Here is a 71,360-nt window from a genome sequence, read left to right on the forward strand (position 1 = left end):
TCCCCCCCCCCCCCCCCCCCCCTCTAGGGCCAAGTGCTAGGTCTCTTTCCATAACAGTCACTAGTTAATTCTAAACGAATAAAACATGTCACTCATGCTCTTATAAAGTTAAGAAGCTGTGGCTAATACCTTGAATTAGAGAAAAAGTCCAAAATAAGAGGAAAAATGTATTTTACTTTGAAGCATCCATTTTTCCCTCCAAGCGGTAGGCTGCTCCAGGTTCTCAGGCAGATTCCCTAGAAGCAGAAACTGAGGTAAGGACTCCTGGCACAGAGGCAGGAGGAATCATGATGGAGGGCAGGAGGTTCACAGGGGAGTGTGGTTCAGGGAAACAGCTGCGTGCGGAGGTGGGGTGGGGGCAGGGGCCGCAGAGGCTGTTCTGCCTGGAGCCTGCGGCCCAGTGGGGGAGCGATGGGGCCTATTTCACTCCCAGGCGGGCACCCTGAGCAGAGGGGCAGGAGGGGGGGGCTGAACCTGAGCTGCAGCACCTGCAGCCACTGGGCTGGGCCTGAGTCCACCAGGAAGCACCCCCAGGGCTTGGACCGCAGTGCACCTGCCAAGACTAGGCGTTTCCAGAGAAACAAAAGGTAAGAAAAACCCGTGAACAGAGAAGGAAAAGCTCATGAGTAAACAGGAAAAGAAACGGGACGCTCCAAGCTGCTCGGGTCCTAATTCCACCCACAACAAAGCATGTGCAGGGTGTGGGCGCTCTGAGAAGGGGTGGGGGGGTGGGGGGGGCAGACCAGCTTGGCGGCTCCCGTGGTGTCGCCCGTGATCACAAAGGTGGACGCCCTCACCTTTCCACCATGCGCTGCCTGAACCCTGAGCTGACCATGATCACCGCGGATTGTAGGAGGCCCTCTCACCTGCAGGAAACTGACCATTGCCCTCCTCCTCAGGTCTCCCACTCAGCCCTCCCTCCGCTCGGGAGAGTCACTCCCGTCTCCTGTGGACACAGCCCCCAGCGCGGTACCTGCACTCACTTCCCAGGACGCACAGCTCCACAGGGAGTTCACGTTCCACATGCAAGGAGCTGGTACCATATTATTGTGTTTCAGTAAAAGTTCCAAAGGCACCATGTATAGCAACGGATCCCTACACCCAAAGGACGGCTAATGAGAAGTCCCCAGGGTTGGTCAGAACCCAGGCTGGGCCCAGGAGTCAAGGCAAAAAGAGAAATCGTTTTCACTAACTTTTGAACAAAGGAATTCCAGTCCATTGAGAGAAGTAAAGCTTTTAGGTTCATTTTTGTCTTGCTTTTCCCCCTAATTCTTTTATATTTTGGGAAATCCTCACCCAGGATATTTCCCCCCCTTGATTTTTAGAGGGTAGAAGGCAGGTGAGAGACAGAGGGAAACACTGACGTGAGAGACACTTCAATTGGTTGCCTCCTGCACTTGCCCTGACCGGGCCGAGGATCGAGCCTGCAATGGAGGTAAGTGCTCTTGGCTGGAGCTGAACCCGAGAGCCCTCGGCCTGCAGCCGATGCTCTAACCCCCAAGTGAAACGGGCGGGGCCATGTCTGCCTGGTTTGTGTTGCTGTTGTCTCGGATGGAACTCTCAGAGGCCACACACAGGCACTAAGAGAACCTTCCTGCCCGTTTTCTGCCTTCTCCCTAGTAGCTTTAGGGGCCATTCTCACAACAGACTGACAACTTCTTTCTGTATTTTTGCTTCAATGCCCAGGAGAAAACCTAACCAGCACCCACCCACCCAATCAGCTGTGTGGTCAGAGCGGAGGTGGCACCCAGAGGCTCACCTGCCAGGGTGGCGGGGCTGGAGCCAGAGCACACAGAGGGGCTCGGGAAAGCCGACGTGTGCACGGGCTCAGCTCTGCCGTCAGATGGAAGAAGCCACCAAGTGATTTCCAGGCTGGGCAGAGCCTTGCCCAGGTTCAATATGTAATTAAATTAAGCGATTAGTTAATTAATCCTGGTAACCTCCCACCTTGAAGGGGTAGACTAGCACTCCACAATAGGTATAATCAGCCACTATCATTTTAGAGAAGTTAGTTCTCCTTTTAATGCCAAAATATTACCTGGTTGATAAACTTATTTTTTAAAAAATTAGGCCCAGCCAGTGTGGCTCAGTGGTTGAGTGTTGACCTATGAACCAGGGGGTCACGGTTCAATTCCCAGTCAGGGCACGTGCCCGGTGTGGGAACCACGCCAGGTCCCTGGATAGTCAAGGCCAGTGGAAGCACAGAGGCCTTGTCATCAATACACCAGAATGGCCACAGGCCGCGCTGGACATGTGCCTCAACTGGATGTTCAGGACTCTGAGCCTGGGAATCCTAATCAGGCCAAGATACCGTGAGCGGGTGCAAGGCCACGCCGTACACTGTGCCCTTCTGTGGCCAGTATGACTGATGTCACTGTTGGCACGAAGCCTCCTTTGTGTAAATAATGTAAAAGTAGGTTACTGACCAGCTAGTTGGCTGGAGTCGGCTGGAGTGAGAAGAAGTCTGCTGGAGAGAGCAGCTGGGATGGAGGGAGAAGTCTGCTGGAGAGAGCAGGTGGGATGGAGGGAGAAGAAGTCTGCTGGAGAGAGCAGCTGGGATGGAGGGAGAAGAAATCTGCTGGAGAGAGCAGCTGGGATGGAGGGAGAAGAAGTCTGCTGGAGAGAGCAGCTGGGATGGAGGGAGAAGAAGTCTGCTGGAGAGAGCAGCTGGGATGGAGGGAGAAGAAGTCTGCTGGAGAGAGCAGCTGGGATGGAGGGAGAAGAAGTCTGCTGGAGAGAGCAGGTGGGATGGAGGGAGAAGGAGTCTGCTGGAGAGAGCAGGTGGGATGGAGAGAGGGAGAAGCTGCTGAGCTGGAGCTCAGGTGCGGCTACGACGTGAGGCGATGAGTCTAGGAGACAGCATGTGGCTGCTCAGCTGAAGCTGTGGGTACAGGGATGGATGCTGCTTTGCAGGGAAGAGGTATGTTCACCCGCTGGTGTCCGCTGCCTGCCTGCATGGACTTGGCTGTGGGGACTGTTCTGTCTGACGGCTATGTGGCCACTGGCTTCCGCAATAAGGACTCATCCTTATACACCCGCAGCCTCTCGTGGCTTCTCCGTCTCCCAAGACCCCCTGCCAGCTCTGCCCAGACTCAGCGCCAGTCAGACCGCGAGTCTGCGGTGCTCGTGCTGGGCTCCCGCGGGGTTGTGCTCTGACACCCGGGTTGCAGGCCGGACCCCCGGTGTGGGGCGTGCAGGAGGCAGCCAACCAGGGATCCTCATCATTGATGTTTCTCTCTCTCTCCCTCTCCTTTCCGCTCTGAAATCAGTAAAACATATTTTTTAAAAATTGGGAAAGGCCAGTAGGACTGGCCACAAACACATTGCAGGCAAATGGTACTCTTTACAAAAGATAACGGAGCATGAAAAGTTAGGTCTGAGATGCCACCCCCGCCTACCTTCCTTGGATTTCATTTCGTTCCACACCTATCGTGCGTCTGGTCCCGTCTGGCTTTGTCTGGGATGCGGCATGGTCTGGTTGGTCTGAGGTCACAGGTTCCAGGGAACAGAGTCTGCCACTGACATGTTCTCCCTGAGACACAGTCACAGCCTGCTCTCACTTCCCAGGGAGAGTGACATAACGGTCCTCCTCTGTGGTGAATGACCGAGTTCTTTGCAAAATCTAATCACAAATCTGAACAGGCAGTAAATTTGTTCCTGCTTCTATTTATAGAATTTCAAACTTTAAGCTAAAATGGGCATAGAATCCAAACCATGAGCACCAAACGCTCCTGAGAGAGTTGGGTTCCACTCAGGTCTCTGCTGAGGGGTCACGTGCGCCAGGAAGCGGACCAGAACCCTCCAGGGGACAGAGCAGACCAGCAGCACGTGCAGAGCCTCCCTCTGGCAGGTGGGCTGCGAGGGTCCCCCCCCACACATTGCTGGAAGCCGATCCACCCTGGCTGCTTGAGGCAGTCTCTGCAGGGATGTTTCAAGTAACCTTGAAATGGAGATGAGAAACACCCTAGCCTTTGGAATGGAATGGATGGGATTAAGATCAAATAGGATAAATGCAGTTGTAAGAGGACAATAGGGGGAGGAACCTGGCTAGGAGAAGAAAGGTTGTTTCCCCAGGTGAGGATTTTTATCAGTAAACCCTTTAACTGAGTGTCAGAGGGGTGGTTGGTCGCTTTGATCTTTGCTCGGAGTGACCTCCTTCAGTTACTTCCTTGTAGCTTAGTGGAACAATAGAGTAACCTTTGAATGGAGTTGGGAAGCCCCTGGCCTTTTGTATAGAATGGATAGGATTGGGACCAAATATTATAAATACAGATGTTAGATGACAATAAAGAAGAGGAACCTGGCCATGATGATCACCTAAACGCTGCCTCGGTGTCATTCATTCTTCACTGACTCCGTCCACACCTTGGGGAACCCCTGGACCCACTGGGGCTGGACCCCAGCACCACATTCTGTTCTTGTCTCTGAGCCACACCTGGAAAGTGCTGCGGCCTCCTTGTGCCAGGGCTCCGCTGGCTGGGGCTGGAGCGGGTCCGAGGCTTCTAGGCCAGAAGTGCCGGAGGCAGGTCAAACAGCGAGAGGACACTAGCCCAAGATGACACTTTTGATATCGAGGCACAAGTGACATTGTGGATGCAGAGCTGGAGGGGCAACTGGACACAGTCCCTGCCCTTCAGGGGCTTGGGGCAGGGACAGAGAACAGAGAACTATAAGTCTGTTCTCACTTTCACATCCCCTCTGACCACGGCTTCATGATGGGCAGCATAAGTACTAACAGTTTTATGAAACCCAACATGAGAACTAAAGTTTTGGGCACCAAGTCCCATGTTACTAAGGACTATGTCAACATACACTTGGAATTGCAACACACACTCTCACACAGTTTGTTTTTAAAACATTAGGAGAGGGACATAGAAGACAGTGCTCTGACCTCTCCCCAGAAAGAAACCAATGTGTCTTCTCGGGGGTTCGGGTCTGTTTTACATTTTCATGATTCCCACCAGGAGGTACAATACTATGCAGCTGTGAAAAAGAACTCTTACCATTTGCAACAGCATGGAGGAGCCTGGAGAGCATTATGCTAAGTGAAATAAGCCAGTCAGAGAAAGGGCAAGTATTACACTATCTCACTCATATGGGGACTCTAATGAACAAAATAAACTGGTGAACAAAATAGATCCAGAGACATAGAAGCACAGAACAGACTCTCAATCCTCAGAGGGAAGGTGGGATGGGGTGGTTGGGTAATGATATTATATGCATACTAATGTCCTGGTGCACGAATTCATGCACATTGAAAGGAAATTAATTAGAAGAAATATTTTAATATTGCTATTCACCTTTTCTTTATAATAGAAGCATCAACCAAATTCACGATGGACAATGACAAACACGCATGTGATTGGCACCAACGAGAGCTTTGTATGTACCGCGCATGCGCGAGTCAACTTAGCCTTTTATATATATAGAATAAACTTGCTTCATTAAACCTGCTTTCTGATGTAGCTAAAACTTTTCCAGCCCAGTAAAGCACTCCAGCTTCTCAGGTAATTGTCAGCAACACAGCAGTAAATATCAACATGAAGCAGATTGCCGAAACTGGTTTGGCTCAGTGGGTAGAGCGTCGGCCTGTGGACTGAAAGGTCCCGGGTTCTATTCCAGTCAAGGGCATGTACCTGGGTTGCGGGCACATCCCCAGTTCGGGATGTGCAGGAGGCAGCTGATCTATGTTTCTCTCTCATCGATGTTTCTAACTCGGTATCTCTCTCCCTTCCTCTCTGTAAAAAATCAATAAAATATATTTTAAAAAAACAAAAAAAAAAAACATGAAGCAGATTATTATTGTAGATCATGCCGGGAGAACAAAGGTAAAATATATAACTGCAGCAGTGTCTGACTATATTCTCTGCAGTGAGAAAACATGAAGTCATTTTCAAGGTCCACCATTTCTTACTTCTTTTCAGTTGGGTCAAGTTTCTAAACTTTCTAAATTTCCATTTTCTGGCTAATGAAAAGAAAAGAAAATTCCACCGAGTCTCCTATGTACCTACTCCAGGACTTCTGTGAGGATCAAATGAGATGAGGCACGGGAAAATGCTTCACAGACATTTGGTTTAACTGTGAAATGTTTGCACCTGGCTATAAAGGAAGTCATGTCCCTGGGCTGAAGAAACTGCAAGGAGGCTAGTCGCTAGGTAGAGAAAGCCAGGCGTTGCTATGTGACATTGTTACCTGGCACCCACAGTGGCTGTTTCCAGGCTGGGCTGGGCTGGGCTGCATTTGTGCTATGGGGTCTTGGCAGCATTGGCTGCAATTTGGTGGGGTGTCCCTCTGGGGTGGCGGCAGGGCCTATGTCCCACTTGGGGGAAGCCGAATATTGGTTTGTCAGCACCAGGTCTGTGGTGCCATTTATCTTTAAACTAGTAGCCCGGTACACAAAATTCGTGCACATTAAAAGGGAATTGATATTTTAATATTGCTATTTGCCCTTTCTATATAATAGAAGTGTGAGAGATGAAAGGAAATTAGTAAAATGTATATGAAAATAATATATAAATTTATTAATAAATAAACAGTAACAAAAGGATATAACAACAACAGAGGCATGATATGAAAAAGACAAAAACATAATATGAAAACAACAAAAACATGACATAAAAACAACAAAAACATGATATAAAAACAACAGTGATGCAAACAATGACTGATAAATTGATTAAACTTATTCTAATATCTCCCTGTACACCACATTAAGAGGGAAAACACTTTCAGAGTGCTTGACTAATTTCCCTTGTAATGAACTATTTAGAACTTTAACGTCACATGCTCTTCGAACACTAGAGAAAGCAACATATAACTGACCATGTGCGAAAACAGGTTCAGGTAGGAATATGCCTACTCTGTCTAGAGTTTGTCCTTGTGATTTATTAATAGTCATCACAAATGCTGACATCACGGGAAACTATCGTTGAATCAATTTAAATGGGAGGCCAGTGTCAGATGGGGACAAATCAATTCTTGGAATCAGAACAGCTTCTCCCTCTGCAGATCCTGTTAATACTTCAGCTTTGATAATGTTAGGTCGTAATCTTTTGATAATAAATCTGGTACCATTACAAAGACCCCATTTACTATTGAGATTTCTTAATAGCATGATGATTACACCCACTTTCAATTTTAATTTATGAGATGGCATTCCCAAAGGAGTAATACTGTTAAGAAATTTGATGGGAAAATTTTCCTTTTCAGCATCATCTGTGGAATCAATGGAATCATCACTCACATATTTGTGAAAATCTCCATTGTGTATATCCAAAATTTCTTCATTTGCTTTTTGAATGTACTAATTTTTTGGACAAAGAATTGCACATTTAGATGCATTTTAAATATTATCTATAGATATAGTATTTCCAAAGGTAGCTTCAATAATAGATCTATTACAAATCATTTCAAAGGGGATTTCAATAATATCCATTCCTAAATGAAAACTGCTATAAAGTTTGTCATCTCCAAGTTTTACTAACTATCCACTATAAGCAGAATCCTCTGATCTCATATTTGTTGTAAGAGACAACTTTCTGAAACATCCCCAAATACTGCAGTACTTTAAACTCGTTTGTACTATGGCCAATCACATAGCATGCATTATAATCCTGAGACATTGTCGAAAATCCCCTCCAAGAAGGAGAACTTTCCCACCAAATACAACATTCAAATTTCTCTTAGTAATCTGTCTATGGCGTTTATAGCATGACTGGATGCCATGGTGCATTCATCATTAATGAGAAGTTGGGCCTTTTTAATAGTTTTAGCAACTTCACTGTTTATTTTTTATTTTTTATTTTTTTTAAATATATATTTTATTGACTTTTTACAGAGAGGAAGGGAGAGGGATAGAGAGTTAGAAACATCGATGAGAGAGAAGCATCGATCAGCTGCCTCCTGCACACCCCGTACTGGGGATGTGCCCGCAACCAAGGTACATGCCCTTCACCGGAATCGAACCTGGGACCCTTCAGTCCGCAGACCGACGCTCTATCCAGTGAGCCAGTGGTCAGGGCAACTTCACTGTTTATATCGAGTCTAGAAATTGAAGTTTTGTTTAGTGGAATGGGTAATTTATATTGGGAATGAAAGGTGCTTCCACCGAGAAGTAAATTTGCAGCAATTCCTGTAGATGCTGTGGGTAAAACAGTACTACCACGACCTCTAATATAATGTATTAAAACTTTATAAAGATATGCCTCCATGCTCCGAGGGCCGATTCCTGCCTCAAACCTCACCCTCCCAGGAAACAGCTCAGGGAGGGCACAGCTGTAGCTAAGAGGACCCAGGATTCAGTGCGGCCATGCTCTGAGGGCTGGTTCCTGCCTCAAACCTTGCCCTACCAGAAACAGTTCAGGGAGAGCACAGCTGTTGCTAAGAGGACCCAGGACTCAGTGCGGCCATGCACCGAGGGCGGTTTCCTGCCTCAAACCTTGCCGCCCTCTCGGGAAACAGCTGGGTGAGGGTTCAGCCATTTCCAAGATGACCCCTGCAGAACTGACTTCCTTCCGGTTGGTTGAGCCTCGGTTGTGACATTACACCCAGGGTTTTTATATAAATAGATGGGCAGTGCACGTCATGGCAGCTCCTGCGTGGAGCATCTGCCCCCTGGTGGCCAGTGCATGTCATAGCTACTGGTTGGATGGATGGTCACTTAGCCTTTTATATATACAGGTCTGCATAGCCCATGGACACAGACAATAGAGTGGTGAAGGCCTGGAAAGAGCAGGTGTGAGGTAGAGGGGGTCAATGGTTAAAAAACAATCAAAGGGAAATCTACAATACTTTCAACAATAAAGATAAATTTTTTAAAAAGCTAAAGCAAATATCATATGATCTCACTCATACATGGTATATTTTTAAAAAGAAAACCAAAAATAAACAAACAAACAAATAAACAAAATCATAGAGGCAGACAACAGATCAGGGGCTGGGGCAGGAGCTGGGGCTGGGGCTAGGTCTTGAGGCGGAGAGAGGGTGAAACACGTAAAGGGCCAACTGTCCGGTGACAAGCGGCAGCTGGACTTTGGAGTGAGTGCAGTGCAGCTGGATTGTATGATGTTGCACCACTGAACCGTGTGGACTGCAATAAGCGAGGGCCACGTCCACTCACACACATGGCCACATCGAAGGGAAGGATGTGGGATCCGCGCAGGGACCTGAGTTCAGGGAGGCCTCTCAGCGAAGGGCGTGGTGGGAAGACATTAGAGCAGCGAGAGGGAAGCCAAGGAGCATGCCAAGAGAGACCGTGGTGTCTGCAACCCCGGAGGGAGCTGGTGCCCAGCAGGCACGGCCTTGGGGCTGCCCTGTGAGAGGCAGCGGGTGAGGCTTAGCCTGGGTACAGGGAGGCCTCTGCATGAAGGTCCTCATGGGAGCTTGTGAAGGTTTGGGGAGAAGGATTTAAGCAAAAACGGGACTTCCTGACTTCTGGGGACAGAATGGATTCTGAGAGCCCTCGAGGGTTGCTGGGGCACCAACAGCAATCCCCGATGCCAACCAGGGCCCTAATTCTATTCAGTCGGCACTGAACACCTGCCAGTGTGCAGACCCCACACGTCAAGGACAGTCGCTCACAGCCTGCCCGTCTGCAGTGCCAGCCAGCCAGCCCCAGGCTCACCTGCACCGGAGACCAGCCCGCTCTCCATGCGGGCGTTCCCGTGACCCCTCGTTCACTAACCCGCTAGCAGGGCTCGCAGGACTCACGGAAAGCACCATGCTCACAGCTTTACCGTGAGGATGGGGTCGGGAGCAGTCTAGTGGGAGAGGTGCATAGTTCCAGGTCTGGGGAGAGGGGCAGAGAGGCTTCAGGCCCTTTCCCGTGGCATCTGGGCCTGTCGTCCCCGCAGAACATCACGTGCTCACCACCCACTGAAGCTTCAGTGGCCAGAGCTTTCTTGGGGCTTTAGCCTGTCTCCCCTCCCTGCAGGTTGGGGATGGGCCTGAAAAAGTTCCCACCCTCTAGCCATGCGCTTCTTCCGGGTGTGGCCAGCCCGCTCGGCTGGGAGACTATCCCAGGGCCCCCTGGCCCCTCATTAGCATCCGCCCAGGTGTGGTGGGGAGGGACTCCTCATGGATAAGCAAGGGCGCTCCAACCACAGGCACTTCCAAAGGTTAGGAGCTCTGTGCCAGGAAGAGAAACAGGAGCTGAGCGATGTCTGTTCTCTTGTATCACAGGACGACAAGGAAGTTGGCTGGTGACCAATCGCACTTAGCAGTTGAAGGGACAATGGAGAGGAACCGGCCTAGGGAGAGCTGGTCAGCCAGGAGGAGGGGGCCCCGAGGGAGGAGGAAAGCGGCTCCCCCAGGAGCCAGGCTGCTCCCGGGAGAGGAGCCCACAGCCGCCTCTGGCGTGAGCCCCAAGGAGGAAGCAGGTGGGGCGAGTCCTAACGCAACCCCCCCCCCCCGCCCACCCCCCCCCCCCCCCCCGCCGTCACTCCCTTTGCTTTTGAAACAACCTGTTTAAGAGCCGTGAAGAGACACCTGTTGGTAGGAACTCTACACGCTCCAGCAGGAAGGAACCTCCTCTCATGAGCCGGTTTGTTTTATTCTTTGAACCCAGAGCGGAGCCTGTCGGTTTCTGGGCCGGGAGGGTCCCATCCGGGACCTCGTGGGTCACAGCCACAGGCCTGCCCTCCGGCCGCCAGGAAGTGGCTCGCTGCTGCCATCTGTCACCCGCAGGCAGGTCCTCTCCCACCTGCACTCGGCGTAGACCTCCCAGGAGAGACAGCTAAAGCGCCTGCGCCTTATTCCATGAACACAGGTGACACGTGAGAGCTGGCCCTGACCCTTGTTGCACTGATGCCGAGGGCGGGGCCAGCAGCACCCAGCGCTCGGATTGGGATTGGCGAGGCCCGGGGTGCGGCGGTCGGGGGAGGGCCCCAGCGCTCGGATTGGCGAGGCCTGGGGTGTAACAGTGGGGGGGGGGGGGGGGGGCGCATCACTCGGATTGGCGAGGCCTGGGGTGCGGCAGTCGGGGGAGGGCCCCAGCGCTCGGATTGGCGAGGCCCGGGGTGCGGCGGTCGGGGAGGGCCGAGGCCAGGAAGCGCCTGAGTGCAAAGTCCCAAACCACAGGCTGGGCTCGGGGCGGGGCCAGCAAGCCGCGGCTTTTCCCTGCCCCGCGCAGGCTCCCAGGAGGCTGCGGTCAGAGGTTGCCTGTAGGGTGTCAGACCACAGCTCTGCGCTGACTGAGAGCCCGCAGTCTGTGGGAATAGCACTCGACTCCCGACACCAGTGGCCTTGAGCAGAATGGAGCTGAAATGGGATGGGACAGAGCGCATGACTGTGGACTATGTGAAGGGAATCCTGCAACCCACGCCCACCTGCGACAGCTGGGACCAGATCTGGGACTTCCAGGCCAGGCCCGATGACCTGCTCATCTGCACCTACCCTAAAGCAGGTGGGGCGGGCAGGGAGCAGGGGAGGGGGCGGGAAATGCCTTAATAGTGAAATAAAGAGATGACAGGTTTCAGAGGAGGCTGCTGGCTGGGCAGAGTGAGGCCACAGCAAATCGCCATGGAAACTGAAACTAAAATGACCTACAAGTTTTAAGCGTTTAATTCTTCCAGCCGCACATTTCGTTCTACTTCCTCAGAAGAGCGTGAATGAAACAGCAAAGAACAAAAGGGCTCTAGACTTGTTGACTGATTCGTTCCCCAGGCAGGCCTTCCTGTGGGCCTGGTACAAAGCCGCTCTGTGTGGGTGAGCAGGAAAGGGACCCAGGCTGATTTGGGGACGAGTAGGGGAGCTGTGGTTCTGCACTGCTGACCCGCTCAGCAGCCCTCAAATCTGCAGGTCAGGAGCGGAGAGCTGTTCTTCCTAAGTGTCCCAGTTATGCCCCAATTAATTAATGATCTGTCTAGATTTAGTGGGACATACGCAGGTGACCAGGGGTCAACAATAACGGCCTATCCCCTGGTACTTCAAACCTAGACAGTTGAGTGGAACCAGAACACATGAGCACACAGACAGAATTAGTATGCAATCACACCTATCCCTAGTGGGTCCTAGGCTCCAGCAAATGCACCCGGCGATGCACACAGAAAGACCGACGACGAAGACAGAGACAGACGGGCGGCCGCAGTTGGGTCAGGCTCACACAGCACAGCAGTCAATCAGGGTCTCGTCTCACGGAGTGACGTGGAGTCCGCCTCTCATCAGGCAGGAGACGTCCACTGAAGAAAATCTGGTCTTATATAGCCAGTGGTAAACAACTTGTGTCTTATCGGTGTGGGCCAGACGGTGTGCCTTGTGCTAGGAGCAGGGTGTTTACACTTTGAGGGCTTATGGCTTTCTCATCAAGATAGTGGGGCATTCACCGCATTTTGGAAGTTACAGAGTATTGGGGTCTTCGCACAGCAAACATTTCACACATTAATTATCTCCACACGTTAGAGGGGTTTCCTTATGACCATAACGTTATTATAACATTCCACCCGGTGGTCCTGAGGGACCCCAGGGGGCCAAAAATTAATTTTGTTTATTTTTTATGCAGCGTAGTATTCTTTTTTTTTTTTTTTTTTGGATTTCCCTTGTGTGTTTTATTGTTATTCTTTCTTTCTTTTTTTTTTTTTTTTATTTTTCGCTAAAAGTATTACAAAGTGTATTACATAAGTGTCCTTTTTTCCCCCCCGCCCTTGACAGACCCCTGCCCTCCCTTACCCCCCAGTGTCTTATGTCCATTAGTTATGGTTATATGGATGCATACCAGTCCTTCGGTTGATCTCTTAATCCCCTCCCTCCTCCCCCCCAACCCTCCCTGGCCTTCCCACTGCAGTTTGACAATCAGTTTGAGGCAGCTCTGCCTCTGTATCTATTATTGTTCAAAAGTTTGTAATGGTCTTTATTATCCATGAATGAGTGAGATCATGTGGTATTTTTCCTTCATTGACTGGCTTATTTCACTTAGCATAATGCTCTCCAGTTCCATCCATGCTGTTGCAAATGGTAAGAATTCCTTCTTTTTTACAGCAGCATAGTATTCCATCGTGTAGATGTACCACAGCTTTCTAATCCATTCATCTACTGATGGGCACTTAGGCTGTTTCCAGATCTTAGCTATGGTGAATTGTGCTGCTATGAACATCGGGGTGCATATATCCTTTCTGATTGGTGTTTCTGGTTTCTTGGGATATATTCCTAGAAGTGGGATCACAGGGTCAAATGGGAGTTCCATTTCCAATTTTTTGAGGAACCTCCATACTGCCTTCCATAGTGTGCAGCGTAGTATTCTAATGAAGAGGGAGAGGAGGTAGATAATGGCTAAGAGAAATAAAATGGTTTTAGTTGTTTGCCAAGCAGAGGTGACAGAGTTCCATCCTTTTTGGATGTAATAGAGGGGGTTAAAGAGATTCCAGTGTGGGGTACAAGGTACAGTCCTCCAGAGAGAAACGATGGTGGTCCCAAAGTCACAGTGTTTGTCAAGGGTCTGCAGCTGTGTTGAGGGTCATGCTGTTGGGTGTCAGGAGCAGGTCGATGGCTTTTGATGTTGCTCCAAGTTTCTTGATGGTGTCATCAGAGTGTTTCTGGAGTTCTTTTAACTTAGAAATGGTGTTATTAATGGAAACGGGTTGGTGTAATGCTTCAGGGAGATAGAGAATTGGATAGGTACAGAGGGATGAAAATATAGGGAAGTTCTTTCAATAAAGGAGGAATATTGGGTGTCATTAAGGTATGTAATATTCATGTGTGAGAAAGAAGGGTGCAGTTATTAGAAGAATCAAGAGGAAGGTCAGAATTAGAGGTGTGATCATAATGGCAGTGATGGAAGGTTAACTTGGAATTTATTTCTGAGGGGTGCGCATTGGGGAATGATAGTAGTTACTAGAAAATCTTGTTTTGTAAAGATAATAGTTGTAGAGTGGATTATCAGTCTGTAGATAATTCTGATCGGGTTGTTTGTTTGGGTTATAATTGGTGGTGGTGGAGATGTAGAAGGTTGAGGGTTGGTGATGCCATAAGAGAATAGTGGTTGGTAGTGGTATGTTCTAAGGCATACTGTGCTGTTATAACATCCTCTATGAATAACGCAAGGTTGAAGAGGGTTTTTTGTAAAGCAATCCGCAAAAGAGAGTTGTGTGTAGTAAAAATCCGTGATGGGTAGTACAGTGTGGTTTGTAATGGGTGAGTAAGAGTGTAGGTATAATTTGTTCCATGCACCATCCATATAATGGAGCATGTATTATTGGTATCCTTGTGATAGGGTTCCTGAAAGTCTGCGTGTGTTTGTTGGATTAATGTTTGCTCCAAAATTATAGAACCATGCAATAGGTTTCAGACCATATGAGATGTTATATGTAAGGTTTACAAGGTGGTCCTGAATATTTAAACATGAATGGTGTCTTAGGTCAGGATTAGAGATGATAGTAGGTCTGATTACAGTTTTAGGGTATTGATAAATGTATGTGGTTGTTGGGGTCCAACCCCAGCAGGTCCAGGGGTCCCCAAAGGTGTGGACGGAGTCGGCGAAGAAGGAATGACACGGAGACAGCCTTCAGTTGATCAGCAGCCTAGTCAGGACCTCTAGCCAGGATCTCCAGCCAAAGTTCTGGTCGGGATCTCCAGCCAAGTTCTGGTTAGGATCTGATCAGAATCTGATGTTTATTGTCTTGTTACATCTGTGTTTATACCAGTTGATTTTAATCCTGTCAATTTCTATTGCAAAGGTTAGGGCGTTTCTTATCTCCATTCCAGGGAGTAAAGATTATGTAGCTTAAGCGTGATTGTTTGTAGTTAAAGTGATGAACTACCCGCCTGGCACTTAGTTAAGGGGTTGTATCCCCTCCCTAACCTCAGGGAAAAATCCCCACCTGGGGAAACAACCTTTCTCGGAGAGGTGACCTTGGTTAAAACACAGGGCGCTAAGGAGAGCAAACATATTAAGAACAATATGCTATATATGCCAGGTCCCTTGAAACATATGCTGTGCAGATGTTTCTTTCCTGCAGCGACTGTGTCAAGCAGCAAGGATTGACCGGCTTCCGGCAAATTCCCCCTTTTTTATTTTTTAAATGATAGCGCATGTAAATCAGCGGCCACCTCTAGGATTGGGTTGTTTAAGACTCGGAAGAAGACTGGCAAGCAATGACAATAAGCATAGCTATAAACATAGTGGATGGAGCACACAAGGAGCCTTGTTCCTTAGGAGGTTGCCGGCCTCTTCAGTGAAGAGATTTCAGCTGTCCTCAAGTTGTTGGTTTGATTGTCTTTGTTGGTCTGGCTAGCGGGCGGCATCACTGGCGATGGGCTTCCTGAAGCGTCAGCGAGTTGAAGGGCTGCATCAAAGGGTCAATCAGGGCCGTGCTTGATGGTGGTGTCGGTGTCCGAGGAGGAGTAAGCTGTGCCCTCTGGGTCAGCTGATATGGAAGATGGAGGGTAGTAGAGAGAAAAAGAAGAGAAAGCAAAAGAACTACAAGGTGTGGAAGTGTTTAGAAAAAAGAGGGAGAAGAAAGGGAAGAAGGCAGCATCCTGACACAGCCCTTTCCTTCATCTGCCCCTTTCCCTGTGGTCCAAGGTAGAAAGGGGAAACAAGTCCTGTTGCAGTGAGAGGGCAGCTGCTGTCAGCCAAGTCTCTGTTGTCTGGGTACTGATCTCAGCTGGGCCAAGTCTCTTTCTGTTACCTGAGTCCCGATCTGGGCTGGGCGTGGGAAGCGCAGCAGCCATGGGGGCAGGAGACCTCCCTCAGAAGGGGGGAGTGTTCAAGCCCCTGCATAGTTGGGGGGGTGAGGATACGTGCCCCACCTCTGTTGACCCCCAAGTTCTCTTCTGCTGGCCCCTCTGCGACTGTGCCTGTTCCTCCCTGAGGAATCTTATCCGTCTTTGACTAACTAGCCATCCTCCGGGGCCAAGCAGGGTGATGTGAGGTTCAGTTCTGTCTCCTTGGTAGCCTATGCCCCCGTGGCCTCCACGCCCAGCAACTGCCTTGGGATCCCCTCGCCTGCTGGCAGGGCCCTGGCATTGATCACATATCTTGGGGAACCCAGGTTTCTTCTCCAGGGAGGGTCCAGCTCACACCATTGGGTGAGAGACAGATCCATGGTACCAGCCACCATGAGGCTTCAACCTCAGCATGAACAGAGGGCTCAGGCAACAGCTATGGGCAATCGGATTGTAAGAAGGGGGTCCCTCTTGACACGAGGGTAAGAGGGGCCAATACAGGACAAAGGAGAGTCCCGGGACAGGGCTTTCTCAGCCCAGGATATCAGGCTCTTGGCACAAGACAACTCCATGTATGGGACATATACCCAACACCCCTAGTCACGGCATAAAAGGGAGGTGCCCTTCCTGGAACAGTAGGGTAGGAAGATTCTAGAAAAGGCTGTGTTCAGGAGAGAAGGAGAAAGGCCAAAGAACCAGCAAACAAGTAGTTAGATTTAAAAAAAAAGGGAAAAAGGAAAGGAGATGTGGGGCAAAGCTGGGACATGTAGAAAGACAAAAAGGAGGCACATGTGATCCTCCCAATGGACAGATTGTTCCAGCTCAGGGCTGCACATCTGCTGCAGATGGGCACTGATCAGGTGTGCTAGGGTGAGGTGGAGACGAAGGGCGGTGAGACATAAGGTTGGACTAGACGGTCTGGAATCCACACAGGTGAGTCTGCATCCTGTGGAAATATTCAAGCCTATCCTCTCCCCCAGGTTAAAAGTACATCAGGTCCCTTCCAGGCTCCTGTAAGCAAGTCTCTCCATTTGACGAGGACTTTAGGTTTAGTTAGATCAGGGTTCCAATGCCTGTACATTGGGGAATTTCCCTCAGAATCTACATTTAGTATATTAATTACAAATAGAGTATGTTGTAGAACATGATGAGGAGAGGAATATTTAAACTCATTTTCTTGTAATTTTTTTGTTACAGGAGTAAATCAAACACCGCTGAGGCTATATAATAGAACTCCCATTTGAGACAAGATATCTCTTCCCCATAATGTAAAGGGGATAGTCGTAATTACATAGGGACAGAATGTTCCTGAATGTTGATCTTCATCAGCCCAAGTTAAAATCTCAGAACTCTTTTTTACATTAGATGCCTTGCCTAGTCCTACTAGAGAAGTGGAGGTGGTGTGCGTGGGCCATGAAGAGGGCCAATTTTTCCCCGCTATGCAGGACACATCTGCTCCTGTATCCAATAGACCTTCAATTGGTTTTCCCTGAATTTGTAAAATTTTTGTAGGTCTAGCAGCATGGATTTCTTGTGTCCAAAATGCTGCATCACTAGATCCAAAGCCTCCGGCCCCTCTGGCTTCCTGGGTAACAGCTGTCCCTATTTATGTATTGGTAACAGGAGTAATTGGGCAATTCTCTGGTTGGGCTGAATCTGTATAGTTGTGGTGGGTGGGGGAAGTAAAATCTGTATTTCTCCTGTGTAGTCTGCATCAACAACTCCTGGGATGACTAAGATCCCCTGTAACGAGGTGGAGCTCCGCCCTAATATTAATCCTACAGTTCCCTCAGGCAGCGGCCCGGACACTCCTGCAGGAATGGCTGCTACTGGCGAGTCTGGGGTTAGTATTGCGTGGGTGGTTGAATGGAGGTCCAATCCTGCACTGCCTGGGGTTGCCCTGAAGAGGTCACTGACTGATTGAAATTTGCAGCAGAGGGGTTGAGGGTCGATGCCCCTATTATTGCAGGGGCCTGGGGCCGGCCCCTTCTCAAGTTTCCCAATTGAGGTGATGGGATAGAACCTCCTTGGGAGCGGTTTGTAGAATTTAAAGGCCGACCATTTTTATGGTATTTCGATCTACATTCCTTTGCCCAATGGAATCCTTTCTGACATCGGGGACAAACGGTTTTTGGAGGATTAATATTATTCCCTGATGTATTTCCAGGCTTTCGAGCTTGCCATCTGGATTGAGTATTATTATTTCTATTTGGGCATTCTCTGCTAAAGTGCCCAGATAAGCGACAAGAGTAGCACTTCATATTTCTTTTATTACCTGTATTATTGCTGGCTTGTCCTATGCCCTGTACATATTGAGGGTATGTCTCCCCTTTGAGAGCTGCAGCTATAGCTACACCCTGTATAAATGCTGGACTTACATCAGCACGCTGTTTTATAAAATCATTTATAGTTCCCGTTCTGCGAATCGGCCTTAATAAAGCCTGACAGGTATTATTAGCATTTTCAAAAGCCAGTTGTTTGATTAGGATATCGGCTGCCTCTTCGTTATTGATTACTCTCTTGACTGCCTATATGAGGCGAGAAAGGAAATCCTGATACGGTTCCTCGACCTTCTGTTTAACCTCTGTAAGGGTGGTTGTTTTTCCTACTGTATAAGGTAGGGATTTCCAGGCATTTACTGCACAACTGGTTACTTTAATAAGTGCCTCTTTGGGCATATACATTTGCTCCTGAGCCGTGTTAAAATCACCTTCTCCTAATATCATGTCTAGGGTTATTCCTCCTCTGGAATTTCTGCTAGTGGCTACAGCTCTCTTAGAAAGATCATCATATTCAGTTTTCCATAATAAGTAATCGCCTCCTGAGAGACAGGCTTTACAAACCTGTGACCAATCATAAGGATTCATCCATTTACTGGCTAGGGTTTCTACCAAGGTTTGTGTGTAAGGAGCTAGAGGTCCATATTCGAAGCAGGCCAATTTTAATTCTTTAAGTATTTTGTAAGGTATAGACTCCCAGGTGGGGTTTTCGTCCTCACCAAACTCATTCTCATATGCAACTGGGAAGCAGAGTGAGAATTCAAGATCTCCATTAGCTTCAACTTCTCTTATCGCCCTTTGAAATTTAGACATGGAGCTCATAGGAGCCGCAGGACCTGGTTTAGGCTTCCTTTCTAATTTAGGGAGCCTGTTTTGAATGGGAGGGCCTCTCTCCTCTCTACTGACTGGAAAGGACCAATGGTCATGTTTATGATATTTATTCTCCTTCCGATCAGCAGGCATAGCTAAATTGCTCTTAGATTGAGCTGGAGCTGAGGGACTATTTAAAGTTTGAGAAAGTTCAACCGTTTCTGCCTCTGGTGCCAAGGTGTCACGAATTGAATTCCAGAGGGAAAGGGTATCTGCCGGGACCTTCTCAGATCCATGGTAGCTGTAATAATTCTTTAATTGCTCTCTTACTTTAGTCCAAGTTTCTAAAGTAACAGTTCCATCCTCAGGAAGCCATTGACATACATCTTCTATAAAACTTTCTGTCTGACTGGGAGTAACCTTAACTCCTCTGCTAGCAAGCATAAAAGATTAATACAGAGTCTTTTTTCTTTAGACTCAGTATGACCCATCTTGTCAATCTAAGTTCTGTACTAACTACCCGCTTACCCTACTTATCCTCTATAGGGGGGGAGGGGGGGGTCTGCAGCACCCTACGGTGCAGTCCTATCCGTCCCATTTTCGGGGGGACTTACCTAGGGGTCCCTGTTCGTGCGCCAGATGTTGGGGTCCAACCCCAGCAGGTCCAGGGGTCCCCAAAGGTTTGGACGGAGTCGGCAAAGAAGGAATGACACGGAGACAGCCTTCAGTTGATCAGCAGCCTAGTCAGGACCTCTAGCCAGGATCTCCAGCCAAAGTTCTGGTCGGGATCTCCAGCCAAGTTCTGGTTAGTATCTGATCAGAATCTGATGTTTATTGTCTTGTTACATCTGTGTTTATACCAGTCAGTTGATTTTAATCCTGTCAATTTCTATTGCAAAGGTTAGGGCGTTTCTTATCTCCATTCCAGGGAGTAAAGATTATGTAGCTTAAGCGTGATTGTTTGTAGTTAAAGTGATTAACTACCCACCTGGCACTTAGTTAAGGGGTTGTATCCCCTCCCTAACCTCAGGGAAAAATCCCCACCTGGGGAAACAACCTTTCTTGGAGAGGTGACCTTGGTTAAAACACATGGCGCTAAGGAGAGCAAACATATTAAGAACAATATGCTATATATGCCAGGTCCCTTGAAACATATGCTGTGCAGATGTTTCTTTCCTGCAGCGACTGTGTCAAGTAGCAAGGAATGACCGGCTTCTGGCATGTGGTGGAGTCACTGGGTGAATTGGCAATGTCTAAGCTATTGCCAGTGGTGAATTTGAAAGGAATAGAAAAGTTAGTCCAGGAGGTAATGGGGAATGGGCCATAAGAATATGGATTGGTGCGAAGAGAATTGAAGGAAGAAGCATAGGTTTGATGTGTCTGGAGTAGGTAGGGCAGTTTGAATCCCACGAATTGGGGGTTAGACACACAGCCACCTGTAAGGCTATACATGGGAGTAGTCCTTTTAAGGAGGAAGACTGGGAATTTGTAGTTTCCTTTCAACCATGGAACGTTTGCCCATGTGTAAGGGTCTCCATCAAGGGTGTAGGAGAGAGTGTCTCTGAGGGTATTGTAGATATTGTTGTGTGTTAGGAAGTGTCACAATGGGGAGTTTAGGGTATGTTGCATGAAAGTTGGGAGATAGGGGTATGTTAGTGAGATTTGCAAGAATGCATGCTCTGTGTCTGGTTGCTGTAGTGTTACAGAGGTGAGATCCATTAAAGGAGTAAACAGGTTTGTCTTCAAGTGATGTGTGTGTATTGGATATGACTCCTGGGAAATGTGGTGTTGTGAAGTTTGTTTTCCAAAATCCCAAAAATTCAGGTTGGGATACTTTCCATTTAACGGATTCATGTTGTCTGACAGTGTGTGCCTGGAGAAGCCATAAGACTTGAGGAAGGACTTTCCCCGTGGCATTGAAGCGATTGAGAACAGTAAGAAGTTCAATGTATGCTCCAAGAACTAAATCAGAGTCATCATTTTTTTTCGGTTTAAAGAAATTTTCTATGTTGGACTAGGTGTCATTTGGGATAAATGCAATGATGCATATGCGAGCTATTTTAACAAATTTAGGATTGTTATTAATTTGGAGTAAAGGATTGTTGAAATTTTCAAATAAGTTGTGTAATGAGATCTGTAACAACTTGTGGAATATGTCTGTATGGCCAGAAATTTTGGTCTGAGGTTAAAAATTCCTGAGGGGTTATGGCGTCCTCTAGTGGTGTTGTAAGAGGTGATGTAAGTGTTGGTGACTCCTGAGGCATGGTACATGAGTCAATGCAGAAGTTGCCAAAGATTGGAAAGTTAGGAAAGCCTGTGAGATAGTATTGATAATGTGTAATACCATTTTATGTGATTATATGAGTCATATTAAAATGTTCCATTTCATTGAATTCTAGTGGAAAAGTTGAGTTGTTAGTAGGTGGTGAAAAGAATGGATGCCTGTTAAAGATGGGCGTTCCTGTAGGTGTCATTGTAGGTGTAGATGTTGTAATTGTGTCATTTGTGTACTCATCATAACCCGAATTCTCATAATCCTCAAAATTGTCTCCATCTTCACCCGTGTACCAGAAATGCATTAGTCTTTCCATAAAGGGAATGACATTGAAATTTGCTCTTTGTATACACGAGTAACAAAGGAATCTATGTTTTGGATGAGTAGAGAATAAGAGGATTTGTTAATGGCTTTATATGTTGTTGTTGATGGTTCACAATGCTGTGTGTCTATGATTGAAATTGATCTTCTGGTGAGTGCATCTTGAAACCATTGAAGTGTGTGCAGTTTTTCAGTTGGGTGTGGTAATGAGCTCTAAGAGTCGTTTGCTCAGAATTTAGTGCAAGGATTTGGCAAGAGTGTGCAGGAAGGTAGGCAGGGCAGAGTTTATAGGTGCTATGGTACTGGATAGAGATATTAAAATCAAAGTGTCCTATAGAATGTGAAAATAAGGAATTATTATTTGTGACTGTGTGTACAGGTGGGTACACATTGTGTTTTCCAGATTTTTTTCAGTTTAGGTATATGGGTAGGATGTGTAAGAAAGATAAGTGAAGGGATTGTTGTTGTGGTAGTAGAGGGAGCAGTGGTAGGGTTTGAGATAGAAGTAGTGATTATAGAAGTATGGGTTGTGGCATTGGAGGTATCAATAGTAGTGGTAGTATTAGCAGAGGCGGCAGTAATAAGGGAGAGCATAAAGACTAGCGGCAGCAGGAAATATCTAATTCCATGTCTCCCTGTTCTAAATCCTGAATGATGTCTTGTGCTAAAGTGCATGGTGATTTCTTCCTGAGTGAGACTGGGTATCCATTCCCATGTTGGCAGCGTGAGGGGAAATGGTGGGGATTGATAGTGGAGCATAAGAAGCAACGAAGGGGGTTGCTAATGAGAGTAGTTGGGATAGGATCTGGGTCTCTATTAGGAGAGTAGATGGCTGCCTCCACCAAGCGAGCGTAGTGCTATAAGAGGTGGAGGTAATCAATAGTAATTTGCCCTGGGAGATATTCAGCAAATGCTTGAATATCATCCAGCAGGTTATGGAGACTTTGTCTCACGGAGCCTGTGAGGCTAGTCTGTAGGTTTGCTGGGTATTCAGAATAAGAGTTGGGTTGGGGTATCCAGCAGTACCAAGAATCATTACATATCAGGGGGTGAAGTCGTATGCGATAATTGTCAAGAGCAATACTAGGGTAAAGAGGAATTGTTGGGGATGGGGCTCATTCCGAAGGAGGGTTAATTGGAAGTGGGGTGGAGGGAACAGTAGGATAAGTGGGGGATTGGTTTGGTGTGGATTGTGGGGGTACTGGGACTGCTGAGATTTCTTCTAGAAATTCATCTAGTTGTTCCAGGTTTCCAGTGTCTGATCACTGAAAAAGAGATGGGTATTATTTGTTTAGGATGCAGAGGGTATAGTTATAAAGAGCGGAGCAGGGGTTCTTTAAGGTCTCTAGGGTCGCGTGGACGGTGGTGGTGGGCTCAGTGGTGGTGGTATTGTCACATGAACGATACGGACACCACGTCCAATGGAGTGTCAGTGGGGTTGCTAAGAGTGCTATAAGGAGGAGGAATCCAAAGAGGGAGATGCAGACAGTCCTTAAGCACATCGTTAAGGAGGCATTTGAGGGTCAACACTAGAACTAGTGTGGGAAGGATTGAGAAGGGGAGTGAGAGGAGTGTGTAGAGATCAATATAGAAGTTTGTGGGTGGCAGTTCGGTCATGCCAGAGGGTAGAGTTCTGTAGTTTGGTTTGTTGTAGGTGTCCTAGACTGTTTACAGTCCAGAAGAGCGATGATCCAGAGTGGGCGCTCATTTCCTGTGGGGATGAGGAGCCATCCTTAGCGGATTTGGTTAAGATTTTATAGGGTAATTTTTTGGTGATATTGAGGGTGGTTCATGATCTGCAATGGGATTATTTAGAATGTGTGGTTGGAGTAATTCTTCTATTGGGGAAAGTCTATTTGCCCTAGGTGTAGAGTTTAGTTGTAGACATGCTTTGTCTAGTAATTCTTGTAGTGTCTTGAATGAGCTGTCCATAAGTAGTGTTTGCAGTTTGTGTTTGAGGAGGCCATTGTGTCTTTCTATGTGTCCAGCTGCTTGTGGGTTATAAGGCAGGTGGAAATTCCAATCGCTGTCTAATTCTTGTGCTTGTTGTTGGACTGATGATGCTGTGAAGTGTGTGCCTTGGTCCGACTCAATGACTTGGGGTGGACCATAGAATGAGAACCATGTTGAGAGTGCTTGAATAGTGGTTTTTGCATCTGGATGTCTTGAGGCGTAAGCATAAAGTATTCCAGTTGCTGTGTCAACAATAGTGCATGCATATTGTCTGCAAAGGGTACATGAAGTGGTCCAATAAAATCAATTTGTAAGACTTGATTAGGCACAAATGCGTTAGTCAGTCTGGGTGGTGTAAGAGTGCCTTTGCATTGTTCACAGGAATTGCTTGCTTGCTTGATGAGTTTAATGGGTGCCTTTAGGTTCCTCTTAAGGAACCAAGGGGCAAGAGAAGAATGTCCTAGGTGTCCTAATGTTGTCTGTATCTGTTGTATAAATTGTGGTGTAAAGGTGAGTTCTGATATAGATGGGAGCAATTTTTATTTGCCATTTTCTTTCCTAAATTTAAGTTTAGGAAGAGGGGTGATGGACTAATTATTTTCATTTCTTACTAATTTTAGATTAATTGCTAATGATTTTGATTTGTCCACGATAATGATGTTGTCTTCAGGTGTGAAGCCTTTTGCTAATGTATCTGCTATTGGGTTGTGGAGCATGTGGGTGTTTTGTCTGTGGCGTGAGGGTTGACGTGTGTCATGTATATTTCAATTTGTTTGCAGAGGCCGTGGAGTTTTATCTAATACTCTTGAGACCATAAAGGTTTGCCATTAATTAACCAGCCTGATTGTTGCCATTTGCCTGACCATTCAGTGATTCCTTTACAAACTGCTCGTGAGTCGGAAAAGATGTAAATTTGGGGCTTATGATTGTCAATTGAGTCTTTAATGGCTGAATATGTAGCTATGAGTTCAGCATGTTGAGCAGATTTGGACCTACCAGTCGCCATTAGCGCTTGTGATGTCGCTGGATTGAAGGCTGCTGCTCTCCATTCGCACTGGTCACCGGTTACGGAGGCTGATCTGTCTGTAAACCAGGCGTTGTTAAGTTCAGGGCTATATTGTGGCCCTTTCACACTGATCGGATTGGGTGGTCTTACAAACTTGTTGGCACGGGTAGGTGGTTCCACCTCAAGTTTGTTGACCTCCTCGGTGAGGAGGGCTGGTTCACTGGAGCCAGAGGTTTCTCGTGTGTTAATGTACCACTTCCCCGAGAGAACCTTCTCGTCCATTTGCGAGCCTGCCAATTCTTCAGCTGACATTTTGAGCCATGCCTTAAGGGGCAATGTGCTGTGCATGGTTATTGGGTTAAGTCCAGTCAGGGGCTCCACATGCAAAATGCCACATATAGTGTCCAGGTTAGTTTCTGAAAATGAGAGAATTTATGGTAAGAGTCAGGGAATCTCTGAGTCCAGAATCCTACAGGCATTAGTTTTTCATCTTCTGTTCCTCTTTTGTCTAGTCCCCAGCTAGTTTCATGTTCTGCCATGAAACTAATGCCTAGTACTATTTTGTCTCCTGGTCCGATACTTTGTAGGGATTGAAGGTGGTGTATGTGATCCTTTAATTGTTTAAATGCTTGTTCCTGTTCTTGGGTCCATATGAAAGCTACTGCTTTCCTGGTGACTTTGTATATGGGTTTTGCAATGTCTTCCAGGTATGGTGTGTGTTGTCTCCAGTACATGAAAAGTCCCATTAATTGTTGTGCTTTTTTGTTGGTTGGGCTTTTTAGGTTTAGCAATTTCTCTATTACTTTGTTCGGTATGTTTCCGCCTGCAGAGCTCCAGTGGATGCCTAAAAATGTTGTTTTGGTGTCTGGGGGCTGGATTTTGTCAGGAGTAATTGTCCAGCCTAGTGATCTCAAATGAGATACCAGTGCGTCTAAGTCAGTTTGAAAGGTATCCTTGTCGTTGTTATAGAGTAGGATGTCGTCTATGTATTGTATAATTGTAGATTTACATTTGGTGGGGTCGATGTTATTGGTGTTATGCCCAGATTTCAAGATTCCCAAGAAGCCACCAGGGAGCCATCCAATCCGATGCAAAAGCAAAGAGTCTTTTATTTTAAGCCCGGGCTTAGCTCTTCTACCTTCCTTACTGACGCAGCAGCAGGTGGCAAAGAGAGAGCAGTCTGCTCGAACCAGGGGTTTCATAGAGGGTTGGAGTAGGGGCGGGAGAGGGGGCTGCGCCCCCCGCCAATTGGCCAGGTGTGAGCCGGTGACCCATTACACAGGATGTGGTCATAGCGATGGCGTGCACTTCCCTTGATTACCATTGGTTAGTCCAGAGAAATGGTGGGTGTGGCTAGCAGAGGCTCCTTCCGAGGGGGAAGGAGCCTTCACTGAGCACATGGTTCCATACAAAATGGAGGTCCCTTAATGGATGGGAAGCCAGCCACTCGGCTCCCATGCAAGGCCTGCCGCCGTGGGCGTCACCCGGGAGGCGGGCCGCCCACCACCCCACCTGGCCCTTGGGTCGCCCGCTGCTCGGCCCGAAAGTGACTCGGAGGCCGAGGAGGGCGGCCCGGGTCCTTCTGGGCGTCCGCGGGCCTGCGCCTATCTGGTCAGGCGCTGCCTCGGCCATGGCTGCCCGCCATCCTCCCTGTCGAATGCCTGCGGGGCCACGTGCCCCGCCGGCCCTTTCAATTGGCAAGTAAATTGTGTGCAACTGTAGGTGAATTTCTGTATCCTTGTGGAAGTCTTTTGAATTGCGATTGCTTACCTTGCCATGTAAATGTGGTGGTAATAGGTCTGGATTCCTTAGCTATTGGGATGGCAGAGAACATGTCTGATAGGTCAATTGCTGCCATGCGTTTCGGGTCTGCTTTTTGGGTCATATTGATTACATCTTGTGCGTCAGGCAGGTCTCTTTGGTGAGGCCTTATTCAGGTTGCGATAGTCTATTGTGATCCTGTAGGTGCCGTTAGGCTTTTTTACAGGCCAGATTGGGCTGTTATAAATGTGTGACCTGCCTGTTCTATTTTAGCCTCTTCCAGAAGTTTTTTAAGTGCTTTGGTTCCATCATCATGTCCTCCTTTTAGAGGGCACTGAGGTGTGAATGAATGTGTATTTGGTTCTGGTAATGTTAATGGAGGTATTTGTAGTGCTGTTAAGAATGTCTGTATGTTATGTAATGTAGGTTTATGTATGATGTGACTAAAGAGTTGTGGGATTAAGCCCACAACTATAACGTTTTGAATTTCTGGTGCTATCAAAAAGGTTGCTGGGATTTTCTTTCCTTTATATGCGTCCAGGAGTGGGCACTGTTCGGATTACGTTGCCCATTACTCCTTCTGTGACTACTTTGTTGTGTGTTACTGTGCCTTTTAGTAAAGAGACTTGTGATCCTGTATCTACTAAAAATGAATGGTTTTGAAAATGACTTCCATATAGTGATACTTGTAGTGTTATGTATGGTCTATTATCATGTTCCATGCGAAATGTTTCTGTAATATTTATGTTGGGGAGGGTTCCAAGGGGTAGGGGTGGGTAAATTTGTTTGTGCCCCCTACTGCCGAACTTGCTGTGGTCGGTGGGAGCTCTACCAGTTTCCCTGATTTGAGTTTTGTTTAAAGGGGTTAGTGCCTTGTCCATTTTGGAAGGGGTTGGGATTTCCTTTAAAGTTTCAATTTCTAAATAAGTCATTGTTTCCGAAAGGGTCATTTTGTCTGAATGGGTTTTGTGGCTGGGTGGGTTGATTATTCCTGAATGGATCATTATTTCTAAATGGATTACTATTGTCTCTGACTGAGTTGTTATTATTACTTTTGAATGGATTATTGTTTTTGGAGAATGGATTGTTCCTTCTCCAGTAATTAGCTTGTCCTTGTCTGTACTGGTCATTCTGCCTGTTTTGATTGGTTTGGCGTGTTTGTAAGGGCTTTGGAGGTCCTCTATACTGTTGCATGGGGAATGGATATTTCTTTGATTCCTCTGCCGTGAAGGCGAATTTCTTTTCTGCTAACAGGTCTTGGTGCAGTTGGATTTTCTTTTTAATATCCTCTGCAGTGCTGGACCCTGCGATAAGGTTCTGAGGCTGCATTTTGTAGCCATCTGGGCGTTTCTTATTAGTATGCTGACTATCCCTTCTACCTCTGAGTTTTCCCATGGTGAGCTCCAGTCTGGTTTAGAGAGGCTCATTAGAATCACCCATTTTCTTAACTGGGTCTGTAATTGTGTAAGAGACCCCAGTGTTCTGACAACAGTCCTGAAGACAGGTCCACTGCTGGGAATGCTCTTCTCCACGCATCTCCTATCCAGCTCCATAATGATCTTACTGTATTTGAGTGTTGTTCTGCAATTTCCTTTTTTTTTTTTTTTTTAAATATATTTTATTAATTTTTTACAGAGAGGAAGGGAGAGAGATAGAGAGTTAGAAACATCGATGAGAGAGAAACATCGATCAGCTGCCTCCTGCACACTCCCCACTGGGGATGTGCCCGCAACCCAGGTACATGCCCTTGACCGGAATCGAACCCGGGACCCTTCAGTCCGCAGGCCGACGCTCTATCCACTGAGCCAAACCGGTTTTGGCCTGCAATTTCCTTTAGTGCTGTTTTTAATTTGGCTAATTCTGTTGCATCTATTACTGCTGTGAGTTCATCTGCACTTAACATAGACGTGTCGCCTCCAAGTTCATATATTTTTACAAGCCACTCTACGTCTGTTAATTCTCCTTTAATCAATAGTTGTCTGAGTTCTGCTAATTTCTGCCTTGAAAGGAGGTGAATTCTACTGATTGCTCAGTCCCTTCATTTTCCAATTTGATTACCTTCTTTTGTACTATTACTGGCTTGCTGGAGTATTTTGCAACTACCTTCTGTGCTAGTGATCTTCCCTTGTCAGTGTCCTCCTGCAGGTGATGGATTGTCTGGCGTAATATTCCTACTACCTCTTTCTATTATTGCAGTGGTTCTCAACCTGGCCCTTTAAATACAGTTTCTCATGTTGTGACCCAACCATAAAATTATTTTCGTTGCTACTTCATAACTGTGATGTTGCTACTGTTATGAATCATAATGTAAATATCTGATATGCAGGATGGTCTTAGGCAACCCCTGTGAAAGGGTCGTTCGACCCCCAAAGGGGTCGCGACCCACAGGTTGAGAACCACTGTATTATTGGAATCAGATTGTTAGGATCTACTATGTTTTTGTTGTTGAGGACTGAGGCTGTCTGGATTTTATATTTGGCCCTCAGGGCCTCCTCTACCTGTCTCCATTTGCTTTCTGATGGTATGTTAGGCTCAGCAGGGTTATTTCTTTTGAAAGCTTGTTGAAGAAGTCTTTAACCTTCTGCATGGTGTTGAGTGAGGCGGAGTCTTGGTCCCTACCCACCAAAAGGACAGAATCCTTGTGTATGCGGTGTGTTCCTATTGCAGTACGTGGTTTCTAGATGGAGCGTTGTTAGTTTTCTTAGAAAATTAGGGAGAGTTTTAACTAGTTTCTTCAAAATTTTGTTCATAAGTTCGGCTCTGCTGTAAATTTATTCTTCAAAAAAATTCATTTTCCTTTTACTTTCCGTTTCCTTTAATTTAAATCCCTTAATTTGAAGGGGAGTTTTGATTTTGGACTGAACCCGGTTACGCTCCGGTGTCAAGTCTCCGGATTGGGAACAGGTTGGTTGCTGTAATCCGCCACCTCGGCTCCGCTCAGACAGAGAGGCTGCTGCGACCCTCAGGCCTCAGCCAGTCGGGAGTCAGACTCTCCTGGGCAGGCCCTGGCGGTGGACGACCACTGACCCGTGTCCTTAGAGACTAGTTCGCTTTCTCTTGGTGCCAGATTAATAACAGCCTATCCCTGGTACTTCAAACCTCGACAGTTGAGCCAAACCTGAACACATGAACACACAGACAGAATTAGTATGCAATCACACAAGGTTTATTTACTTATTCCTAGTGGGTCCTAGGCTCCAGCAAAGGCCACACTGAAAGACAGATGACGAAGACAGACAGGCGGCCGCAGTTGAGTCAGGCTCACACAGCACAGCAGTCATCAGGGGCTCGTCTCACGGAGTTGTTGTGGACCAAGATTGGCTAGAATAAGACCACCGACTCCATTTAGGTCTTAAACAGCAAGCGAGGATTTATTGAACTGGCCAGCGACTACAGTTACAGCACCCTGCCGAAGCAGAGGCTGAACTGCAGTGCCTACTTCAGGAGTTACATTTTATTATTAAGTTTTGTGGAGGCCCAGAGAAAAATGTGTCTTTCAAATTCTGGGCCTCCCAATATAGAGGAAACTCTCTTTATTTATACTTTTTCCAATCCTTTGTCTCCCAAATTTGGAATGAGACTTCGGGCCTTTGGAGAAAGAAGGCCTGCGTGCTGGGAAGGGGCCATGAGACCATATCTCAAGGCCTGGCCTGATGTCAGTACCTTCCTGTCTATGTGTTTTAGGAACAGTCAGCACAGCATGACCCGTCTGGCCAAAGTGCCAGATATGCAGCCCAGCACAGAGTGACGTGGAGTCCGCCTCTCATCAGGCTGGAGACGTCCACTGAAGAAAATCTGGTGCTTCTATAGCCAGTAGTTAACAACCTGTGTCTTTTCAGTGTGGGCCAGACGGTGTGCCCTGTGCTAGGAGCAGGGAGTTTACACTTTCAGGGCTTAGGGCATTCCCATCAAGATAGTGGGGCGTTCACCACATTGTAAGTTACAGAGTTTTGGGGTCTTCACACAGCAAACATTTCACACATTAATCATTTCCACACATTAGAGGGGCTTTCTTATGACCATAACATATTATAACACTAAGGAACAGTGCAGCTCAGTCAACAGGACAGCAGCCCAGTGAATAGCTGTGGCAGGAAACGATGAACTGCACATAAGTCTGCTTCACAATGGAGCCTTTTCATAAAAATCATACTATGGTAAAACAAGGCATAAAGAACGATGTTTTCTTAATTCCATCACACACCTGGCTTCACAATGCACATAGATGTCTAATAAGCAGTTGGCCATCTTTAAGGATACAGTATCCTAATGGTCTCCTCATCTCTACCTCCCTGTGGAACAAGGGACCACGTGGACTCAGGAGATAGTGGACTTAATACAAAATGAAGGTGATGTTGACCGAACTCAACGAGCACCTACTCACGTGCGGTTTCCTTTCATCGAATGGATAATCCAATCCATAGGATCGGGTGAGTGTGGAATAACTTCACTTGATTATACTCCTAAATGCAGACTCAGAATGCTGACTATCAAATAGCCTCCCAAAACTCTAGACACTCACACAAGTCTGTCAATATACTTGTGACTTTGTCTTTTAAAAAACTGTATCTGGCCCATGCTGTTCTCCAGCCATCTCTTCTAACGGAGTCACTGTTCATACAGAAGGAAGTTAAATGTTGATCCTCTAGTTAGACGTTAATTGTACTCCACAAGGAGGAGCCTAAGTGATTTCCTGGTCAACAGGTTGGGATTTGGGTTCTTATTTATTTGGTTTGCTGTTTGCTATGGTTAGACATTGTTCAAGCCAGAACATTAATTCATCGGTTGGACACATCCTCGCGGGTCAGACCACAGAGCTGCCTGACATTGTCCAGTTGGCCCTCAGGTGGTGACAGTGAAAGCAGCATGTTGTGAAGCACAGCGAACAATAGTGGGAAATGATCAGAATCATTTTACAGGCTTGGAACAGGCTAACGCGATGCCCTCACCACGGACCCTGAAAACACACCTTCCCTTCCAACTGCTGCCTCCGTCTTTCCTGGAGAAAAACTGTAAGGTAAAGAACAATAGGAGCTCTGAGTGACACTCTGGTCTTCAATCTACTTCTTCTGAAAGCTCTTCACTTATTCAAGGAAAACCCTTCACCTCTTCCCAACAACTGGCTCTGAGCCTTTCATCTCCCAATACCCACATCCAGGATCCGCATTCTTAAGACCCCCGGATGGACGGATGGACGGATGGAGCTTGTGGGCGATAACCAGCGTGCAGCGGCCTCACGAGCTGTTTCTCTCCCCGCTTCTCCCCCCAGATAATCTATATGGCGAGAAACCCCAAGGACAACCTGGTGTCTTACTACCATTTCCACAGGATGAATAAAGCGCTTCCGGCCCCCGGGACCTGGGAGGAGTATTTTGAGAGCTTTCTGGCTGGGAAAGGTATGAACATTCAGCTCTGAACCCCTTTCTAAGCCTCCAACACCATCAAAAAGGTCATTTCCTGAGGACCCATGGGACCTGCCTTCTTGGATGTGAGGGGATCACCACCTGACACTGGGAGCTCTCTCCTCCGTGGAGTGTCAGCTGGTGAGCTGGACTCACCCTGTCCCTGTCCCCACGCCCTGGCCCCATCCCCGCCCTGTCTTGCAGTGTGCTGGGGCTCATGGCACGACCACGTGAAAGGATGGTGGAAAGCCAAAGACCAACACCGCATCCTCTACCTCTTCTACGAGGACATGAAGATGGTGAGGGGCAGCACGTTCCTATTTGACCATGAAATATTACATCATAGCGTAGCGGCTGCATCATGGCCTCGCAGAGTGAACAGGGAGCAGAGAACGGCTGCATTTCACTGGCGACAGCTGTCCCGTGCGCAATGCACTGGGCTGTCCTGGCTCCTGCATCACGTCTCCCGCAGCCCCCGGCTGCTGGTCCCTCGCCTCGCCTTCCAGCACCTCTATTTTAAATTCTGCTTAGGAGGGAAACGTTTTTCTAACACATTTTTTTCATTGAGGGACATCAGTTTCAAGAAACAGTTTAAGAAATGATGGTATAATGGGAAAATACTAATGATTTAGAGTCAGAATTATTGAATTCAAATTCTAGCTTTATTGCCAGATATAAAATATCGAGAGTGAAAAAACACAGAATTGTTTTCTCTGTTTTTAATTGAGATAATTGAGGTGTAATATAGTGTTAGTTTCAGGTATACAACAGGATGACTTGATATTTGTACACCTTGCAAAATGAGCACCGCAATAAGCCTACTTAACATCTGCACCAAATATAGTTATAATTATTTCTTTTTTAAAAAATATATTTTATTGATTTTTTCTTTTTTTACAGAGAGGAAGGGAGAGAGATAGAGAGTTAGAAACATCGATGAGAGAGAAACATCGATCAGCTGCCTCCTGCACATCCCCCACTGGGGATGTGCCCGCAACCCAGGTACATGCCCTTGACCGGAATCGAACCTGGGACCTTTCAGTCCGCAGGCCGACGCTCTATCCACTGAGCCAAACCGGTTTCGGCTATAATTATTTCTTATAGTTCAGCACCTTTCAGGTATGCAATGCAGTATCATTAACCACAGTCGCCTGCTACACTTACACCCCAGGACTGACTGAGCGGACAGCTGGGCGTCTGTACCTCTGACCCCTCACCCTCTCCACGCAGCCCCGTCCTGCCCCTGCACCCCTAGTCTGTTCTCCGTGTCTATGAGTTCTTCTTTTGTTTTAAATTGCACTCTATGGTTTTTTAAAACAAATAATGTATTACATTTCTAGTATTCTAATACACAGGTAGTCTAACCTCAGAGTCCCTAAACCCTTTTATATGTTCTGTGGTCTTATTCTGGAATATTCCCTGAATGTAGTCACACAAAGCTTCAGTTTCCTGCACTCTTGCTGATTCTTAGTCTGTAGGCCAGTGATGGCGAACCTATGACACGCGTGTCAGAGGTAACACATGAACTCATTATTTTTGGTTGATTTTTCTTTGTTAAGTGGCATTTAAATATATAAAGTAAATATCAGAGATATACATCTTTGTTTTACTATGGTTGCAAATATCAAAAAATTTCTATATGTGACACTGCACCAGAGTTAAGTTAGGGTTTTTCGAAATGCTGACATGCTGAGCTCAAAAGGTTCGCCATCACTGCTGTAGGCCAATTAAATTAAGCACTTTTTGTTGTCGTTAATCCTCACCCAAGTGTATGTTTTTTTCATTGGCTTTCTGAGAGGGTGGGAGGGACGGGGGGAGAGAGAAACATCTATGTGAGAGACACATGGATTGGCTGTTTCCCCCAGCTTGACTGGGGCCGGGGATCCAGCCTGCAACTGAGGTACATGCCCCTGAGCAGAATCAAACCTGTGACTCTTCAGATCACAGGCAGGGGCTCTAACCACTGAGCCTCTGGCCTGGGCACATTAAACATCCAACCTTTTTTTTTTTTTAAATATATTTTATTGATTTTTTTACAGAGAGGAAGGGAGAGAGATAGAGAGCTAGAAACATCGATGAGAGAGAAACATCGATCAGCTGCCTCCTGCACACCTCCTACTGGGGATGTGCCCGCAACCCAGGTACATGCCCTTGACTGGAATAGAACCTGGGACCTTTCAGTCCACGAGCTGACACTCTATCCACTGAGCCAAACCGGTTTCGGCAACATCCAACCTTTTAAAGCTGAAGCTCATCATAAAGCAGAAGATACCGTCGTGGGGTAAACTCCTCCACTTGCCCTCCCCCCACTCCTTCTAGAAACAGGTACCTCCCACGGCCACATCTCCCAGGACTCTGTGTCCCTCTGATGAGAGAACACTGGCTCCCTAGGCACTGAGACACCTACGCACCAGTCAGATGGGCTGGGCCTGGAGTCATCAGTCATGAGCGCCTCTCAGTCGCCTCCTGAGTGCAACAGGTCCTCTCCATCCTCTGCCGCACAGCACTGTCTGGGCGCGTTTCTATCAAAGTCAGCCAGCAGCAGCCTCCCCCGTCGGGCCTCCATCGCCTGCCCCGTGCCTCTGTGGTATCTTAATTCTACGGACTCTCCCTGCTGCACATGTGGCCGGCCAAGACCCTCCAGGAACGCCCGAGCAGGACATTTGGAAATAAGTTTAGGGTAGCATTCCCCACACACTGCATCACACTCAGCGGTGCTTCCATCTCAGAGCAGGAAAAGCTTAATAATTATGGTTAATTTTTTAAAATAAATCTTTATTCTTCAGATTATTACAGATGTCCCTCTTTTTTCCCCCCATAGCTCCCCTCCACCTGGTTCCCACCCCACCCCAGGCCCTTACCCCCGCCACTGTCCTCATCTATAGGTGTACGATTTTTGTCCAATCTCTTCCCGCACCCTTCACACCCCCTTCCCCCTGAGAATTGTCAGTCCACTCCCTTTCTATGCCCTTGCTTCTATTATATTCACCAATTTATTCTGTTCATCAGATTTTTTTATTGACATAATTTTTAAATTCACTTGTTGATAGATATGTATTTGTTGTCCCTTTGTCATTCATAATTTTTATCTTTACCTTTTTCTTCTTCTTCCTCTTCTTAGAGAATACCCTTCAGCATTTCATATAATCCTGGTTTGGTGGTGATGAACTCCTTTAGCTTTTTCTTGTCTGTGAAGCTCTTTATCTGACCTTCAATTCTACATGATAGCTTTGCTGGGTAGAGTAATAGTGGTTGTAGGTCCTTGCTATTCATCACTTTGAATACTTCTTGCCACTCCCTTCTGGCCTGTATGGTTTCTGTTGAGAAATCAGCTGACAGTCATATGGGTACTCCCTTGTAGGTAACTAACTGTTTTTCTCTTGCTGCTTTTAAGATTCTCTCCTTGTCTTTTGCCCTTGGCATTTTAATTATGATGTGTTGTGGTGTGGTCCTCTTTGGATTCCTCTTATTTGGGGTTCTCTTGGCTTCCTGGACTTCTAAGTCTATTTCTTTCATCACGTAAGGGAAGTTTTTCTGTCATTATTTCTTCTAATAGGCTTTCAATATCTTGCTCTCTCTCTTCTTCTGGCACCCCCATAATTCGGATGTTGGTACGTTTGAAGTTGTCCCAGAGGCTCCTTACACTATCTTCGTATTTTTGGATTCTTTTTTCTTTTCTGGATGGGTGTTTTTTGCTTCCTCGTATTTCAAATCTTTGACTTGATTCTTGCGATCCTCTAGTTTGCTGTTGAATCTCTGTATAATATTCTTTACTTCAGTCAGTGTATGCTTAATTTCTGACTGGTCCTTTTCCATTTTTTGGCATTCTCATTAAGATCCTTGAAGGTCTCACTAAGTTCCTCAGAGGTTTGTAGAAGATTCCTGAGTAACCTCATAACTGTGGTTTTGAGCTCTAAATCCAGTAATTTGCTTTCCTCCGTTTCTTTCATTTGTGACATGTTTGTCTCCGCATTTTGGCTGCTTCTCTCTGTTGATAGTGGCTTTATGTGGTAGGTGTCCTATTGGGCCCAGTGGGTCAGCCTCCCAGTCACCTAAGGTGGACACTCTTGGTGCACCCCTTTGTGGGCTGTGTGCACAGTCTTGTTGTAGTTAAGCCTTGATTGCTGTTGGTATCCCTGGGAGGAAATGACCTCCAGGCCAATTCACTGCAAGGACCCATTGTGTCTGTAGTGGAAGAACTGCTGTGCTGGAGACACCCTTATGGAACAGGACTTGCTTGAGTGGGGCTTTGGTGCTCACTGAGTCTGCCTCTTGAGTGTGTCACTTATGGATGTGAGGAGTTGAAATCTGGTATCTGACCAGTGGGTACACTGGCTCCTGGATCTCCAAGGAGGTGCAAATTCAACTAACGTGTGAGTCCTCCCAGCAGGAGCAAGATCTGCAGATTTCTCCTCTTTGTTTTGGGTTTGGAAATTTTGGAGCTCTCTGACCCAGCTGCAGTTTGTTAGGTTAGGCTGCAAAAGGACAGGCAATTCGTTTGCGTGACTGCGCACAGCTTGGGTGGGGTTATAAGTTGGGTGGGGCAGGGTCTCAGAGAATCACCAGGGCGGAGAAAACAGTGATGCCTGTCTGTCAGCCATCTCCAGGTCTCTGTGTCCCCGCGTCACCTAGACCCAGGCCCCCACAGTAACAATGATCCCTGAGAGCAGTTCTGCAAGAAAGCCACCCTCGCTTTCTGACCCGATGCCAGACCGTCTAGTTTCTCCCCATAGGAGTCTGGGTCCCTAGAGTCTCGCTGGAAATGAGCTCAGTAGAGTTAGGAGCTTGCATCTCCCGATTGAAAAAAACTGTGCACCAAGGTGCAGCCCAGTTCGTGTGCCTCTGTACCTCTGCTCTTGGCGCCTCAGCACCTCTCACCGAGCCTCAATGTGCTTTTCTCTTTCCTTCTAGTTGTAGAACTTCCACTCAGCCAGCTTTCCCGTGATTCTGGATGATAGCATTTTTGTCTTTTAGTTGTATTTTTAATGTGGTTGTGGGGGGCTGCACGGATAGGTATATACCTTATGCCACCATCTTGGTTTCTATGGTTAATTTTTTAAGATATATTTTATTGATTTTTTACAGAGAGGAAGGGAGAGGGATAGAGAGTTAGAAACATCAGTGAGAGAGAAACATCTGTCTCCTGCACACTCCCCACTGGGGATGTGCCTGCAACCAAGGTACATGCCCTTGACCAGAATCGAACCTGGGACCCTTCAGTCCCCAGGCCGATGCTTTATCCACAGAACCAAACCCGTTAGGGCTATGGTTAATTTTTTAAAACCTGTGTCACAGTATTAAAATGAGTCATTTCTGGAAAGTTCAGCATTTTGGAGGCAGGATTGTTTTTTGATTTTATGTTACTTATCACCATTATTAATTCAATGCAATATTTTTTAAACTGTTTTATATCAAATCTTCACTTTTCTTTTCACTCTGATCACAGAACCCAAAGCATGAAATCCGGAAGCTGGGAGAATTTATTGGGAAAAAGCTGGATGACAGCATCCTGGATAAAATTATCCATCACACTTCGTTTGATGTTATGAAGCAAAATCCCATGGCGAACTACTCGACAGTCCCTGCCAAGGTCATGGACCACTCGGTGTCTCCGTTCATGAGGAAAGGTGGTTCTCTCTGCTCGTCACGACCTTAAAAGAGCTGTTGAGGACCCCAGGGCCTGTGGGGAGGTTTCCATGGATAAGACAAGGTCCATAATAAATGATACTGGGGAAGGAGTATTTAAGAGACCACAGATGAAATGAACGTGTAGCCACACTAGAGAGTAAGGTTTAGTGCCTAAACCCACCGCCTTATCTCACTCCCCTCCAGAGTTCTCGATGATAAGGTGGAAATACACTTAGGTCCGATGGAGCAAAGCATCCACGGTGTAGATGGCTCTATGCTATCTGACATGCAAGAGGACAGGGAAAGACAGGAAAGCCCTTAGGCCTGCGGTTTTAACGTGATGTCCCCCTCCCGACCCCTGCCATAACGTGGCTCAGGGACAGCAGGCTCTCCTGGCCTCACAATCAGACAGACGTCTGTCCTCTTCCCTTCGGACGGAAAGGGACGGGCTGGCAGGAGGAATGCCGAGCCCAGCCCTGGCCTCCTGCAGGGCGAGTGGACACCACACACAAGAGCAGGACAGAGGCACACAGTCCTCCAGCAGCTCTGACTCCCATGTCTTTTCAGGGGAGGTCGGAGACTGGAAGAATCACTTCACCGTGGCTCAGAACGAGAGGTTTGACGAAGACTACCAGCGGAGAATGGCTGGGACAAGTCTAACTTTCCGCTTCCAGTTCTAGAGAGAGAAAGTGTTCAGTTTATTACCCAACTCACTGGGCAGCAACCCATAGCAGCTTCCTTCCCAGACCACACAGCATTGGGCCCAGGTTCTCAGACCAGTTGTTTGTCATGTTAGCTTTTGTTCACTCGACAAAGAAAAGATCAGAGTTAGCAGTGAGGGGGGAGGTGGGGAGTAGGAACTGTGGGCAGAAGGTTCAATAAAATACTAGTTACAAACATGGCATTGGTGCTAATGATCATTCTGCTGACGCTTACAGATCATGTGCTTGTTAACATTAACAATGTCCCAGTCCTCACATAAAAACACACTCAAGTTTTCAGATTAAGTCCTGGTTAAAGGTAGCGTCTTTTTATTGATTGATTTGGGGGGGGGGGGGGGGTGGGTTAGAGATAAACATCGATTTGCTGTTCTACTTATGTACCCATTGGTCACTTCTTGTATGTGCCCTGACTGGGGATCAAACCCACAACCTTGGCGTAATGAAGACAACGCTCTAACCAACTGGGCTGCCTGGCCAGGGCCAAGCTAAATGTTAATGCTGCACTGAAGTGTGTGAACAGCGACTGATTCCAGCAAAAGCTTGTCAGCCAGGTACCCCTGGCTTCCCCCTGAAATCTCCAGTTCACCCCAGGGTTCAGGCTGTAACACCTTCACCCCCATCTCTCACCACAACCTGGGGACGTGGCTGGACTCGCTTCCCCAAGTGCTACCATTCAGTCCGTTGTGCTGTGACGCTCTGAGTGCCTCCACAGTCGCCTTCTCACACTCAGCACCGCCTGCCGCGTGCCCTCTGGCCGTCCCCTCCATAGCCCCAGGTCAGACCTGTGCCTCCTGCCCAGGCGAGTGTGGGCTTCCCGACGGTTTCTCTGTTCATCACACCTGCCAGGGCTACGCTCCTGCCCTGAAACTCTGATGGCATTTCCCCTAGTGCTACGTTCTTCAATAATGCGGAAGTTTCCCTCTGAGAGCTGTACCCAAGCTTCTTAGTCATGAATTCGGAGGCAGCCATAACTGTGCGATACCGGTGATAGCATCTTCCAAACCGCCTCCGTGCTGCAGCCAATCAGCCTCCCACGGAGCCTGCTCTCACCTGTCAGGCCCTAAGCTACTGGTTTCATTGTTGTGGCGTCTCCACTCCTCTCTGCCCTGCACACGGGCAGCGTGCCCAGCCCCCACGCCTCATGCTCCTGAAGAGACCCCTGTCCCTCTGACTCCTCTACACTTGGTATAATTTGCCTTTTTATTAATATTAAAGCATATTGCGCTGTCACTGGTCTGTCTATGTTGTCTTTCCTGTGCTTGTTTAAACTTCCTCTGTGTATTTTTCTCTAAGATAGGACGACATACCTCATTGCACAACAAACAGCATGTACCCTGCACAGAAATAAGGAACTGGAAGAACATTTCACTCAAGAAAATTCTAAAAAGCTAACTGTTTATTTCCTAAGGAGCCTAAAACGGCTCTCCTCTGTAGCTAGCTGTGCAGCACCTTGGATCAGCCCCGCGTGGCTGTGTGATCAGCATTTACACTCCAGCTCCTCACTCTCACCAGCCAGGCTCCCAGGCTCAGGAGCACGTAACTGGGCCTATCATTTGGACAGCGCGTTTTCTTAATATATTTTATTGATTTTTTACAGAGAGGAAGGGAGAGGGGATAGAGAGTTAGAAACATCGATGAGAGAGAAACATCAATCAGCTGCCTCCTGCATACCCCCTACTGGGGATGTACCCTTGACTGGAATCGAACCTGGGACCCTTCAGTCCGCAGGCTGATGCTCTATCCACTGAGCCAACCAGTTAGGGCCACCATTTCTTTATTCTTTTTTTTTTTTTTTAATATATTTTATTGAATTTTTACAGAGAGGAAGGGAGAGAGATAGAGAGTTAGAAACATCGATGAGAGAGAAACATCGATCAGCTGCCTCCTGCACATCTCCCACTGGGGATGTGCCGGCAACCCAGGTACATGCCCTTGACCGGAATCGAACCTGGGACCCTTGAGTCCGCAGGCCGACGCTCTATCCACTGAGCCAAACCGGTTTCGGCCATTTCTTTATTCTTTTCAGTTGGGTCAAGTTTTTAAGCTTTCTAAATCTCCGTTTTCTGGCTAATGAAAAGAAAATAGGATTCCACCAAGTCTCCTATCTACCTACTCCAGGACTTCTGTGAGGATCAAATGAGATGAGGCACGGGAAAACGCTCCACAGATACTTGGAAGTGTAAAAAGATTCCATCTGTGTTCCTGGAACTCCAAGGAGGCTAGTCGCTAGGGAGAGGAAGCTGGTCGTTGCTACCTGACATCATTACTTGGCGGCCAAGCCACCGTTTCCAGGCTGGGCTGGGCTATGGGCTGCATTTTGCGCCATGGGGTCTTGGCAGGTTGGCTGCAATTTGGTGTCACTCCAGGGTGGTGGTGGGGCCTGTGTCCCACTTGGGGGAAGCCAAGCATTGCTTTCTGGACACCAGATCCACGGTGTCACTTCTCTGTGCACATCACGGTAGCACCTGCATTGAACATCTGCCCCTTGGTGGTCAATGTGAATAATAGTGACCGGTCAGAAGGTGGGAAGGACACTTAGCATATTAGCCTTTCATATAGATAGACTAGAGGCCCGGTGCATGAATTTGTGCATGGGTGGGGTCCCTCGACCTGGATGGTGATGGAAGTCCATGGGGGGCGGCCACTGGCCAGGGGCAGGGACCCCTGGAAAGTTGGCCCGCCAGCCCCCCAATCATGGCCTATCGGGGGGGGGGGGGGGCCAGCCAGCAGGGGGCGGCATGGGAAGTTGGCTGTGGGAGTGCACTGACCACCAGGGGGCAGCTCCTGCATTAAGCGTCTGGCCCCGGGTGGTCAGTGCATGTCATAGCAACTGGTCGACCAGTCATTCTGGTCATTCGGTTGTAACGGTCACTTAAGCTTTTATATATATAGATTTCTATCACCAGAAAGAGATCTAGCGGACAAGACCTTTTATTTTCACAAAAATCCTTTGGGTGTGGACTTATGTCCCAATGGGAAACTAATCCTACAGGTAAGAGGCATTAGGTAAGTTCTTCCATGGGGAGTGATGGAACCTAGTTTGAAAGGCGCCTCTAGTGTTTCTAAGCCTGGGGTCTGACTGCTCAGCACTAAGCCTCATCCTTCCTGTCCTGCTCAGTCTCACCACAGACTTCCACACTGACCACAGGCTGCTCGCCTGTCCCAGACCCTGAACCAGCCCAGGCGGGCCAGGTGTTGGCCACTGTCCGCCCACGATCAGGTGACATTTAATAATGTTCCACTAAATGGCTAGCCCACCCCACTGTCAAAAGCACTGAAGTCGGCAGGGGCCCAAGAGGACTATGGCCTTGCACTTGACTACCAGGGACGTGTCTGGTCTGAACTCTGTCCTTCATTCCTTTACATCTGCATTCCTCCCCTGGAATGGGCACAGCAAGGCTCTGCAGGCCTGATCAGACCTGGCGCCTTCTGCGGCTGTGCTCCAGCTCCCCCAACCCCCAGGACCCCAGCCTCGGAGCCTGCCAGCTCCCTGGATAAACAGCACAGGAAGAGAGGGCTTGAACTCAGGTCATGTGACCTTGCACTCAGGTTTCTACCTCTTACTTTCCCCCAAACCACCTACATAACCTTGGCACGTAAATATATTTTGGATATTTAACCCTAGCACAAACAGACCAACTCAAACAGGCCTTAACTTGGCCTCTCCCCTCAAGTCTCTTAAAACTAGTGATTAGCACATTATGCTCTTGATCTATTTGTATTCCTTCCTTTACCTCAGGCCTATTAGTGCATTGTCCATGCTCTGTGTTTTATCACCAGAGCAATGTCCTTGGATTCCTGCGGAGGAAGTCTGATTTGAATCAAGAAAATGTGTATTAAAACAAACTGCACGTAAGAGATGCAAGAAGTACGCTAGCACAGTGCAGTTGGTGCGATGATTCTATGTAAAACATGAAGACGCTTCTGTGTCCAGCAGTGTTGGGAGGAGACTTGTACAACTGCTTCCTAGACTGTCCGGGGTCGGTGACACTGCAGTGACCTGAGGAGGGGACACGGAGGCCGAGCAGGTCTCCTAAGAGCTGCACGCATGGCTCCAGAGGAGAGACTGTGCTGGGACGTGGGGCGGGCGCCCAGGGTGAGGGGTGGGTGGTGCCCAGGCAGAGGGAAGCCTGTGTCTCGGCCCCTGGAACTCCTGGGTGTGGAAACTGCCTCAGAATCTGGCCTCCAGGCTGGAGGAAGGATCTTTGTGTGAGTTCAGCACCAGCTCAGGTGGAGCCCGTCTGCCCAGCCCCGGCCCGGCCCGATAGTCCTGCCAAAGACACTCGATGTGAAGAGAGAGGCCAGCTGGGACCATACATCATGAAGGCGCCTTCTCTAGAGAGAGAGAGAGAGAGAGAGAGAGCACCTCTGTCCTCAACTCGTGCGGGACTCAGCCCCCGGCCTGCAGGCGCCTGCGGGTTAGTGATCTGATCTGATCTGATGGGCGGCTCTCCCACAGGATTCACGGGAACCCCCGCTGTGCCGTCGGGGACCTGGGATGGGACTGAGGTGAGGCAACTGGGGCCCAAGCACTGAGGCATCTGATTCCTCGGCAGAGAAGCCTGTGCCAGGGAAAGGGCAGGCGTGGGCCAGGAGCCCGTCCTCCGGGGCGGGGGTGGGGGGGGGACTGGGGGGGGGAGGGGAGGGGTTAACAGCAAGAGCCGGGGCCCTTTCCCCAGTGACTGGGCAGAAGCGTCCAGAAGGGAGCGGGAGGCGAAGTGCAGCGGAGCTTCCTCGGGGCCGGCCTGGGCGGGAGGGGCCGGCAGACGAGTGCCCCCCCGCCCCCATGAGACCTAGTTAGTCTCACTCGGGGGCGCAGACACCCCCAGCGCCCCCCCCCCCTCATCGGGCACCTCAAGATAGTCCACTGGACAGACAGGCCCCTCCTGAGAAAGGGAAAGGGGCGCAGGAGCGCCCTAAAGGGCTTGTCCGTATCCTCCGCCTGCAGCGCCCGCTCTCCTGTGATCACCGCCCCCCGCGCCCGTGCTGCTCAGTGGGATGCGGAGGCGCTGTGGCCCCGCCAGGACCCTGTTCCCACGGACGCGCTGTGGTCCTGCTCGCAGACCAGCTGCCGCCTGGACACCGCCTTTGGACAGCGGCTTTCACCACGCACTCTCCTGCTGCCAATTCCCACCCAGCGGGACCACTTGCCCTCTGCGCCCCCAGGACGCCCCGCGGGGGACCCGTGTGCGCCCCCAGGACGCCCCGCGGGGGACCCGTGTGCGCCCCCAGGACGCCCCGCGGGGGACCCGTGTGCGCCCCCAGGACGCCCCGCGGGGGACCCGTGTGCGCCCCCAGGACGCCCCGCGGGGGACCCGTGCGCGATCCCAGGACGCCCCTGGCTCCCGGTCGCCCCGCCCCGCACCCCCGGACGCCCCGCCCCGCGCCGGCCGCAGCCTCGAAGCCTGTCTCCTGGGTCCCTGAAGGCGCGCCTGCTCCGGGAGCCCCAGGCCTCCCTCGGGGCCGCTGACCCTCTTCGCTCCCAGATTCTTCAGGACTTTGTTCCAGGAAATCACCGCGTCAGCCTCCCGGACGCCCTGCCGGAGGCGCCGAGCGCTGGGCCCCGGGGGCCTTGACTGCCGCTCTGGCCAACACTCACGATCCCCCAGAGCCGCGGCAGCAGCGGGAACAGCTCCCAGGCCCTGTGGCTTGATGGGTTTTCTATCCCAGAGTAACTTCCATGGCAGCCACGTCCTGCGCGCTGCTGACCCATCACATGCGGGCAGATGCCGTGGTGATTCGGCAGGTTGTTGTGTGGACGTGAGCTTCACAGCAGTTGGTGCGCTAGGAAGGAGAGTGCAATACTCATAGACATAAGCTCTTGAAACAACAGTTTGCATGCATAAGGCATTCGCACCAAAGAAATCTGGGTTTTGTTCCAACAGCCCCTGCATTCATAGGTATGGGTCCTGGTGTGAGCAATTGCCATTATTCCACAAAGATTGCAAACATGAACCTGATATGAATCTGATGCTTCAAACAGTCTTTCCCTTAAAAACTGGGCTGCCCCATGGGCAATCTGACAGTCTCGTTCCATTTCACCAAAACTCAGGCCACCATCCCAGGATCTATCCTCCATGGGCTATCTGGTAAGGTTCTGAATAGGCCCCCTAGCACCAGAATGAATCTTGTCACCCACCATATGCTTCAAACGCTGGGAATAAGTGGGGCCGATGAAAATTTGTGATGTGATTTTTCTACCAGTGAATCCATTGTACAAGACCTCATTTCCTCTTAGATGGTAGCCATAATTGGACAAAAGGTGAGAAATCTTCTGCACATGAACGGCATCGTTAAATGGAGTGGCATCACCAACTTCGCCTTTGATAGCTGACACCTTCCCTTGAAGACATTCAACCAAGTGACCAATGGTCATACGAGAGGGGATGGCATGGGGATTTATGATGATATCAGGGGTGATTCCTTCGCAGGTGAAAGGCATATCCTCTTGTCTATACTGAATACCACAAGTACCCTTTTGGCCGTGTCGACTGGCAAATTTGTCTCCAATCTGTGGAATTCTAACAGAGCGTACCCTTATTTTACAAAATTTATATCCTTCCTGGTTGAGAGTTACCATAACCTGGTCCACAATGCCTGTCTCACTAGTCCTGAGAAAAGTGCTAGTCTCTCTCGGTATAGCGTCTGTTAGTGCTCTCCAGCTCATCTTCATTTTCAGGCAGGGTGACTGTTTTGCCTATAATAACATCGTCCCCCAATTCACGGACCCCGGGAGCTATCAGACCGTCATCATCCAGCTTGTCATAGACGGCATGCCTCATACCTTGGCATGTTTCACGGGTAGGCTTCTCAAAAACTTCTTCTTGGTCAAATCCTTTTTAGACTCCTGTTCTTTGTATGATCGATAGAAAACAGACCTGAAAAAGCCTCAGTCTACCGCTGAATGATTCATGATAATGGAGTCTTCTTGATTATAGCCAGTGTATGATGCAATGGCCACAATTGAATTGATACCTGCTGGCAACTCTTTAAATCGCAGATATTCCATAGACAGTGTAGTCACAAGCAGGTTTTGAGGATAATAGAGAACATGGGCCAATGTATCCATAAGACGTGAAAGTTGGTGACATAAACTCCCATGGCCTGCAGGACAGAGACCATAAATTCCTTCATTGCTATTGTTGTCACGTGTATTATTGCCTGTTAACTATCTATCCTGCACCCACCTAAGTAAAAGAAGTAGGTGTGGCCCTGGCCGGTTTGTCTCAGTGGGTAGAGCCGATGTCAGCCTGCGGCAGACCCTAAGGTCCCAGGTTCGATTTCGGATCCCCAGCACATGCCCGCCCAGGTCACGGGCTTGAGTGAACCCCACTAGGGGATGTGCAGGAGGTGGCCAATCCAAGATTCTCTCTCATGGATGAGGTTTCTCTCTCCCTCCCTCTCCCTTCCTCTCTGTAAAAAATCAATAAAATATATTTTTTAAAAAATAAAAAGTAGTGTGCGTCTATCATTTTACTTTTTATTCAATCCCAGAGGTCCCCCCCCCCACTTTTCTCCGTCTCTTGCTCCCTCCCTCCCTCCCGCCCTTTCTCCCTCCTTCATCTATCACCAGTGGATTTCCTGTAACTCACTTATGTCTCCTCCTTGGATTGGATTGTCACGTATAAAACAAAGTGACGCCCCGGCCGGTTTTGGTCAGTGGGTAGAGCACCGGCCTGGGGACCAAAGGGTCCCGGGTTAGATTTCAGTCAACGGCGCAGGCCCGGTTGTGGGCTCGATCCCTAGTAGCGGGTGTGCAGGAGGCAGTGGACGGTGATCCTCTCTCATCCTGGACGTTTCCATCGCTCTCTCCCTCTCCCTTTCTCTCAGAAATCAATAAAAATATATTAAATAATAATTGTAAAAAAGAATGAATAAAACAAAGTGAAAAACAGCCATTCTCTGGAGCATTGTCCCAACCCCCTGAGATTCTGCTTCCCGGCAAGTGTGGACAGTTTGGCTGAAGTAAACTCATAGAAGTTCTCTACGGTTTGCATGTTTTTACATGAACACGACATATACACCTGCTGGTTTCTGAGGGCGAGGCAACAGAATCTGTCCATGAGGTCTGCTGTGAAACTGTAGAGTAGTCTGTTTCTGCTGTCAGAAGCCAGGTCACCCTTAGAAAGAGTGTAGAAAAAAAAACAAAAACAACAACAACAACAAAACACACAAAAAAAGAGACAGAAATTGTTCTTAATATGTTTGCTCATCTTCTTGGCACTATGTGTTTTAACCAAGGTCACCTCTCTGAGAAAGGTTGTTTCCCCAGGTGGGGATTTTTCCCGGAAGTTAGGGAGGGGATACAACCCCTTAACTAAGTGCCAGGCGGGTAGTTAATCCCTTTAACTACGAACAATCACCCTTAAGCTACATAATCTTTACTCCTTGGAATGGAGATAAGAAATGAGATATATGTAATTTTCTACAGCATCTATGAAATAGTGACTACAGTTCATACTGTATTGCATATTGAAAAGTTTCACGTTTCTACCAGAAAACACATTGACATTCTGTTAGGGTGTCGGCCTCCAAGTGTTTTCTATGTGTCGTAACCCTAATGACCTATCAGACTTTCATCTGTATAATCCATTTAAGGTGCTTATTTCCTTTTGGGGATTTTAGCCAATCTCAGCAAGGGGGTGTGGCCTACGGGAAGCCCTGTAAAAGGCTCATCTGAGCAGCGAACACATCACTTCTCCAGAGCAGACTGACTGAAGTTGGAGCTGCCAGTTGAGTGAAGAGAATTCCTACTGACCCTGATATCGACAGAACTTACCGAGGTGGGAGCATTCATAGTAGACCCTGGTGAGTATGGAATTTAGAATGTATGTGTTTTTATTTTTTTGAGTAAATATCTCAAAAAATGCCTACTTTATCTTATTACAAATATTTTCGATTTACCACTGCAATTACTGGTATCTTCTCTAAGTAGAGAAGTAGATTTCTTAGTTAATTGACATGACATCAATATATGAAATACCTGGAATTGGAGCACTTTAATAGAGTGATATTTGGTATAATACGTTATTTCACTATTTTATTTTATTTTATTTTATTTTATTTTAGAAATCATTGGGGCCTGAAACTCGAAAAGCAAACGTGCAGCTTCCGGCATTCCTCGTGGGCGGTACTTCCCTTTGACCCCCCCCCCCTACCCCCCTGCGCTGACCTGAGGCACTCCTGGGCCTCTGTCACTAAGGCGGGGAAGATGGAGGCTGCGTCGGTGTCGGGGAAGATGGAAGCAGCATCTGTGTCGGTCCCCGTCGAGTGGATAAAGAACTGGGAGAAATCAGGAAGAGGCGACCTTCTGGACTTATGTTGGCTTCTCAGCAAAAACAAGAGCCACGGCAGTTCGACTTACAGAGATTTCCAGCGAGCTCTCTATGAGTTATCACACCATGTCATTCAAGGAAATATGAAGCCCGAACAAGTAGCTGACTTTTTAAATGACATCAGCGAATTTCGTGAGGATATGCCCTCCATTCTTGCTGATGTCTTTTGCATGTTAGATATTGAGACAACCGTTTTAGAAGAGAAGAGCAAGAGAGACTGTTTTATGCAATTGGTATTAGCGTGTTTGTATTTCGTTTCAGACACGATTCTAAAGGAACGCCTGGATCCAGAAACATTGGAATCATTAGGACTTATCAAACAATCACAGCAATTCGACCAAAGATCAGTTAAAATCAAGGCAAAACTCTTTTATAAGCAGCAAAAGTTCAATTTGTTAAGAGAAGAGAATGAAGGCTATGCTAAGCTGATTGCTGAATTGGGGCAAGATTTATCGGGAAATATTACTAGTGATTTAATTTTAGAAAATATCACATCTTTAATAGGATGCTTTAATCTAGATCCCAATAGAGTTTTGGGTGTCATTTTAGAAGTGTTTGAATGCAGACCAGAATATAATGACTTCTTTATATCTTTATTAGAATCTTATATGAATATATGTGGACCGCAAACACTTTGTCATATACTTGGGTTCCAATTCAAGTTTTACCAGGAGCCGAACAGAGAGACTCCTTCATCTTTATACAGAGTTGCAGCAGTGCTCCTACAAGGTAACCTTATTGATTTAAATGAACTTTATGTACATCTTCTTCCGGCTGATAATTGCATGATGGATGAATATAAACGAGAAATGGTGGAAGCTAAGGAAATTCTTAGAAAACTTACGGTGGCTGTATTGTCTTCTGAAAAAGTGGATAAGCAAGAGAAGGCAAAGGAAAAGGAGGAGGAGAAAGTAGAAAAGCCCCCGGACAACCAAAAACTTGGTTTGTTAGAAGCCTTATTAAAGATTGGCGATTGGCAGCATGCACAGAACATGATGGATCTGATGCCTCCATACTATGCTGCTTCCCATAAGCTAATAGCTCTTGCTATTTGCAAGCTTATTCACATAACTATTGAGCCTCTCTACCGAAGAGTTGGCGTTCCTAAAGGTGCTAAAGGCTCACCTGTGACTGCTTTGCCAAATAAGAGAGCACCAAAACAAGCAGAGAGCTTTGAGGATCTGAGGACAGATGTCTTCAATATGTTCTGTTACCTCGGTCCCCACCTTTCTTGGGATCCCATTTTATTTGCAAAAGTGGTGCGCATAGGCAAATCCTTTATGAAGGAGTTTCAGTCTGATGGAAGGGAACAAGAAGATAAAGAGAAAATGGAAGGGGGAGAGACCAAGATGGCGGCGTAGGTAAACACCGGAGACCGCTGCCGCAAACAACCATTTCAAAAATACAACTAAAAGACTGAACGGACATCACCCAGAACCACAGGAAGGCTGGCTGAAGAGAGACTCTACAACTAGAAGGAAAGAGAACAGCAAATCGAGGCTCAGAGGCGGCGCAGTGTGGAAAATACAAAGGTACCGAGGTGCGCGCGCAAAGCGGGCTGGTGGCTGAGGGCGCGGTTGTCGTTTTCTGTCGGGAGTGAGTCTCAGACTCTGGGCTCCAGATCCGGGCGAGTATCTAGGGACCCAGACTCAAACGGGAGAAGCGGGATTATCCGGCATCAGTTGGGACCTGAGGGCAGCTTTCTCTCCGAGGTTTGCAGTGGCTGCCGGGGTTCTGAGAAGCAGAGCCTCTGGGAACGGGACTGAGCGTGGCCATAACTGCTCCCTCCGCCCGCCCTGTTGATCCCGCCCCGCCCAAAACCTGCGCACAGCCATTTGCCGATTGCCTCAGGCAAAGGCTGGATTAGCACCTCCCCAGAAGGCAGACGTTTTCCACACAGCTGATTTCCACAGCCAGCCGGCCTGGTGGTCAAACCCCTCTAGTGTTAACTACAACAATTAAGGCTTGGCTAGAACAAGACTGCGCACAGAGACCACAAGGGGGTGCACCAAGAAAGCATAAAAGATGCGGAGACAAAAAAACATGACAGAAATGGAGGATATGGAGCTAAGAATCGCAATTTTGAGGGCTTGCCATAAATTTGTGCAGAGCCTCACGAAAACTAATGAGACCCTCGATGCTACGATAAAGAAATTAGAAAGTAAGCATACACGGACTGAAATAAAGAATATTATACCCAATAGCAGACCAGAGGAGTACAATAATCAAACCAAAGATTCGACAAAAAACACCCAATTGGAAAAGCAAAATGAAAAAAGAATCCGAAAGTGTGAAGATAGTGTAAGGAGCCTCTGGGACAGCTTTAAGCGGTCTAATATCAGAGTCATTGGAGTGCCAGAAGATGAGAGACAGCAAGATATTGAAAACCTATTTCAAGAAATAATGGCAGAAAACTTCCCCCACCTGGTGAAAGAAATGGACTTACAGGTCCAAGAAGCGCAGAGAACCCCAAACAAAAGGAATCCAAAGAGGACCACACCAAGACACATCATCATTAAAATGCCAAGAGCAAAAGACAAAGAGAAAATCTTAAAAGCAGCAAGAGAAAGAGGCTCAATTACCTACAAGGGAATACCCATACGACTGTCAGCTGATTTCTCAACAGAAACTTTGCAGGCCAGAAGGGAATGGCAAGAAATATTCAAAGTGCTGAATACCAAGAACCTACAACCAAGATTACTTTATCCAGCAAAGCTATCATTCAGAATTGAAGGTCAGATAAAGAGCTTCACAGATAAGGAAAAGCTAAAGGAGTTCATCACCGCCAAACCAGTATTATATGAAATGCTGAAAGGTATCCTTTAAGAAGAGGAAGAAGAAGAAAAAGGTAAAGATACAAATTATGAACAACAAACATGCATCTATCAACAAATGAATCTAAGAATCAAGTGAATAAATAACCTGATGTACAGAATGAACTGGTGATTATAATAGAATCAGGGACATAGAAAGGGAATAGACTGACTATTCTTGGGGGAAAAAGGGGTGTGGGAGATGCGGGAAGTGACTGGACAAAAATCATGCACCTATGGATGAACACAGTGGGTGGGGAGTGAGGGTGGAGGGTGGGGTGGGAGCTGGAAGGAGGGGAGTTATGGGGGGAAAAAAGAGGAACAAATGTAATAATCTGAACAATAAAGATTTAATTTAAAAAAAAAAAAAAAAAAAAGAGAAAATGGAAGTTATTCTTAGCTGTTTACTTGGCATTACTGACCAGGTCCTACTTCCATCTCTCTCTCTCATGGACTGCAATGCTTGTATGACTGAGGAACTATGGGGAATGTTGAAAACATTTCCATATCAGCATAGATATCGTCTGTATGGCCAGTGGAAGAATGAAACTTACAACAGTTCCTTACTTCTAGTAAAAGCTAAAGCTCAAACAATAGACAAAGCTAGAGATATCATGAACCATCTAACCAAGGAAAATGTGAGGCCTTCTGGAAGACAAATTGGGAAATTGAGCCACAGCAATCCAACTATTTTGTTTGATTGTATCTTGGCAAAAATACAGACGTGTGATGAGCTCATGGCACCTGTAGTAGATTCACTGAAATACCTCACTCCGTTAAATTATGATGTCTTGGCCTATTGCATCATCGAGGCTTTAGCAAATCCAGAAAAGGAAAGGATGAAACACGACGATACAACCAGTTCAAGCTGGCTTCGGCCTCTTGTTAGTTTCTGTGGTGCAGTTTTTCCTAAATATCCAATGGATCTGGCTGGTCTTCTGCAACACGTGGCTAATCAGCTCAAGGCAGGCAGAAGTATTGGCCTGCTCATATTGGAGGAGGTGGTGCACAAAATGGCAGGAGTAGGAATCACCGGGGAAGAGACAATGACAACGGAGCAACTAGAGGCCATGACTGGCGGAGAGCAACTGAGAGCTGAGGGAGGTTCTTGTGGCCAGATCAGAAACACTAAAAAATCCTCCCAGAGATTAAAGGATGCCCTATTGGACTATGATCTTGCTCTTCCCCTTGTTTTGATGATAGCTCAGCAGAGGGACAGGGTGATCTTTCAGGAAGGTGGAGAGAAACATTTGGAACTGGCGGGAAAGCTCTATGACCAGTGTCATGATGCCCTGGTACAGTTCGGTGGATTTTTAGCGTTGAATCTAAGCACAGAAGAGTACACAAAGAGAGTGCCTTCCATCGATGTGCTCTACAACGAATTTCATATACCCCATGATGCAGCATTTTTCTTGTCTAGGCCAATGTATGCACGCCATATTTCATCCAAATATGATGAACTTAAAGAATCAGACAAGGGAAGTAAACAGCAACATAAAGTTCACAAGTACATAGCATCATGTGAAATGGTGATGGCCCCTGTCCATGAAGCAGTAGGCTCATGGCACGTTTCCGAAGTCTGGGATGACATCAGCCCTCGGTTCTATGCCACATTCTGGTCGTTGACCATGTATGACCTTGCAGTTCCACACACCAGCTATGAACGGGAAGTCAGTAAACTTAAAGTCCAGATGAAAGCAGTTGATGACAATCAAGAAATGCCTCCAAAGAAAAAGAAAAAAGAAAAGGAGCGCTGTAGTGCTCTTCGGGACAAGCTTCTTGAAGAAGAAAAGAAACAGACGGAACATGTACAGCGAGTTCTACAGAGACTGAAACTGGAAAAGGACAACTGGCTTTTAGCCAAATCTAGACCAAAGGAGACCATCACAAAATTTTTACAGCTGTGTATATTTCCTCGATGTATTTTTTCAGCAATCGATGCTGTTTACTGTGCTCGTTTTGTTGAACTGGTACATCAACAGAAAACTCCAAATTTTTCCACACTTCTTTGCTATGATCGAGTTTTCTCTGACATAATTTTCACAGTTGCAAGCTGCACTGAAAATGAAGTGCGTCGATATGGGAGGTTTCTTTGCTGTATGTTAGAGACTGTGACTAGGTGGCACAGTGATAGAGCCACATATGAAAAGGAATGTGGAAATCACCCAGGATTCCTTACTATACTGCGGGCAACTGGATTTGATCGGGGAAATCAAGCTGATCAACTAGACTATGAAACTTTCCGACATGTGGTACATAAATGGCACTACAATCTAACCAAGGCATCGGTACATTGCCTTGAAACAGGTGAATATATTCACATTAGGAATATCTTGATTGTGCTAACAAAAATACTTCCTTGTTACCCGAAAGTTTTAAATCTGGGTCAGGCTTTGGAAAATAGAGTGCATAAAATCTGCCAAGAAGAAAAAGGGAAAAGGCGTCGTCTACATGCATTGGCTACCGGCTACTCTGGGCAGTTGAAATGTAGGAAGTCATACATGATACCTGAAAATGAGTTTCATCACAAAGACCCCACTCCGAAGAACGCAGTTGCCAGTGTACACAATGGGCCCGTTGGCGGGTCTTCATCTTCCATAGGAAGTGCATCTAAATCTCATGAAAGCAGTGCTGAGGAGAATGATAAATCAGTGGAGAGATCTGAGGGTGGTGTGAAAGCTGTCCATAAAGCTTCTAGTGCCACACTCAAAGGCAATTCAAGCAATGGCAATAGTGGCTTTAATAGCAGCAACATCGTTAAAGAAAATGACAAAGAGAGAAGGAAGGAAAAGGAGAAAAGAGAAAAGACTCCAGAGGCCAGGGTACTTGGTAAAGATGGTAAAGAAAAGCGGCCAAAGGAAGAAAGGCCAAAGAAAGATGAAAAAGCAAGAGAGACAAAGGAAAGAACACCTAAGACCAACAAAGAGAAAGAAAAATTCAAGAAGGAAGAAAAGGCTAAAGGTGAGAAATTCAAGACCACTGTCCCCAACATAGAATCAAAATTGACTCAAGAAAAGGAAAGAGAGAAGGAGGCATTCAGAGAAAGAGATAGAGCAAAGGAAATAAAATCAAAAGAAAATGTTAAAGGAGGAGAAAAAAGACCAGTTTCTGGGCCCTTGAAGTCACCTGTTCCCCGATCAGATATTACTGAGCCTGAAAGGGGACAAAAACGCCAGCGTAAAATTGATAGACACCCTTCTCCATCACATACCTCAACCAGAAAGGACAGTCTCATCGAACTCAAGGAGTCTTCAGCAACGCTGTACCTTATTCATACCCCTTCACCACTAATCAAGAGTAAGGAGAGAGAAACAGACAAGAAAGAATTGGGCAAGTCAAGGGAACGATCCAGAGAAAGAGAGAAAGAAGAAAAGGGCAGAAAAGGTCGGAAACGGCATCACTCAAACAGTGACCAGGAAGTGCTACCAGACCTAAGGAAGAGGCGAAGGAAAGGAGAAAACAGAACGATGGCCGTTTAAAAACACAAAAGTGAAAATCCATGCGATTCTCCTTATCCAAATGAGAAAAACAAGGGGGGAAAAAAGTCAAAATCTTCAGGCAATGAAAAAGGCAGCGATTCATTTAAATCTGAAAAGATGGATAAAATCTCCTCCAGTGGCAAAAAGGGGATATACAGACCCCTAAGTTGAAGGTCTCCTGGAGGAGGATGCCAACGCTCCCTGCATCACTCTCAGAATGCTATCTCCCATAATTAAGAGCTTCTGGTGTTGTCCATTTCAGGGGAATCTGCTTTAAGTCAAAAGATGACTACAACCCACCATCCTCTAGACAAGTCATTCCAAAGTCACCAGTTGTCAGGATGTTATTTTCACCTCTAGTCAGTACCTTGCAGCAAGGTTCCTGTGTATACAATCTTCATTTGAAATTCGCCACCCAGAAGCAGCATCTGATGAAAATTTCATCCCTTTTTTCTCAGAAAAGAGAGGAACCACCTCCGGGGACTAGTTCCTTAATGATGTGAATAGACTGCGTTTATGTGCAAACTCCTATACCTTTGACAATATTGGGATGACTGATTGTATTACATGAGGATTTTGGCTTCTTGTAAAAAATTTAACTTTAGTTCCTGCCGGGAGCCGATCCACCCTTGCTGCTTGACGCAGTCCCTGCAGGGAAGAAACATCTGCACAGCTTATGTTTCAAGGAACCTGGCGTATATGACAGGTGTTTGCTCCCCCTCTTAAGCGCTATGTGTTTTAGCCAGGACCACCTCCCCGAGAAAGGTTGTTTCCCCAGCTTAGGGGTTAACAGGACTAAGGAAGAGAATAAATCAGTAAATCCCCCTAGAGTTACAGAAATACCATGTACTACTTATGAAGGACTTGGACTAAGACTGTTGGCAATAAATGTGGGAATTGTTGGGCCCACATCCCCAGGGGTCTGCCCACCAGGGAAAGCTCCAGAGCCTATACCCCTGGAGATCCACTGACACGAGGAAGTCCCAGGGAAGGGAAGCAGCAAGGCTGGGAGGACATGACCTTGACTGGGTAGGATAAACTCCTTCAGTCACTTCCTTGTAGCTTATCAGTAGAGCAATAGAATAGTGATCTTGGAATAGCCCTTATAATGGAACACAAGAGATTAACCTAGACAAGATCAAAATCAACAGAACTAGACAGAGACAGGATTATGGACATGAAATTAGGAACTGTAGAAGGTTTCCTGAAACATACCATGACGTAATTATAGAGGCACGCTTATGGGATCAAATAGTATAAATATAGATGTAATAGAACAATAAAAAGAGAACCCAACCATGATGATCAACTGAATGCTGCCTCTGTGTCATTCATTCTTCACCGACTCCGTCCACACCTCCATGGGAACCCCTGGACCTGCTGGGGCTGGACCCCAGCAACTTCCTGGGAAAGATCATTTTTACATGTTGTAACAGCAGTAGCAGTTTGAGCCTTTCATATGCCCTTAAATATGTCACCAGATTTTCCCTTGCTCAGTCATCCTCCTGTTGTGACATCTTCATGATTGAGAACACATTTCTTATTCTAGTTATGGCCATACTGACCATGATAAATCCTAACCCTAACCCTAAACGTAACCCTCACTCTCACCCTCACCCTACACTAACCCTCACATTCACCCTCACCCTCACCCTAAGCCTAAATACTCACCCTAAACACTCACCCTCACCCTCACCCTCACCCTAAGCCTAAACACTCACCCTCACCCTCACCTTAACACCCTAAACCTAAACTTAACAACCCCATCCCTAACCCTAACAACCCTAACCCTCACCCTCACCCTAATCCTAACCCAAACCTGACCCTGACCCTGACAATAAACCTAACACTAACCCTGAAACTGACCCTGATGCTGACCCTTATCCTGACACTTACCCTGACCCTGAATCTAACCCTGACCCTGATCCTGATCCCCACACTAACCGTGACACTGACCCTAAACCTAACCCTAACCCTGACCCTAAACCTAACCCTGACCGTGACCCTAACCTGACCCTGACAATAAACCTAACACTAACCCTGACCCTGACCCTGATGCTGACCCTTACCCTGACCCTGAGGCTGACCCTGAATCTAAACCTGACCCTGACCCTGACACTTACCTTTACCCTGACCCTGACCCTAGATCTGACCCTAACCCTGACCCTGACACCCTATCCCCTATCTCCTATCCCCTATCCCCTATCCCCGGGCATCCACCACCTGGGTTTTCCCCGGAAGGCCCCGTGGGTGGCCTGGCAGTGGACGGGGGACTGGAAATGCTTTTTGGGGGGTGGGGTGTGACTGAGGACAGAGAGGACATTCCCAAAACACTTTTTGCAGACCGGGACCCTTAAAACCTAAAACCCAAAACCCAGGGACTCTGAAAGCCTAAACGAGGCGAGTATTCCTGGGACAACAATGTAGGAATCATTTTCTCTTTTTTTTCCTTTCAGTCCTTTTTTTTCGGTTTTTTTTTTTTTTTTTTTTTTTTTTTTGGAATTGAATGTATTGGGGGAGACATCGGTTAATAAAATGAAATGGAATGCCATAGGATAAAATGGAAGGTGTATATACATAAGAAGCTTTGCATTGTGGATGAAAAGGGGCCACATGCTCATCTGACCCACTCCGGGGAGGCCTGGCCTGGCCTTGCAAACTCAGACACCTAAAGTGATCACCCAGGACGTTCTGAAATTAAAAAGACTTTTTAAAGTAGAAAGCAGTGTATAGTGAGAGGGTAGTCATGCCCTAGGCCAGGTGTCTTCCCTGAGAGAGATCATCTTTGAACTTACTGGTATCTGAGCCTATTGTCTTTCTATGCCTCTAGGATCGCATGTCTTTGGATTAGTGAATGCCACAGTAACAAGTCACTTTCCTTTTTTCCAGTTCCCTCGGGGCACAGCCAAGGGTGCCAGGGTAGAGACCACAAATTCCCTCATTGCTACCTGTTGTATATTTTTTAAAAAGCAAGGGACACATGAATAAACAAGTGAAAAAACAATGTTCTCTCTCTCTCCCTCTCCCTCTCCCTCTCCCTTTCCCTCTCCCTCTTCCTCTCCCTCTCCCTCTCCTCTCCCTCTCCCTCTCCTTCCCACTGTCTTTTTATTATTATTTTTTTAAAATATATTTTATTGATTTTTTACAGAGAGGAAGGGAGAGGGATAGAGAGTTAGAAACATCGATGAGAGAGAAACATCGATCAGCTGCCTCTTGCACACTCCCCACTGGGGATGTGCCCGCAACCAAGGTACATGCCCTTGACCGGAATCGAACCTGGGACCCTTGAGTCCGCAGGCCGACGCTCTATCCACTGAGCCAAACCGGTTAGGGCCCCACTGTCTTTTTAAACAACAACAATCAAATGGCTCTAGCCGGTTTTGCTCAGTTGATAGAGCATCAGTCTGTGGACCTCGAAGAGTCCCAGGTTCGATTCCGGTCAAGGGCACATGCCTGGGTTGCGAGCTAGATTCCCAGTGTGGGGTGTGCAGGAGGCAGCTGACCGGTGATTCTCTCTCATCGTGGATGTTCTATCGCTCTCTCCCTCTCCCTTCCTCTCCGAAATCAATAAAGATATATTTTAAAACACACACAGGCGCACACACACACACACACACACACACACACCAACAACAAAAAGGTATTAATCCACCTCCGTGTAGTAAAAAGTATACTTGTACAATGTTTTGTACTTGAATTTTGTGCTATTAAAATGGGGGGAGTTAAAACGCAGGATTTGGGGCGGCGGGGAGAGGATAAAAGAGAGGGATTGACCTTTGCCGTTTCAAAATGGCGGCTGCTGCCCTAACTGGTTTGGCTCAGTGGATAGAGCATCGGCCTGCGGACTAAAGGGTCCCAGGTTCGATTCCGGTCAAGGGCATATACCTCAGTTGTGGGCATATCCCCATTAGTAGGTTTGCAGGAGGCAGCTGATTGAGGTTTCTCTATCTTTGAGGTTTCTAATTCTCTATCCCTCTTCCTTCCACTCTGGAAATAAAATCAATAAAATATATTTAAAAACAAAATGGCGGCTTCCAAGTTACTGGAAGCAAAATGGTGGAAGTATGCCAGGGTCACCCACATCACGGGACAGCGCATGAACAGTAAGGTAGAGATCCACCTCATGTGCCGCATCCACCTGCCAGATGGCGAGATCTTCCGCAACTTCAACGAGCTCTCCCGCGTGGTCCAGTAGATTGATGAGCAGGTGATCCGGGAGCAGCAGCAGCAGCAAGAAGACGAGACTGAGGAAAGCCAGGGCCATGGCTGGCAGGGCCCTGCCCGGCCCAGAGTCGGGGAGTCCAAGGCTGCAGCTTCAGAGGAGCAGCCTGTTCCATATTCTGGCTGTGGACGTGGGCTCAAGAGACCAGAATTACCCCCGAACCTGCAGGATGTGTTTCTATAGCGTGGAAACTATTAGTGTTAACTTACCTACCTTCGTCTTCGCCAGGCGCCGCCCTGGAGTCTTCATCCTGTTCGATGAGAACCACTTCGGGTTCATCTGGCTGGAGGCAAAATACTTCATCCTGTTCGGCAGAGGCCAGAACACCTTCCAGAATGTGGAGGCACCATCCCCACAGGCCTTCCTGGAGATGCTCTCGAACATTCAGTCCGGACCCTCTGGGAGGAGCAGCTTGCATGCACTTTGAAGATTTGACCTTCTGACCTGGTTATATATAAAAAATAAAAAAAACCCTCCTTTTAAAATTAAGAAAAAAAAAAAACCTCCTTAGAAATGACATTGACACAGCCTTTCAATACGTAGACGCTTAGGCAAGCCCATGTGGCCCGGCCCGGACTTGGTCTCTAGGCAGGGGCCTGACCATCCAGAGAGGGGGTGGGGGTGGGGGGGAGTGTCGACCAGATGTCCCAACCCAAAGCAGGGCCGAAGAGCCCATCCCGCCCTCAGCTGGTCGAGAAGCGCCAATGCAAGCCACCCTCCTGCAGCCACCTCTGGGGAAGGCAGAGCCAGGTGCCTGGACTTGACCTGAGGGGGGAAGGACAAGCAGGGGGCGCGCTGTCTTCCAGAAGGCAGGGGCTGAAGAGTGATCGTAGATGCCAACGGACCATTCAAAGCAAGGATTGTCCGTGCGTGACTGCGGATGTACACGCACACCCACACCCATACACCTACACCCCCCTCCCCCCCACACACACACACTCAGGGGAGCACAAGGTCCGCTAACAAGATATCTGCTGAGTGACGCACGCCTAGGAGATTTACTGTAATTTTTTTCCTTGTGGCTTGTCCTGGGCCCACCGGAGCCTGTCTAAATAGGTATTGTCCCCTCTTCAACCCAGAAAACGGCGATGCCGCCCTGCAAGGCGTGGAGACGGAGCCCTGCGGGCCTCCTTGGACAACTGCCCCATCTCCCAAGCCCTCCCCAAGCCCGGGAATCGCTTCGGCGGGCCGGTGGCGCCCTCTACTGGTCCTGGAGCGCCAATGCAAGCCTCCTACCCACCCACCCCCACCCACTTCCTCAGCCTCAGCTGGGGAAGGCAGAGCCAGGTGTCTGGACCTCCCAGGTGTGCGTAGACCCCAGGGGTGGGGGAAGGTCCAGCTGGGGGCGTTGTCTGCCAGAAGGCAGGTGTGTGCGTGTGTGTGTGGCAGGAGGGAGGACGGGGCGGGGGGAGAAGAGGGGTGCTCTCAGATGCCATCCCACAATGGAAATCCACCAGTGGCCGCGGATATACACACACGGAGCACAATGTCGGGCACCGAGATTTCTGCTGAGTGACCCGCCTCTAGGAAATTCACTGTGGCTTTTTGCCGGGTGGCTCGGGCCTGTGAATGATATTTGATGCTCAGCTGAGATTCTGATCACACCTACAGTACAACTGACCTACTTGGCTTCAATGGTTTTGAAAAACAGACGTCATAGGGCACATCTGAAGGACGGCATCCTATTCATCTCCTAGAGTCGCCATGTCCCTCTGCCACCAAAGAGGTGGCTTACAAGAACAGAGAGCCCTGAGAGTCCAGATGCCAGGAGTCACAAATCAAGGTGCCAGCGGGACCCTTTTCCGTCTGGGGGCTCTGGGGAGCACCTCGCCTGCCTCCACCAGCTGCTGGTGGCCCCTGGCATCCTGGTCTCAGAGCTAATATACAAAACCATACACATTTTATTCACCTCAACTTCAGCCTCTGCCTCCCATGACCTCCAAGGCCCGCTTCATTCGGTGTTTTTGCGTCTCCAGTCTCCCCCCTCCTGCAACCCCCACCCCCTGCATCCTCTTTTTGAGGAATGAACACCAGGCATCGCAGCCACATTCAGGAGAAGGAAAGAGAGAGAGAGAGAGAGAGAGAGAGAGAGAGAGAGAGAGAGAGGAACAATGATGTGAGAGAAACATGTATTGGTTGCCTCCCACAAAAGCACCCTACCCAGAGCTAGGATGGAACCTGGTATGTGCAACCATGTATGTGCCCTTGACCAGGAATCTCTTGACCCAGAATGGAACCCTTAGTTTTCCAGTGCATGACATGACCTCTCACCTACTGAGCCACACCAGCAGGGCTCCGTTTGTCTTTCAATTGGATCCTGTCATCTGTTTGTACTTGAAGAGATTATCTCCAGTTAAGGGTGCTTGCGATGTTATGGTTTTCTGAGTGTTTTGGAATCCTCTGTTTCTCTTTTGTTTTCCTGCTCTCTTGTCCTGTATGTTGAGGACTTTCTGTAGTGCTATGTTTGAATTCTTTTCTCTTATTTCTCGTGTGCCTCCTGTGGACGAAAAGGGGGCGCATGCTGACCTGACAAGCTCAGGAAAGGTCTGCATGGCAGTTTTGCAGACTCGGAGGCCTAAAGTAACCACAAAGGATGGTCTGAAATTAAACCTTAACTAAAAGCAGTTATGGTGGGCAGTTACAGTCTTAAGCCAATATCTTCACTGATAAGGTCAACCTTTACCGTAACTGAGCCTATCTGTCTTTTTGCATCTAAGATAACATATCCTTGGGATGTCTGGGTAACTTGTGACTCCCCTTTTTATGAAGCCCCTGGGGTACAACCAGGTGTGCTGGGTCCCAGGACAGATACCACAAATCCCTTCATCATCATGTTAATTGTTCCTGCACCCATCTAAGTATGTGTCCATCATTTTACTTTTTATCCTATCACAGAGGTTTCCCTGCTTCGCTTAATCCCACCTCCTTAAATCTGTCACCAATGAATTTCATGTATAAATATGGATGTAACCCTGCCATTCTCCAGAGCACTATCTCAATTCGTTGAGGTTCTGCTTCCCAGCATATGTCGACAGTTTGGCTCAAATAAACTCACAAAAATTCTTTACAGGTTTCAATGGTTTTTTTACGTTAACACTCCTGTAGACTTTTGGTGTATGGTTACCTGGACTCTTGACTTAGGACAAATGAACAGCCTCTCCTTACATTGCAGGTTGAAAAACCAAGAGAAACACACACACACACACACACACACACCCCAAACCACACCGAAGGTAAAGCCCTACCTCACACCACACACCATCACTACTAGATGTATTCAAGGACAGTTGACAACCTGGAAAGCAGAGACAGTGAACAGGGATTCTATAGAGTTTTATGTCAATTTTCAAATGAAGCACGTGGTTAAGGTCATTTTTAACTTTTATTAATAAATTCATTAGGTTTGAGGGCATCCGTTTGCCATGGATGGAAAGGACAGACAGATATGTGACAGGCAACGATAAGCACTGAAATAGTCCTTAAAATCCAGAAATTCTACTGATAAAAAAAAAATACAAATGGTACCGATGTTTGTAACCATTCATTGCCGAGAAATAGAGTCAATTGCAATGAATGAAGAGAAATGAGCAAAGAAATAATAAAATAACATAAAATTAAATAACCTCCCCCCCAACACTCTTCACGGGTCCCGGTTCCGAGGAGCCCGCACAAGAGGCGACGGTGAAGCACACCAGGCATCGCAGCCAGGTTCAGGAGAACTGTTATGCCCAGATTTCAAGATTCCCAGGAAGCCACCAGGGAGCCATCCAATCCGATGCAAAAGCAAAGAGTCTTTTATTTTAAGCCCGGGCTTAGCTCCTCTACCTTCCTTACTGACGCAGCAGCAGGTGGCAAAGAGAGAGCAGTCTGCTCGAACCAGGGGTTTCATAGAGGGTTGGAGTAGAGGCGGGAGAGGGGGCTGTGCCCCCCGCCAATTGGCCAGGTGCGAGCTGGTGACCCATTATACAGGATGTGGTCATAGCGATGGCGTGCACTTCCCTTGATTACCATTGGTTAGTCCAGAGAAATGGTGGGTGTGGCTAGCAGAGGCTCCTTCCGAGGGGGAAGGAGCCTTCGCTGAGCACATGGTTCCATACAAAATGGAGGTCCCTTAATGGATGGGAAGCCAGCCACTCGGCTCCCATGCAAGGCCTGCCGCCGTGGGCGTCACCGGGAGGCGGGCCGCCCACCACCCCGCCTGGCCCTTGGGTCGCCCGCTGCTCGGCCCGAAAGTGACTCGGAGGCCGAGGAGGGCGGCCCGGGTCCTTCTGGGCGTCCGCGGGCCTGCGCCTATCTGGTCAGGCGCTGCCTCGGCCATGGCTGCCTGTCATCCTCCCTGCCGGATGCCTGCGGGGCCACGTGCCCCGCCGGCCCTTTCAAGAACCTTTCCTTGGGATGCTTTTGGTGAATGCCACCTGAAGGGCGTGCTGTGCGGGGGGCCTAGCCTGGGGCATGAGTGCCCCCACCCTAAACGTGACCCCCAACTGGTGAGGCTTCAGTCCTGGGGCCGGCTGATTGGTGGGTCTCTGGCTCTCCCACCATGCTCTGGGGCTATAAAAGGGAGCAAGGTGAGTGGCCCAGGGCCTTCATTTGAAGAGCTTCTCAGCCCTGGGCCCGTCGTTGTCATTATCCTTGTAGTTCTCCAAGGGAGCTTTCAGGGGACCCAAAGTAACCACCAAAGATGGTCTGAAATGAAAACTTGTGTCACCAAAAGCAGTGGATGGCAGGTAGCCATTTCCTAGGCTAGAATCTTCCCTGCCTTGACAAAAGTCCACTTTTACCTTCACTAAGCACGTCTTTGGCCCAATAGGAGAAGTGTATTCCTTTGGAATGTCAGAGGCACGCCCATCTTTCCAGGCCCCTCTGAGCACAAACCAGCCTTCTGGTTATCCTTATCTGTTTTTGCCTCAAATACACTTACAGGAAGCAAGTCAGCTTCCCCCTCCCCCCACTCCCCCCCCCCCCATGATTTCCCCCCCCTTCCCCCCTTTCCCTCCCCCACCCCCATCCCCTGGCCCCAGGCCCAGAGGCTCAGTTCAGCATTTAGAAGGAAACCCCTGACCTGAGGGCTGAGAGGAAGGGAGCTGGGTTGGGGGATGGGGAGTAGGGGGTGGGGTAGTGGGCGTGCGGGAGGGGAGGAGGTCAGGGCAATTCATTCCAATGGATCTCACTGCAAGGCTTCATTCAAATGCAGAAAGCTCTCCGGTGATGTCAGGGCCTCACCCTCAGGCCCTGCAGCTCACCAACTTCAGGGAGGGAGGCTGTTTGAGAACCCGGCGGGCCTGTCTGGGTGGAAGAGTGCCCTCCATCTGCCAACCCAGGAACCAGCCCTCACCCATTTGGGAATCCCGCGAGGGGGGTGGGGAAAGGGAGGGAGGGGTTTGAGGCGTGAGTCCAGGGTCCAAGGAGAAGGTCAACAGTAGATCTCGGCGTCTTAGATCCCCTAGGAGGAGAGACATAGGTAGGAGTGGAGCAATGAGGGCCCCAGCGCCTGGTGAGGGATGATTTGACTCAATAACCCCGGGTCACCAGACGGGCCAGCACACTCTGCTCCAGTTGCCGGTTTTGATCATCCATCCCTCCACCCCCACCCCCCACCACACACACCGCTCCAAGTGTGCCACTCACGACAGACACCCTTTTATCATTCATCTTTAACTTCCCCGTGGATGGATGGATGGATGGATGGATGGATGTGTGAACATCAAAAAAGATTCAAATCTGTGGAGAATGTCTGTGAGTTCATTTGAGGCAATTGCCAGGAAGCAGATTCTCAACATATTGGGATAACACTCTGTAGAATGGAGGGTGTGTGTGTGTGTGTGTGTGTGTGTGTTAACCTTGTTGTATACATGTCAAGCAAAAGAGGAGATGTAAGTGGGTTACATGAACTCCATTGGTGATAGATGAGGGATGAGGGAGGTGAGAGAAAGCAAATCGGGCTGGGGGGGGGGGGGGGCGGGCAGGAAACCTCTGAGATTGGATAAAAATTAAAATAAAATGACAGACACATATTAGGTTGGCGTAGGATAGGTAACGGTCAGCAATGTACTCAATAACAATGAGGGGATTTAAAAAGGGAAATTACACCCTAGCTGGTTTGACTCAGGGGAGATAGAGCATCAGCCTGCGGACTAAAGGGCCCCAGGTTCAATTCGGGCCAAGGGCACATGCCTGGGGTTGCGGGCTGTATCCCCAGCGAGCCCGCCCCCCCCCCCCCCCCCCCCCCCCCCGCAGGAGGCAATGGATCCATGATTATCTTTCATCATTGATCTCTCTCTCTCTCTTCCTCGTTGAAATCAATAAAAACACTATATATATATATATATATAAGATTGACCTTTGTCAGGGAAGATAGCAGGCTAGGATGTGACTACCCACCATTAGTGTTTTTTTGTTAAACTTTTAATTTCCGTCCACGGATGGATGGATGGATGGATGTGTCCTCCCTCCCCCTCCCTCCGCCCACCCGTCCGCTCACCCGCTTTCCACGGGAAATCCTCAGTCTCACGTCACACACTCACTGGTGATTACACTCGCTGCCTCCTTCCTCCCGGTGAAAAAGAGGAAGGAAAATGGACAAACCTGAAAGAGCCCCACAGGTGGCAACTGTGAACCAAGTGCACGCACACGTGTGCGTGTGTGGCATTTGTCAACAACGTAAGAAATCCTCCAACCTGTGCAGAATTTCTGTGAGTGTCTTTGAGCCAAACTGTCCACAAATGTCGCACGCACGCCGGAAAGCACAATCTCAACAATGGTTGAAGAGGATGTTCCCAAGAATGGCAATGTCACCCCCCTTATTTTATCCACTCCAATCCAAAGAGGAGACTGTACGTGGGTTGGATGAAATCCACTGGTGACATTTTAGGGAGGCCGAAAAAAACAAAGCCCCCCCCCCCCCCCCCCCCCCACACACACACAGGAGTCCTCTCATTGTGTGAACCAACCGTGACTCTAAAGTCGTGATCCTGACCCCGGGAGTTGTATTAAAAATCAAGCTAAAGGAGTGTGAATGTAAGCTGTAGGCTTATCCAAGGTTCAAAGGAGGTCTGTGTTTACCACCACTGAAAGAAAACAAACCAAGAAGGAGATCAAGGGTCAAAACACCCTCTCTTGGACTGGGAGTGAGAGTTCCTGCATCTGTCCAAGGGGGTCATCTGCAGTGTGAAAAGCCAGGGTTCAGCAACAGGGGATATTTTCTTCCTCTCAGGGATCATGAAAAGCATCCATGACAGGAAGGGGGTGGGTATGGGGTGGGTGCTGTCATTGAAAAGGCTAGGTGAGCAGGGAGAGCTCTGCCATGTACAGGCATATCCTATCCACTTTTCCTTTCACAGCATTTACACAATGAATTAATGTTGAGTTTTGAATGGCATTACTTCTTGAGTCTCCTCCTCCTCCTCCTCCTCCTCCTCCTCCTCCTCCTCCTCCTCCTCCTCCTCCAGCAGTAGCAACAGCAGGTGTCTGTTGTTTCCAAATCTTGGGTTGATACTCAGGTGTAGGACGTATGTATGTATGTATGTATGTATGTATACTGTGTGTGAGCCCAAGGATGGACAGAATCTCTGGGGGAGTGTGGGGAGTGGAATAGACTGGGGTGGAGTGGAGGAGAGGGGAAGCAACAGGGAGGGAAGGAGGGAGGGAGGGAGGGAGGGAGTAGGGAAGCTGATGAAGAGAGAATGCCAAAATGCCAAAGGACCTCCTGGGCAGGCGAGCGCCCCCGCCACCACCCCACTGTGTGTGTGTGGGGGGGGGGGGGATGGCGGGGGGGGGGGGCAAAGGTGGCCAATCTCCTCCCCGCCCCCCACCTCCCCAGTAGGACCGTGGCTGCAGGGGCCCATGGCGGCCCACCTGGGGTTTCCCCCGGGAAGGCAGCGGAAGGGGAACTGGAACACTAGACAAGGAGTGGACAGCCTTCTTGGGAAAATGCTGGGGATGATACAAGTTATGATAATGGTAATTTTAAAAAGAATTGCTACTAACTAACAGAGCTTGAGTCAGTAGCAATTTTTACTTTCATTTCATGATTAACCACCTTCAAGGACTATGCTATCCAAGACTGGCACATTTTAACGCATTTTTAAATATATGGGTCTGTATTTATTCTAAAGGTTCTGTTCTATATTCTTTATTTCCTAACACCTTTCTCCAGTTCCATGACCACACATGCTTGGTAATCACTGAATCCCTGTACCAGCATCCACGGGGAGCCAGCAGTCACGTGGCTGCACTGGCAGATACTAACTGTCCAATCAATATGCCAGTCTTTCAGTTTAGTAGAACTACAGTGGTCCTTCAAAGACCACCTTGCTTCTATTTGGATATCTGTAACCTTTGTTAGTCTTCTATGGAAGAAGATGCCACATTCCTAGCCCGATAAGCACGTGAGAGGGAGAATAGAGTGGACACTGGAGTCTATAACAGGAGGAGAACCCTGTGACTTCTGTGGAATTTGAGCTGTTAATAACAGGGCTAATACTATATCTGGAGGATACTTTTATATGACACCTCAGTCAAAGCACACGTGCTCTCCTGGGTCTCCAGCTCGCCATCTGCAGATCTTGAGACTTCTCGGCCTCCGTGCTCCTGCCAGCCAGCTCCTTATAATGACTCTTTCTACATATACATACTATCGTTCCTGTTTCTCTGCAGAGCCATGACTGATACAAGTACGTTAAGAAAGTTTAGAAACCATGCAATGTGCTTTTATTAGTTTAAGCATCCAGATGTTTCTAAGGCCAGCTGCTCTTGTTCCTTTTGCTCTTGATCCCTGAGACCAAGAAGGTGGTGGTGCTGCCTGCAGAATGCGTGCAGCCAGCCCTTCAGCAACTGGATTTAAATTAGGGTGTGTTACATTTGCGTGCTCTAGGTCCCTGAAAAACTTGAAGTGAAAAGCCTTGGAAACTGAGAGAAAAACACCCGTGAAGGCTGTTGGATACACAGGAAAGAATGTATCACAATGGCAAAATATTAATTGTGAAAGGTGACCAGAAGACGTTGCTGTATTCGACTTCTAGAGTCTTAGAGTGATGTTGTAAATAGGGAAGTGACCGCTGGTGCCAGAAACCAAGTGAGAAAGATGATTAGGTACAACAGCAAAAGCAGATTTCTGTAAGAACTAACAAAAAAGTTTGCAGGACATAGTTATCCAGACATACATTTGTAGAAATATACATAATAAATATTTTGCATATTGATAACTAAAGATTGTTCACTGGAATACAAAGACTACATGTGGGAGACCGCCTATTGCAGGGGTGGGCAAACTTTTTGACTCGAGGGCCACAATGGGTTCTTAAACTGGACCGGAGGGCCGGAACAAAAGCATGGATGGAGTGTTTGTGTGAACTAATATAAATTCAAAGTAAACATCATTACATAAAAGGGTACGGTCTTTTTTTTCATTTCAATAGTTTTATTCATTTCAAACATTTTAACAAGAAGAATGTAAACACTAATTATTATAATTTGAAACTTCAAAAAATGGAGGAATCATAGCACAATAACATACCTTATATTGAAGATGGCAAAGGCAAAATAAAATTGCCTAACAAAGGAAAGGTACAAAAGCCTTTCAAATTAAACTTAAATATAATAAAATAATTTAAAACTAAAACAAATAGAAAAGAACAAAATGTGTAAACAGTAAATTAAACATTTTCTTTAGTGCAACTTCCAAATTATGCCCGGGATATAGATGTAGATGGCAATGTAGACTGGGTTGAAAGGTTTTTGGTCTTTAAAACTTCAGTGGGAACAGTGTTGTTGGTCTCCTTTTTCAGCTAATGCATCAAAGCCTGGAGTTAGTTTTGTTGTGGCTATTCTCAGGATAGATCTGAGGTGTTTGTCAGTTAAGCTGGATCTGTGAGGGACTCTGTTGATGTTCATGACGCTAAATGTCTGCTCACAAACATAGGTTGGCCCAAACAGCACCAGTACCTTCTGTGCCTTCCTCCGGATGTTTGGGAAAGTGGCTTCATTAAGTGAAGCATAAAAGTCTCTTCGTTCAAGAGAGCTGAATTTCTCCTTTAGGACAAAGTCAGACTGAAGATCGATGAGTTCCAGTTGCACCTCTTCTGGTGCTGCTTCAGGGTTTTGTGACAAAGGACAGGCCACCAGTTGAAGTGACTGGTCAATTTTTTCAACATCAGAAAGCCGACGATAGAATTCCGCATGCAGGTCATCCAATGATTTGCTGTATTTCTTCACGTTTGGGATGGTCTCCTTCTGTGTGGCTAGTGTGGCAAAATGAGTGAAGACTTGTCTGAAATTTGTCTGGAAAAGAAAATCAGCTTCGATTGAAAGGCTTTCACATTAGTGTACATGTCGTGTACATACTGATCTTTTCCCTGTAGCTTCACATTTAGCTCATTCAAATGTGAAAATATATCTACAGCAAATGCAAAGTCACACAGCCAATTCTTGTCACTCAGCTCAGTAAATTCGTCAGACTTCCCCTTTAATTTCAAAAATGCACCAATCTCTTCTTTGAGCTCCCACATTTGTTGGAAAACTTTGCCCAAACTCAACCAGCGGACACGAGAGTGGTAAAGTAAGTCTTGGTGATCCGCATCAGTTTCCTCCAGAAACTAAATAAACTGACGGTGCTGAAGTCCCTTTGCTCGAATGAAATTAACAAGCTTTACGACTGGATTAACAACATGATTAAGTTGTAAAATAGACTTGCACAATGATTCCTGGTGAATAATACAGTGAAGAAAAATAACATCTTGGTTAGGGTTCTCCTCTTTCACTTTATCCTGAATTCTTTTTAGCAGTCCAACATTTTTTCCAGTTAAATTTCGAGATCCATCTGTCGTGACATTAGCAAGTTTACTCTATGGTAGCTTCACTTTCTCGATGACAGTAGACACCCGGTCATACAAGTCATCTCCCCGTGTTTTTCCTTTCAGTGGCTCCATGGCTAAAAATTCCTCCGTAATTTCAAAATTGTCACTAATTCCTCAGATAAAAATTAAGAGCTGAGCAGTGTCCTTTACTTTCATCCAATGCTAGTGAATAAAACTTAAAGAACTCTGCTTTACTATTTAACTTGCTGGCCAAGTCTTCATCAATCAGTTCCACTCCACCAGTCACTGTCCTGCTCGATAAGCTGAGTTTTTCAAACTTGCCTTTGCTCTCTGGACACAAGAGACCTGCTGTCTCTATCATACATTCTTTCAAAAACTCGCCTTCAGAGAGAGGTTTGCTAGCTTTTGCTAATTTGAATGATAGCATAAAACTTGCTTTGGTAGTTGTCTCTTGAATTGCAGTTTGTCTGTGAAAGACATTTTGCTGAGCCTGTAATTTAGCCATCAACCTCTGTGCAGTAGCCTCCCGTTCTTGAGGTGACTGCTTGCTAGCATAGTTGCCATGCTTTGTGGCAAAGTGACGGCTGAGATTGTACTCTTTGAAGACTGCAAGTGTTTCCTGGCATATCAGACATACCAGCATTGATCAGACTTCGGTGAAAAAATATTTTGTTGTCCACTCCCTCTTAAACACTCGGCATTCACTGTCCACTTTCCTTTTCTTTGGTCCACTCATGTTTAATATTGGGCTAAAACCAACAGTACCATTCTCTTATTAAATTCTTTGCTAAAATAAGAAAGTAAAGTATAAAAACAAGTGATTAAATTTGCTCTACTATAACATTTTTGGTCTTCTAAAAAATATATATATAACAAAATCATCTGAAAAAGTTCAGACATGGGACAGAGGCACACCCTGACCATAGAGAACAACCCCTTTCCTCCATAGGAAACCTGTGTATCTTTCACACAGGCCCTTTGTTTATGGTAACACACATAGCTGCACATTGCTGTGTCTTCCAGACACACTTGTATGGGAGGTGCTAGGGCAGTGCAAAACATGGGTAATCAGTAGTTACCACTAGCACTTCCGTTACTGGCAATAAACAGCCGCAGTGCACATAGTGTGAAAGAGCCCATTATCAGTGTCAGATTGCATCCACTGGACTCTATAAAAACAACCAAGTGCCACTTTTAAATGCCCATTGCAACAGTTTTTCTTATTAAAAGCTGGAAATGGCAGGATATTTATATATATACCCCTACTGTGACAGCCTGGCAGAGCATTACAAAGGAGAAAACCCAGCATCTGGTGATGTCCATAAGTACAAGACTTCAGGCTGTCATTACCAGGAAAGGGTTTCATCCAAGTATTAGATATGAACATTTGATTTTCAGTTTTTCATTTGTCCAATTACTTCTGAAACTCTGAAATTAAGCGATTTTGTAATAAAATCTTTAGTTCATCACATTTCTATACAATCTTTTTGTTCAACCCACTGAATTAGGGCTCGTTCACACTAGCCGTGCTGCCGTTGCAGTGTGGTGCAGTACTGCAATGCAGCGCAGCTAGGGTTAATGCACTGTACACAGGTTTCCATCATGTTTGTGTTGATGCTAATGTGCAGTGGTGCATGTTAACACGAATGCCCTGTAGCACGCATTTTTACAGGCGCAAGGGGGAGAAGCAAACGCAGCGCAAAATGCATTTGCTTTGCCGCTAACACATGTGGTTAGTGGCCACGGTAGCGTTACTGATACCGCATCCGTATCAGCAAAAAAATGCAGCCGCAGCCTGGCTAGTGTGACATGTCCTCTGTGTGTCTTTTTCCCTGCTGCGCGCGTCTGCAGTGGGAAAAAAAACTGCAGTGGATACAAGCCCTAAAAGCTGAAAGTCTTTGTTGTTTTATTAACAAGTCATTGTGATGGATAGAATGTGGGAACAGGAAAAAATTGTGGTTGAGTAGAGCTCTTAATCTTACCTCAGAAAGGCTCTGATACTGTGCTCTCCAGGGGAGTGTCTCCCTACATCACCACGATAACATGTCTACGCATTCCCAGGGTGATGTCGGGAGAGGCATCCACCGGCATTACAAGGAGTCTCTGGAATATCGAGAGGTTGTTCCTTCTACTGAATGGGCGGATATAAATCCGCCCACTCAGAAGGAGCTGCGGCCATGTTTCCCAATATTGCCATGTTAACACTGCTGCTGGTGAAGGAGCGGAGGGGAGAGCAAGAGAACCCTCCGCTCTTTCGGCTCCGCAGTCCGGATAGGACAGCTGAACAGGCTGGATCTGGCCAGCGGGCCGTAGTTTGCCCATGGCTGTCCTAGGGCAATGGAAACTAAAGAGAAAATAAACAAATGGGACTACATCAAAATAAAAAGCTTTTGCACAGCAAAGGAAACCATCAACAAAACAACAAGAAGACCCACTACATGGGAGAACATATTTGCCAATGATATCACCGATAAGGGTTTCATCTCCAACATTTACAGGGAACTCATGAAACTTAACAATAGGAAGATAAAAAATCCAATCAAGCCAAAACCGGTTTGGCTCAGTGGATAGAGAGTCAGCCTGCGGACTGAAAGGTCCCGGGTTCGATTCCGGTCAAGGGGGCATGTACCTGGGTTGCGGGCACATCCCCGGTGGGATGTGTGCAGGAGGCAGCTGATCGATGTTTCTCTCTCATCGATGTTTCTAACTCTCTATCTCTCTCCCTTCCTCTCTGTAAAAAATCAATAAAATATATTAAAAAAAAAAATCCAATCAAAAAATGGGCAACGGACCTAGATAGACACTTTTCGAAAGAGCACATACAGAAGGCCGAAAGACATATGAAAACATGCTCAAAGTCACTAATTATACAAGAGATGCAAG

General features: G+C 47.5%; 2 protein-coding genes and 1 pseudogene across 2 annotated transcripts in view; 2 read left to right on the forward strand and 1 right to left on the reverse strand.

Annotated features, from left to right (window-relative positions):
* Window positions 1–11,097: 11,097 nt before the first annotated feature.
* On the forward strand, window positions 11,098–37,994 carry LOC139011306 (sulfotransferase 1C4-like). Its single transcript, XM_070416815.1, has 7 exons — window positions 11,098–11,401; window positions 30,367–30,492; window positions 30,982–31,079; window positions 31,332–31,458; window positions 31,669–31,763; window positions 36,911–37,091; window positions 37,660–37,994. Exons 1-7 carry the CDS (start codon window positions 11,251–11,253, stop codon window positions 37,770–37,772), a joined length of 891 nt encoding a protein of 296 aa, XP_070272916.1. The 5' UTR covers window positions 11,098–11,250; the 3' UTR covers window positions 37,773–37,994.
* Window positions 37,995–43,581: 5,587 nt separating this feature from the next.
* LOC139011542 (DNA-directed RNA polymerase II subunit RPB2 pseudogene) lies at window positions 43,582–44,948 on the reverse strand (annotated as a pseudogene).
* Window positions 44,949–47,052: 2,104 nt separating this feature from the next.
* LOC139011543 (THO complex subunit 2-like) overlaps window positions 47,053–71,360 on the forward strand; it is a 28,722-nt gene continuing 4,414 nt past the window's right edge. Inside the window, 3 exon segments of the mRNA XM_070417039.1 lie at window positions 47,053–48,468; window positions 50,337–53,591; window positions 59,693–59,779. Of these exon segments, the coding sequence (XP_070273140.1) occupies window positions 47,053–48,468; window positions 50,337–53,591; window positions 59,693–59,779 (4,758 nt within the window).

The sequence above is a fragment of the Myotis yumanensis genome, unplaced genomic scaffold (genome assembly GCF_028538775.1).
Source record: "Myotis yumanensis isolate MYYU_CA2020_CCGP unplaced genomic scaffold, mMyoYum1.0.hap1 SCAF_5, whole genome shotgun sequence".
Taxonomy (NCBI): Eukaryota; Metazoa; Chordata; class Mammalia; order Chiroptera; family Vespertilionidae; genus Myotis; species Myotis yumanensis.

What these genes read in the sequence shown, in the direction of transcription:
- LOC139011306 (XM_070416815.1), top strand. Translation starts at nt 11,251, where the DNA reads ATGGAGCTGAAATGGGATGGGACAGAGCGCATGACTGTGGACTATGTG. An exon ending in CTGCACCTACCCTAAAGCAG is followed by an intron (nt 11,402 to 30,366) that starts GTGGGGCGGGCA and finishes CTGTGGAACAAG; the next exon opens with GGACCACGTGGACTCAGGAG. An exon ending in GTCTCCGTTCATGAGGAAAG is followed by an intron (nt 37,092 to 37,659) that starts GTGGTTCTCTCT and finishes ATGTCTTTTCAG; the next exon opens with GGGAGGTCGGAGACTGGAAG.